This window comes from Myotis yumanensis, unplaced genomic scaffold (genome assembly GCF_028538775.1).
Source record: "Myotis yumanensis isolate MYYU_CA2020_CCGP unplaced genomic scaffold, mMyoYum1.0.hap1 SCAF_3, whole genome shotgun sequence".
NCBI classification, from domain to species: Eukaryota; Metazoa; Chordata; class Mammalia; order Chiroptera; family Vespertilionidae; genus Myotis; species Myotis yumanensis.
Window position 1 is genome coordinate 116,011,840 of NW_027223754.1, and position 72,089 is coordinate 116,083,928.

At 43.2% G+C, this 72,089-nt stretch overlaps 2 protein-coding genes across 3 annotated transcripts; one reads left to right on the top strand and one right to left on the bottom strand.

The window, feature by feature from the left end:
- Positions 1–9,629: 9,629 nt before the first annotated feature.
- On the top strand, positions 9,630–28,862 carry MTIF3 (mitochondrial translational initiation factor 3). 2 transcript variants are annotated; one of them, XM_070409425.1, is made up of 4 exons: positions 9,630–9,795; positions 23,687–24,150; positions 26,936–27,093; positions 28,124–28,862. In XM_070409425.1, exons 2-4 carry the CDS (start codon positions 23,688–23,690, stop codon positions 28,340–28,342), a joined length of 840 nt encoding a protein of 279 aa, XP_070265526.1. In that variant the 5' UTR covers positions 9,630–9,795; position 23,687; the 3' UTR covers positions 28,343–28,862. The 2 variants fall into 2 exon arrangements, with proteins under 2 accessions (XP_070265526.1, XP_070265527.1); XM_070409426.1 differs by lacking the exon at positions 9,630–9,795 and adding an exon at positions 10,085–10,194.
- Positions 28,372–42,495, bottom strand: GTF3A (general transcription factor IIIA). The gene is made up of 10 exons (XM_070408752.1): positions 42,491–42,495; positions 40,700–41,051; positions 38,761–38,861; positions 34,481–34,577; positions 34,037–34,125; positions 32,705–32,778; positions 31,341–31,421; positions 30,305–30,534; positions 28,974–29,033; positions 28,372–28,742 (listed from the first exon to the last, which is right to left on the bottom strand). Exons 1-10 carry the CDS (start codon positions 42,493–42,495, stop codon positions 28,578–28,580), a joined length of 1,254 nt encoding a protein of 417 aa, XP_070264853.1. The 3' UTR covers positions 28,372–28,577.
- Positions 42,496–72,089: the final 29,594 nt, after the last annotated feature.

Below are 72,089 nucleotides of genomic sequence, written 5' to 3' on the forward strand. Positions count from 1 at the left end.
AACCAGATTTGGGGTAAAATGCAGCTCCTGTTATACTAGTTATAACTCAGCAGCTTGCCCCCCATTCAAGAAAGCAAGTGAGGTAGAGACCGATTATATAAAAAATAATAACAAAAACTTCAAATCCATTCTAATTTGTAACAAAAAAATTAAATAAGTAAAATCAGTGGCAACTTTTATGACTTAAACTATTAATATAAAAACTTATCCATACTAGTGTATCACATGATGATTGAGTATGAAAGGGGGCACTATAAATTTCCAAAAACTACCAATTGTAGTCTATAAGTAATGCATCATAGCATAAGGCACACATACTTTTCCACCATTAGCCCACATTATTCTGTTACATGCTTTCATAGTAATAATTTAAAGTTGCAGTTATAATTACAGATATAACTTCAATTATATGCAGATATCCATTTTACATTTTATGATGACTGTTTTTATAGTAAGTATTATTAGCAAAATAGTTGACCAGATCAGTAATAAAAAACCATCAATTATGTACAGAAAATGAAAGAAGTGGTTAGACTGGGCTTCTATTGTGTTGTGTGAGAGCTTTCTATCTTAGAGGCAGCAAGGTCAACCCAATGTTACACATGTGCTCACTTACTAATCCTTTTGACAATGATGATGATTACAGGGAATGCAGTTTGCAATTAGAGAATCCATACATAGTAATTAATACAAGGAAATCCAAGACTTCATCATTACTCCTTTATGAAACACAGACTTTCCCTGTGATTTTTTCATAAATCATTTAGACTTTCTGTGCTTCTAATTCAGTAATTATAAATTACTATAGTAGTAAACATGCTTCTTAGCATAGAAGTTTGTTTCAGCAAAGGACGCCACCGTCAGCAGTGCTTCCCAGTGACTTAGAAAGGTTTCTCCCAAAACTGTAACGAAATACCTAGTGGTCTCTCAGCTCAAAGCTAGGAAAGGAAAGCCTCTAAAAGACATGAGGTCCTACACCAAAGCTCATACATTTTATTCAAAGAAAGGCTGTCTTCCCTTATTTCACTGACTATTTTTCAAAAGATTAGTTGTGCATTTTACAGCCCACAACTGTTCCAACAAATACTTAAAGCACACTAGAAATGCCGCTTTAGGTTGGCTGCTATAGCCAATGACACAAGACACAAAAACAGCAAAGGTACAGTCCTGCCTTTAAGGAGCTGAAAGTGGAGAGGGCAGGGTATGCCAAATATTTAAGTAACTTTATATTAGGAGACAGAGAAAAAGAAATGGCACAGAATAAGCGTATGTAAGATGACAGGGGTCCAAAGAAGAGAAAAATTCATCCAGTTAGACCAGTGGTTCTCAACCTGTGGGTCGCGACCCCTTTGGGGGTCGAACGACCCTTTCACAGGGTCACCTAAAACCATCGGAAAACACATATATAATTACATATTGTTTTTGTGATTAATCACTATGCTTTAATTATGTTCAATTTGTAACAATGAAATTGGGGGGTCACCACAACATGAGGAACTGTATTAAAGGGTCGCGGCATTAGGAAGGTTGAGAACCACTGAATTAGACAAAGGGAAGGCTTCATGGAAGAGGTGGTACTTGAGCTTGGGCTTCAAAGATGGGTCTGGATTCCAGGAAGAACTTAGGCACAAATAGGCACAAAATATGGTTAGGGATCAGCAAGTAGTCATTTGTCTGCTCAGCAGTGGTGGGTGGAAAGAGGGTTGAAGCTGTGAAAATTGGTGGTTGCAATGACAGAAAGTAACCATAAGAAAATCTGCCCAAGAGTGATCTGAAGACAGGAAATGAAGACCAGTGGACCTCTGGGGACTAGAACAGAAAATCAGAAATGAAGGCTCCTACCCCATTTCTCACAGGGCCTCGCAGTCTCTTGTCTCTGCATGGTTCTTTCTATATATCTATTTCATTTTCCTCTGCAGACCAATTCACCTGTGTGAAGTAAACTCCAGCGTGCACATAGCATTGGTTTACATAGTGAAATAAACAAATTTATAAGGCTTTTTACTGTGTTGGTTAGGAGTAGGTTCCGCTGCAAAATAAAAACTTTTTTCTCTCACAGTCAAGAAATCCAGGCATGCTGGGCCATGGTGCCAGGCAGGACCCAGGCTCCTTCTATCTCATTGCTCCACATGCATGGTTTCCATTCCATGATCTCCTCATGCACCAGGTAGCCATCCCAGCTCCAGCTATCATGTCTACCTTTTAGCCAGCTGAGTAGAGGAAGGGGAGAAGAGCATACTCTCCTTCTAAGAGAACTTTTTGCATATATCTGCTTATTTAGGGTGATTGTAATATGCCACCTAAACTGGAACCCCTGTGAGAGTGAAAGAGGATGCTATTGATAATTATACCAGAATAATAGGTATAAACTAGGATTGTCCCAGACTTACCTGGAATAAGTTATATATGTCTATAGGGTGTAGACATATATTCCATTGGCCAGAACTTGGTCATATGGCCACACTTTTCTGTAAGGGCAGCTGCACATACTGTCTGTATTCTGGGCAGCTATGTGCCCAGCTAAAACCTGGCAAAGAGAAGAATGGATAGCCAATTAGTATCTCTGCCACAGTACCCTTTGACACCCAGCCAATCTCCTAGTTTGAATTTGCAACTTGTTACAGCCTGGTTTCCGGTAGGTCAGGCTTCTACCCCGTTCCAATCAGCTGTGAACAGGAGGAGTGTATGGGGGAAGGGCTTTGGGATTGTAGAGCTCCCCTTTCAGGACCCATGGACAGGAGCAGAGACTGAGAAAGGGGCCTGGGTAGAGCAGGCAAATGGACTGACTTGTCAAATACAATAGGCTATAGACAGCTACAGAGGGCGATAATCACTAGAGTGGAAAATTACAACCAATGCAGTGGGCAGGCCATGGAAGTCGCCAGAAGTTTTTTAGCAAGGAAATGGTGTGAATGGACATCCAGTTAAATAAGGTTATCTTGCCTGTGCATGTAGGCTGATTTGGAATAAGGGGAGATGAAAAGCTAAAAGTCCCCTTCAAGGCCTGTATTAGGCCAGGCGAGATTGAACTAGACGTTGAGCAGAACTTTCAAAGTGGGGAAATTTCTTAAGCTAGGTAGGCAATTATAGCAGCAAGAAGAGGTAGCTGATAGTATAATAGCAAGAGAAGAGTAAGAAAACCTGTAAACAATAGAATTACAAACACAAAAACCACAACAGTTTGGGGCCACGCAGTATAGTGGCATTTACTACAGATGCAACTGTATTATATACCACTATATTATAACGTGTACTCATAATGATACTCCCTTCCTTTTAAAAAATATTCATTATACTGTATTTCAGAAAGCAATAAAGTTTTTCACACACTATAAAAAATAATTTTATTTAAAATGGTAAGACATTTTGTGTTCATTTGAAAGGTAAGCTTAGGTATCTGGAAGAGTCTCTTATACAAAAAAACATCTTGTTTTTTAAATAATGATGAGTCCTCACTGCCCCTGAAGTAAACCTGTTGTTAAAGGCACATTATAGTACAGCACTGAGATGTGTAGATTACATTCACCTCGCTGACCATCAGATAAAAACACAGCTCTGGAAACCCAAGTTCAGCATCCTAATACCTCAGCTAAATGAATGTATAAAACTCATAAAAAAAAAAGTCAAGCCTCTTATTTATCATAGAAATGCAACCAAACAATACTGAGGCCTTCATATGATGCAGAACACTTGACATCAGTCCCAGGTAATCATACCCACTGAAAGGTGTGCATTTCCAACTGAAAATAGAGTGTACATGACTCTTGAAAGAACAATTTCTGTAGTAGGTTAGTCCTTGAACACCATGATAAGAGCATGAAAGACATACAGAAACCGGTGGCCATTTCTTTTGCTTACATAGAAATGTAATAAACAACTGGTTCTGACCAGTATTATGCTCTAAATGTAAAGAAATGCTTGCAGGGAAACTAAGAGGAGGTCTCTTTGGTAATTTTGAATAATGAATGAGAAAACTTTGCTAGAATGGTTGAAAGTGAACTACACAAAGAAGCTTCTAGAAACTTGAGCCTCAGCATGGGGATTTTTTTTTTCGACATCCCTCACAGATTATTTTTGACTTAGCCAAGCATGGAGTCTCTTTTAAAGCTCCCAATTTAAAAATCTTGGAAGCTTTATAAAGTCCTCCACCTGCACGTCTTTTTAGGAGCACGATCTTTTATTCTCTAAAGGATGAAAACCACTAGCATTTAAAAAACTTTGTTAAGCTGTCACTATCAATAGGGTAAAAAAAATAATAATGGCTGACAAAGAAGAAACAAATTGAAGTTTTCGTGAAGCTCTTGTTAAAAGCTATAACCTCTGATGTTAACTAAATTTAACCCATTCTGACCCTCATCGTGGCCCTTAACCTTTTCTTTCTTCTGTTTCCTGTGGCTGCTGGAGACAACCCGCCCCATCCTTGGAAAAGCCTTCTCTGTGGCACACAAAGGCCCAGCCTTCCTTCTACCCCGTCAGGAGGCCCGGAATCGACCGAGGGGTCAGCACCTGTGCGGAGGAGCAGGTGACAGTGCACTGCCGGCCTCCTTCCAGAGCAAGTTGTGTCTACCCTTCAGCCATCACACTGCCGGTCAGGCATTCAAGCCACTGAAGTTCAGGTTTTCTTTGTGAATGCAGACTTTAAACAAATTGATCCATTGCTGTTCAACTGACTGTAAAATTAGTAGGTTTACTGTTGCAAAAAAAAGAAAGAAAGAAGGAAAACTGAGAGCTTTCACTTCCACTTTGGTAAGGTCACGGATGCATCCTAGGCTGCCAACAAAACAGCCTTTAAAATCTTTGCAGCAACTTTGGCGGTGGGGGTGGGGGAGAAGCAGTCCAACAATGACTGAAACGTACAGTGGAAAGTCTTCTCTATACAGTAAGCATGTAAAACTCCACATTTGAAGAACTTTTCAAAATGGAATAATTTGCCTTTAATTCCATTTCCCTCAAAGGTGAAAAACAGTGAACGTACAAATTTGCTTTACCACTAACATTAAATTTGCTGTCCTCCTGCCTTTTTTAAATATCCTTGTGACTAAAAGATCTCATATGGGTGTTTAAAACTTTCTCTAGTTATATTTTAAATGTAAAATGCTGACTAATAACTGGGTTTTGCTTTGACTTACACAGTAGTAAACCTTGTACGTTTTGTAAGGTTTCCTATAGTAGCTCTTTGTTTCTGCATGAGATCCTATGATGGTAAAGGAAATTATTTGCATTAAAAGTTTAAAAATGACCAAAGTTACCTGAATCCCCCCAAAACTCAATACTTTTGAAATGGAAACACATGGCTCTATTGTTTTTCCAAAGGAGACTTTTGAACCTATTTTCTGCTTCATTCAGTTGCACAAGAGACTCTTCACATAAGATAAATGGGTCTTCCATATATAAATATTCTTTTATTCAGAAGATATGAAAGCTTTAAAAAAAATTTTTTTTTAAAAGCCCTGGCTGGTGCAGCTCAGTTGGTTGGGTGTTGTCCCGTGTGTGCACCAGAAGGTCACTGGTTCGATTCCCGGCCAGGGCACATGCTTGAGGTTTGGGCTCTACCCCCAGTAATGGGCATGCGGGAGGTAGCAGATCAAGCTCTCTCTCTCTCTCTCTCTCTCTCTCTCCCCCCTCAACCCCTCCCTTCCTGCCTCTGAAAAAAAAAAAAGAACAAAAAAAGTATGTCATTCATTTTGGACAAATTTATTTTGCTCATTCACAGCCAGCATGAATCATGCTTTATTTATCTATTTATTTTATTAATCCTCACCTGAGGATATTTTTTTTCCTACTGAATTTCAGAGAGAGTGGAAGGTGGTGTGTGTGGGTGGGGCGGGGGGAGACACACAGAGAGAAACATTGATAGGAGAGAGGTGCATTGATTGGTTTCCTCGAGCATGTGTCCTTAAGGCCGGGGATGAAGCCCGCAACCAAGGTCTATGCCCTTGATCAGAATTGAACCCGAGACCTTTCAGTCCAAGAGCCAATGCTCTAACCACTGAGCCAAAACAGCTAGGGCCACTATCATACTTTAATGATTGGTGCCATCATTTTGTGTCGAGAGCCTAATCAGGAGTCTGTTATGGGAAATCTTACACATGATGAAGAAATTTATTCTGAATCTAAGGATAGTTTAGGAGTATATGAGGGGTTTTAACACAGATGTGGTCACCACATGTTCTCCAGTTCTTCTGGGGAAGCAGCATAAATAGCCGAAGGATGAATCTAGGTTACTTAAAGGAAAAGATCCCCTAAGTCCTTCCAAATAGTGAATGAGTTACTGATGGAAGTCAAATCACCTTGATGGAGTTTTCTGTTTTTCTTTTTAAGTGTAGGGATGTTTACATGTTTAGAGTGGATTCATCACAGTTCTGCCTGAGGGTAAATAGTGGAGATTCCGTAAGAAGGCTTCCAGCTTTCAGATATTGTGAGACAGACAGTATCTTCAGGAAGTTTGATGAGTTATCCCACAGCTGGCTTTCTATGTCCCTTTTGACACATTTGTAAACATATGCTCAGGAGAGCATGGGTCCTCTCAGTTATTAAACTGGCACTTATAAAATGAGGAAGTTGCCCTAGTGGGTTTTGCTCAGTGGATAGAGTGTTGGCCTGGCAGACTGAAGGGTTCCAAGTTTGGTTCCAGTCAAGGGCACATGCCTGGGTTTCGAACTTGATCCCCAGTGTGGGGTGTGCAAGAGGCAGCCCATCAATGATTCTCTCGCCCTCTCCCTTTCTCCCTGAAATCAATAATATATATATTTTTAAAAATAAAATGAGAAAGTTACTGCCATTTCAGAAAAATGCCCTCAGCTAGATCTGGTTGGCACTACAGATAAGGAAACTAGTTCAGCCTTAAATAGCTCCATGAGAGCAAGGACCAAGTCTAAGTGTCCTCGTCAAGTTCACTCTGTCTCCTCAGCAAGTCCCAGGGCTGGCACTTTAGGCGTGAATATCTGTTGAAATAGTGAAGTGGGAAGCCCAGAAACAACTCATGTGTCTGTGACCCAGAGTCCAAGGTTAATATTTGCATGTTGGCCATTTCCAAGTTAAACAAGAATTAGACATTCATTTTATTCTACCAAAATTATTCCCTAGTACCAAAATAGAAGTTTGTTTAGTGGTGATTAGATTTCATACAATAGACTTCAATTCCCCTGTTTTAACAAAACTGCCCTAACAAGAGCTTACAATGTAATGGAGGAGGTGCATACAAACTAACTATACTTCATTAATAACTGTCTAGGAATATACTGAATATTTGAACCTACACACACTTTGTCACATCTATTTAACTTCAAAATAAACACAGGATTTACTAGTGTAAGCTTAGCTCCTTCAAGTACTTGTTGCAGTTATTGTGGCATCAGGCTAACAGCCTGGTGTTTTAGTAACTTTTATGGGTACAAACAATAACATTTGGGAAAGCTCTATACACTTCTGAGAATCCCCTTCTATGCACATATGGAATCAGAGAGTTTACAGATTTGTGACATAGTAATATTACTTCCCAAACCCAGAAATGTGCCTTAGCAAGTCCTGGAATAGCCAGTTGCCTGCTTTATTATCTTTATTCAAGTAACTGCAAAGTGAGACTCTCAATGACTCTAAAAGCTGTCAGATCTTATTTCAGTTGGAGGTCAAAGCAGAGTTCAAGAGATTAAAAAAAGAAAAACAGCTTCTGAGGACACGTCTGCAAAACCCCTCTCCCCCTTTTCTGCTCACCTCCTTCTTGCGACATCTGACAATGGCAGTCCAGAAAACTTCCCATTTTATCTACTGTAGACAATACCCCTTCAAAGAGGGGCCACAAAAGGGATGCTGGCAGGTAGCTCAGGTACCAAGGATCATTCAAATGATAATCCTATCAAATGTCAAGTCCTCGGTTTGGGTACTAAACTCTTCTATCGATGTTATACTTTCCACTTACTATCTTCACAGATTTGTAAGCCCACTGCTTCACTCACCAGCACAAGGGACAGTCAGCATCAGGAGCACCAACTCTCGCACCAGGCTGCCTGCATTTTTTCTTCTCGGTTCCATTCGCTGTGTGACCTTGGGCAAATTACTTCTTTATTTCCAGTTCCCTCCTCTGTGCAAGGGGTGATGAGGATGGCATAAACACAGGTAAACGCTAAGTGTGGGCACATATTGCTGAGCACCCACCATTTCTCAAGGTATGTGCTAGTCACTCTGTCTCCGTATCGCCACTAACCAAACTTCTATCTTGGTATTAATTTTGTAGAATAAAACGAATCTCTACTTCTCTTGTTTAACTTGGAAATGGCCAACACGAAAATATTAACCTTGAACTTTGTGTCACTGAGGTAAGTTTCTGGGTTTCCCACTTTACTATTTCAACAAATATCAGTGCTTACAGTGCCAGACTTGGGACTTGATGAGGACCCTGAGACGTGGTCTCTGTGCTCACAGTTATGTAAGGTCGAACTAGTTTCTTCATCTGTAATAAGAGGTAATATCCAAATCAAGCAATTAATGAGATTACAGCAATGTGTTCTGCTGGACTACAAGTATTCATTAAATGTAATGTCCTCTCATATGATAAATGAAAGTATTCTCTACTTATGTGGCTCCACTAAATCACAACTGTATTCTCCTTCTGCCACCGGGGCATTTCCTACTGAAGAGATGGGAGGGGCAGGGGTGGGCCCAGGGCCCAGGGGCGGGTCTCGGGACAGGCAGGTGAGAAACCAGAGGCCGAGAGCCGCTCTGCCGAGTTCTCCCCTTTGTGGGCTGGTTGGCAGCTCTCCCGGTTACACTTCCCGGAACCACACGTCCCAGCCCGTCTCCAGCAGCCACACGCTCGGATCCGGCTGGCCTACTGTGTGTCACCAGCGAGCTCAGGGAAGCCTTTCACTTCCCAGCCTGTTGGCTCACCTGCCGGATGGCAGCAGTGCTCCCTGACTCAAAATAATTAGAAAGAGGTTTATGAAATACTTCATTAAATACAAAATGTTAGGGTCGCGGAAGGAGGAGCGCACGAGGCCAAGAGGGGTAAAGAACTATGAATTTATTAGGCCACCTGGAAACCCAAACGGGCTGAGCCCCCAAACGGCGCCAGCACCCAAGGACAGAGTGAGATTTTAAAGGACTCTGGGCGGCTTTTTCTAGATGCAGAATTCTCAGGGCAGGTGCTGAGGGGAAAGATGGGCTGAGCTCCCAAACGGCAACAGCACCCAAAGATGGGGCGTCAGAGGTTTTAAAGGGCTTTTTCTGGGCGGAGACTTCTCTGTGCAGGTCTGGATTCCAGGAAACTCCGGAGGAGAGAGACTCTTAGCAAGGGGAGTGTCCACGGTGAAGTGGCCTAAAGGTCAGTTCCCAGGGGAGGGGTATCGGTTCTCTGATCAGACCTAACACATAAGACGTTTATGAAAGTTCTCCGAGGCCGGCGCAACGTGATGCAACCAGAGGAGGACCGCTCTGATCGCCACACAAACGCGGCACACGAGTTTCCTCCCAAGCGAGGGACACACAGGGCAGGTGGGTAGCAATTGCCCGCAGAAACCTCGCCCTCTGCATTATTTTTGTCGGAGGGATTCATCTGGGGAGCCAGAAAAGCGCTCCTCCCCCGGTCACCTTTCCTTTAAAAGCCCCGCCCCGAAGCCCCGCCCACTACGGAAGGACGGTGCCTCCCCACGGGGCCCGCGTTCTTTGGCCGGACCTTGGTCCGCCGGCAGGGAAAGCCAGGGGCGTAGGCGCGGAGCGGCCCAGAGAACCTGAGGCGGAAGGACGGTCTCAGAGCCACCCCTACGGCGGCGGCGCTGCGCTCGGCCGTGTCCCCGGAAGGTCAGTGCACCCAGGCTGCCGGCGGACGCCGAGAGGCCTCGCAGGCTCCGCCGCGAGGGCGGGGTTGGGTAACGCGGTCTTGGGGCCTTGGCTGCTGCCCGTGCATCCCTGCGCGGGGCCTGCGGTCCCTCAGACATTCAGCCCCGCCATCTCGGCGCACGTACGTGCACGTCTGCGTGCGTCCCTACGCCCCTCGGGGTGGGCGTGGTCGTCTCTGACGCTCGTGACCCAGTGCGCGCCCCTGGGAAGCGCTACTCCCGCGTGAGTGCCTGCGCTCTGCGCTTGGCCGGAAGGGCTGGCCAAGCAGAAGCCGCTGGGGTGGGTCCAAGTGATAGTGGAATTTCCTTTTCCTCCCACTTATCATTTAGCAGGCGCCATGGCATAAGACTTGTGAAAGAAGTAAGTAAGTTTTCCTGCCGAAAAGCCGCGGTTCCCAGTGCATGTTAGGAAAGGCCTCAGCCTAAGAAAGGACTAAGAGTGGCGGGAAATCAACTACTATTTGTTGTGCCAGCACAATACAGCGAAGGATAAATCAGAGTCTTTCCCCGCTTCATAGAACTCACCTTCTAGTGAAGGAAACAGTAATACGATAATAACAAAATCATAATTGTGATAGATGCTGCTTGGGAAAGATAAACTATACTGGAAGCACTTCATGTTCGGCATTAATGTTGAGCTCAACAAACGAATGAGGTTGGGGGAGGCGGAGTAGGGGGGGTGTTTGGGTAAGTCTGGGGCGCAAGCAGAAGAATGCTGAGAAAGATGGCACTAAGCCACGATCTGAGGTTTCCTGAACCAGGGGATGGGAAGGACATTTAAAGCAAGCATGTCAAACTCGTCGCTCGCAATGAATAATTTTGGGGCCCAGCCAATATAACGGAATGAAAGAAATATTTTAATAAAAATTTCGTAACTTAATTTTTACAATATCCTTTTATACATAATACTAGAGGCCCGGTGCACAAAAATTTGTGCACTGGGGGGGGGGGGGGTCCCTCAGCCCGGCCTGTGCCCTCTCGCAGTCTGGGACCCCTCGGGAGATAACGACCTGCTGGCTTAGGCCTGCTCCCGGGTGGCAGAGGGCAGGCCCAATCCCTAGGTGCAGCCCCTGGTCAGGCTCAGAGCAGGGCTGATTGGGGAGTTGGGGCGCTGCCCCCTGTCATGCACAGAGCAGGGTGGATTGGGAGGTTGCGATGCCACCCCTAGTCACGCTCAGGGTGGGGCCGATTGGGGGGTTGGGGCACCGCCCCCTGTCACACTCAAGGCAGGGTCGATAGGGAGGTTGCGGCGCCACCTCCTGTCACGCACAGAGCAGGGCCGATCAGGGGGTTGGGGCGCTGCCCCCTGTCATGCACAGAGCAGGGTGGATTGGGAGGTTGCAATGCCATCCTCAGTCACGCTCAGGGTGGGGCCGATTGGGGGGTTGGGGCACCGCCCCGTCATGCACAGAGCAGGGTGGATTGGGAGGTTGCAATGCCATTCTCAGTCACACTCAGGGTGGGGCCGATTGGAGGGTTGGGGCACTGCCCCCTGTCACACTCAAGGCAGGGTCGATGGGGAGGTTGCGGCGCCACCCCCTGTCACGCACAGAGCAGGGCCAATCAGGGGGTTGGGGAGCTCCCCCCTGTCATGCACAGAGCAGGGCCAATCAGGGGGTTGAGGAGCTCCCCCCTGTCATGCACAGAGTAGGGCCAATAGGGGAGTTAGGGCACCACCCCCTGTCACACACAGAGCAGGGCGCGTGGTGGGGCGGGGGTTGGGGCGCTGTACCCTGTCACACACAGAGCAGGGCCAATCAGGGGGTTGGTGTGCTGCACCCTGTTACACACAGAGTCGCAGGGCGATCAGGGGGTTGGGGAGCTCCCCCCTATCAGGCACAGAGCAGGGCTGATCAGGGGGTTGGGGTGCCTTCCCCTGTCATGAACAGAGCAGGGCAGATAGGGAGGTTGTGGCCCCGCCCCCTGTCACACACAGAGCCGCAGGGCGATCAGGGGGTTTGGGCGCTGCACCCTGTCACGCTGATCTGGTGCCAGGAGGCCTCGCGGCTCCGCTGATCCCAGTGCTGGGAGGCATATTACCCTTTTACTACTTAGGATAGAGGCCTGGGGGCCGGCTGGTTTGCCCTGAAGAGTGTCCTGGATCAGGGTGGGGGTCCCCACTGGGGTGCCTGGCCAGCCTGGATGAGGGGATGATGGCTGTTTGCAGCTGGTCACACACACCCTTCAGGGTGGGGGTCCCCACTGGGGTGCCTGGCCAGTCTGGGTGAGGGGCTGAGGGCTGCTTTCTGGCTGGTGGTTGTTGACTGGAGCTCCCAACCGCTCCTTTTTTTTCTCTTTTTTTTATTTTATTCTGGGCCAGCTTTAGCTCTGGCTCTAGCTCTGAGGCTTCCGCTGCTGAGCATTCTATAATCGAAACAATGTATAACTCCAGCTCTGAGATCCCTGGGGTTTTGTTTAGCTTCTATATTTGTTAGAATGTTTCAAACTGCCAGCTCAGAGGCCGGCAAGTCAGGCGGGGAACGTTGGAGTCTGCAGTCACTGGAGCAAGCAAGCCTCATGTTCGCTTCCAGCTGCCTGGCTGCTGGCCGCCATCTTGGCTCACAGTTAATTTGCATAAGGATATGCTGATTAGCCAATGGGAAGGGTAGCGGTCGTACGCTAATTACCATGTTTCTCTTTTATTAGTGTAGATTATTAGTAACGAACTACAACGTTCGCTAATGACATTACTATAATCATGTTGCATTCATTTCCCTTACGTGCCTTACGCACAGGCGTACAATTTCTCTCCACTAATACCAACAGTGAATATTTTAGCAGCTGATTGCCAGGTCATTAGTCTTGGACTGACTTGTTTGGTGTGCGCAACAGGAAATATTTCGCTTTCGGAGAACAAGAAAAATAGGTTTATTTTGCGTTATGCTTATTTGTGCAGTCATTCAGTGTCTGGTAAGTTACTGTTCAAGAAAAAGTATTAATTTTTATTAAAATGTTCTATTTTATGTTAACGATTACTCATGTATTTCAGCCCTTTGTATTCAGCATGTCTCTATCAAAATAAACCTACATTTCTATGAAAATTGAAGCTTTTGTTTTTTGGGGGCCCACATAAACTTAAACCTTGTTTATTTGGCCCGGTTTAGCCTTTGAGTTTGACATGCTTGATTTAAAGAATCTGAAAGGCCAGTGTGGTTTAGACAAAAAGGATGTTTGGTATGAAATGAGATTGGGGAGATGGGAAGGGCCTTTTGGCCTCATGAGGGCCAGTTTTAAGGTGGGGAGGGCACTGGGTGTGGTGACAGCAATGCAGAGGGGAGCGCTAATTGCAGAATTCAAGTGTGGTGTAAGAGTCTAGAAGACTGATGGAAATCCAAACAAGAGATGGATGGTATCTTAAACTAGGGCGGTAGCCCTGGATATGGAGAGAAGTGGATGGGTTTGAGTGGTATTAGGATGTAAAACTGATGAGACTTTGTGTTGGGTTAGCTATGAAAGTGGGAGAGCAGAGTGGAAAAGATGACATGTGGCCCTGGAGGGACCATGATGCTTGTTTCTGGATATGGAGTCCTGGAAGATGAGATGATTATTTAGAAGATTTATGAGAGTAAATCCAACTGGTAAAATTGAGTCTTTAGTTCTGGATTTAAAAGCTTTTTAGAAAACATTTTTTGGTTGGTCATTAGTTTATTTCAATAAAATAACTAATGAAATATTTTTTATACCTAAAAAGTTAAGAAATTGATTCTGGCCAGTGTGGCAAAGTGGTTGGAACATTGACCAGTGGACCTAAGGGTCTCTGGTTCGATTCCTGGACAAGGGCAGGTACCTGGGTTGCTGGTTCATCCCCTGCCCCCGGTAGGGTGTGCATGGAGCGTGTGCGGAAGGCAACCAGTCAGTCAGTGTATCTCTCTCACACAGGTATTCTCACACCGGTATCTCTCTCTCTCCTCTTCCTCTTCCCTCCCTACCTTCTACTCTCTGGAAAGCAGTGGAGAAAATATTTTCAGGAGAGGATTAACAAAACAAAGAGTTGAGAAATTGGCCAAAGGTATACGATGGCTTTTTGCCAGTGTTGTAAATCATTGTTTTAGCTCTTAAACACTCAACCTAGATATGAAGAGTACTTTGTGCTCCTCATGGAAGAGCAAAACCAGAGCCAAGGGACAAATGACCTGAAGGATTGGTGACCATGGTGCAATCCTCTGGGATGGAGGCTGCACAACCCAGGCTGGAACAGGGCAGATGGGACAGTTTGCAGGTCTTCATGCAGGAATAAGAACTTTGTGAAACTCCTTTGGACGGTATGAAAAATAATTTTAAAGTCATAGAAATTGCAAAGTTAATTTCACAAATACTTAAACCACTATAATATATGTCCCTTTGATCCAGTCATTTTCCCTGGGAAGAACAGATGTTAATATGAGCTTGTGAATTTCAGCTATATAAGAAAGAAAAGCAGTGAGTGAACAAATAAAAGAAGTTATTTTCACTCCTTAGTCTACTTGGTTTCAAAATACACATAAGCAATTTAATTTCTTACAGGACAGGACTCCCTACAACCCCTCATGATTATATTTACTACACCATGTATTTAAATTGCATTCCAGGAAGTTTCCTTAAAAATACATTATCAGTACCTCCCAAAGAGGTACTGCAAAAGGTAATGCAAAAAAACAGATCACAAAGGGTACCTGCAAAGAAAAGAGGTAATGCAGAATCTTCTTATATATAAAGAGGTAATATGCAAATTAGCTCTCACACCCTCACAAGATGGCTGCCTACGACCAGGCAGGCAGGGGGGTTAGTGAGGGATGACCAATGACTGAACAAGCAGGCTGCGTGGGGCGACCAGGCTGGCGGGAGTGGGGGGGTAGTTAGGGGTGACCAGGCTGGCAGGGGGGCCACTGAGGGGCAATCAGGCTGGCAGGGGGAGGCAGTTAGGGTCAACCAGGCAGGCAGGCAGGTGAGCAATTAGGAGCCAGAGGTCCAGGATTGTGAGAGGGATGTTTAAACCGGCAGTCGGACATCCCCTGAGGGGTCCTGGATTGGAGAGGGTGCAGGCTGGGCTGAGGGGACCACCCCCTCCCATGCATGAATTTCGTGCACTGGGCCTCTAGTAATAAGGGAATGCAGCTGTCCTTTGGAGCAGTAATCATTTGGTCACTTTTTTGTTGGGGGTGGGGATACAAGAACGTTCATAGCAGCTTTATTTATAATAGCCAAAAACTGAGAGCAGCCTAAGTGTTCATCATCTGGAAACTGGACTTAAAAATTACATTATATGCATATACTGGGACACTTGTCAGAAATAAAAAGGAGCAAACTAATGATACATGCAGCAACATGGATGAATCTTAAAAATATTATCCTGAGATGCTGCCCAACAAAGATTACATATTGTTTTACATTTATATGAAATCTTAGAAGAAACTATGATGGGGGGAAATCAGAATACTCGTAGCATCTGGATGGGGATGGAAATTGACTTGGAAGAAACATAAAGGAAGTTTCTGGGGTGATGATAATAGTCTATATGTTGATAGAAGTTTTGGTTCCAAAGTGTTTGTACTTGTCGAAACTATTCAATCAAATGAAATGTTTAAGATTTGTACATTTCATTTTATGTAAATTTTGCCTCTGGGAAAACAAAAAGAATCATAAACAAATACTGAACTCTAGTTAATGATATGCATGCTGAAGTATTTGAGGGTTGGTGTGCCAATGTCTGCAGCTTACTTTTAAAATGTATCAAAACAAATAAAATAGAGCCCTAGCCGGTTTGGTTCAGTGGATAGCGGGTCAGCCTGTAGATTCGATCCATTCAAGGGCACATGCCCAGGTTGGGGGCTCAATCCCCAGTAGGGGGCGTGCAGGAGGCAGCTGATCAGTGATTCTCTGTCATTGATGTTTCTACCTCTCTCCCTCTCCCTGTCTCTCTGAAATCAATAAAAATATATTTTAAAAAATAAAATGGAAAAAGGAATAAATAGGTAGATAGATAAAGCAAGGAAAGCAACATGTAGAATCTAGATGAATAGATATTGGCATGCTCACTGTGTAGTCTTTCAACTTTTCTGTATGTTTAAATATTTTTTACAATAAAAGTTGGGGAAAATAGGCCTCCAAAGAATATTGTTCATTTTAAACAACTGACAACTAATGTGAAAATATGAAGAACACAGCCCTAAGCTCACTTGAAATACATAGTGTGTGGAAGTAGCCACACATTTATTTCAAACAATTTTTCCCACTTTATGCCTTAATATTGAAATCATTTCAATTACTTATAGAGTATGTGGATCACACATTAAAATTACTCTGTGTACTGTGCATTTTGAATAATGCAATTGACCCTTTTTTTTTTTACCTCATCCTAGGAAAGTTAGTGATGATGCCAAAGAGACTAATAAGAGGTATGGGGACTGAAAGGAGCAGGAATTGCTGAGAGGGAGTACAGCACAGAGGAATAAAGGGGCTTTGGGGCCATTTGTCCTCTTATCCTCCAATGGTTGGAGGATGTGGAATTTTTCATTGATCTGATCTCAAGTAAAAAATCAATAGAAGGAAACTTCATGTGTCTTTTTAGAATGTGGAGTCAGCTACTGAATTTAAAACTACTAGGAGATGCAAAATTTTGTAGCACAGTGTGATTTCAATAAGGTCTGAATAATCATAAAATCATAGATATCTCATACTATAAAAAGTATGCACTTTAAGTAACTGATTTTAAGATAATTAGCTTTTGGGGAGAACGAAGATGGTGGGATAGGTAAATGCCAGTACTCACTGCCTCTCACAACCACATCAAAATTACAACCAAAATACAGAACAACCATCATTCAGAGCCGGCTGAAAACTGGCTGAATGGAAGTCCCACAACTAGAGAAGTAAAGAAGAAAGTACACTGAGACTCGTAGGAAGGGCGGAGGCATGGAACAGGCTGGTCCAACACCAATGCATGGCACTTTTGTTTTGTTTTAATTGAGAGGGATATCTTGCGGGGTTCTTGTCCCACCATCAAGAAGGGTTCAGGCATCTGGAAAAAGCTGTGCGTAGATGACATAGGAATCCAGAGACTAATAAAGAGTCTGGAGATGAGATATAATTTTGAAAGGCATTGGGGGTCAGAGGACCTTCAGCTAAAGGAACTAAAGACTCCCTCCTCGTCTAGGACCCTTGCTTTTATTAACACAATTTGTCCTAAGGCAAGGTGGAGATAATACACTTCAAAGGGTAAGGTTTCAAAGGGCACAGAAGCATTGTCAGTTTGAGGGAATTAGCCTATGGCTGTTCAGGTGTTTGGCCAGTATGAGGCAATAACATGTAGATTAAGATGCCCTTTAACTGTCTGGCAGCCACAATCAGTTTCCTATTCAGGTTTGGGGAAATGCCTTTAGCCATTCCCAACAGATGACTACATGTGTGGCTCAACCCTGTTGAGTCCCCAGGTTTCATCAACCTTTTGATGAAACTCTTGAAATTATGACATGCTATAATTGGTTCCCGGCAATATCTCTGCTTCAGAGGCCTTCCATGAGAAGCAAGGGGTCCCAGTCCCACACCAGACCCCCAGTCCAGGATTCCTGAGCTGGGAAAAAAAGTCACCATAACTTTAGGCTGTAAAAACCAACGGGGATTGTGGTTGAGTGACATAAAGCCTATTGGAGTCCCATGCAGTCCCTCTTAAAGGGCCAGCTCATAAATTTACACAGTTGCACTTCCTCTGAGCTCCAGTGCCAGGCGTCGGCTTTGAGGGATCCAGGGACGTAAGAGGAGGAGCTGGATTGTCTGGCATCAGGGCTAGAACTAGGGAGGTTTTCTCCAAGACAGGGGTGCTTACAGGGGTCATTGTTCCTATGCTGGGACCTCCCACAGTGCAGAGCAGACCAGCAGCCATATCTGAGTTTCCATCAGCATGGACCACACTGTTCGCTCTGTCCTGATGATTCCCTGAGACCCCATCCCATCCAGTTTGCAGCCCCAACCAAGCTGTTTGAGGCAGCTTTTCCATATGAATGGCCTGGCCTGTCACAGGCTTCAGACTTTGCTAAAATAACTCAAACAAGCAGAAGCTGGTATCAGTGTGCCTCAAGCCTATCAATAAAAGGCCCAGCACCAGCACCAGCCTACCTTGCTTCACAGCTGGGCCTTGCCTGGGCACTGCCAAAGCCAATATAAGTAGCAGCCATCTGCAGATCTCTCTGTAACTCCTGCTGGGTGGCCCCAGGAAGTGGTTGACTTTGTTTCTCCCAGGAGGCCCTAGAGCCAGTATGCCCAGTGGACAGCTTCAGACCATACCACATTACAACTCTACACATGCACAAGCAACACACTCAAGGACAGATTCAGTGAGCACCAAAGCTCTACTGAAGCAAGTCCTTCTTCATAGGGGTGCCTCCTGCACAGCAGTTCTTCTACTGCAGTTGCAGCTGGTCCTCACAGCCAACTGGCCTAGAGGTCAATTCCTCCCAGTGATGCCAACAACAATCAATGCTCAACTACAACAAGACAGTGTACACAGCCCACACAGTGGTGCACCTAGAGTACCCAGCTCAGGTAACTGGGGATGCTAAGCTGCTTGGCCCTGTAACACAAGGCCACTCTACCAATTCCAGGAGACATAGTAGCTCTACCTAATATATAGAAACAAACAGGGAAGCACCCAAAATGCAGAGACAAAGAAACATGTCACAAATGAAAGAAATTGAAGCAAGCAAACTACTGGATACAGAATTCAAAACAATGGTTATAAGGTTGCTCAAGGATCTTAATGGGAGCTTCAAGGGACTTAGTGAGACTTTCAAGGATCTTAGTGAGAATGTCAAGGACATAAAAAAGGACTATTCAGAAATTAATCTTACACTAACTGAAATAAAGAATAATTTACAGGGATTCAACAATAGAGCAGAGGATTCCGAGAATCAAATCAACAATTTGGAATATGTGGAAGCAAAAAAACATCAAGCAGAAGAGCAAAAAGAAAAAAGGATCCAAAAATATGAAGATAATGTAAGGAGCATCTGGGACAACTTCAAGTTGTGGGGGTATCTGAACATTCCCATTATGGGGATGCCTAAAGGAGAAAAGAAAGAGCAAGATATTGAAAGCTTATTTGAGGAAATAATGACAGAAAACTTCCCCTATCTGATGAAAGAAATAGACTTACAAGTCCAGGAAGCACAGAGAGTCCCAAGCAGGAGGAACCTAAAGGTGAAAGACAAAGAATCTTAGAAGCAGTAAGAGAGCATTTACAAAGGAGTGCCTATACAACTGTCAGCTGATTTCACAACAGAAATTTTGCAGGGCAGAAGGAAGTGTCAAGAAATATTCGGAGATGAATAGCAAGGACCTACAACCAAAATTACTATACCCAGCAAAGCTATCATTTAGAATTGAAGGTCAAATAAAGAACTTCACTGACAAGAAAAGCTAAAGGAGTTCATCACCACCAAACCAGTATTACATGAAATGTTGAAGGGTGTTCTTTAAGAAAGGAAGAAGAAGGAAGAAAAAAAGATTTAAAAATATGAACAATAAAATGGCAATAAAAACATCTATCAACAATTGAATCTAAAAATCAAAGTAAACGATCAAGAAGTCTAATGAACAAGATAAACTGATGAATGAAGTAGAATAGAGGCATTGAAACATGGAACAGACTGATGAATCTCAGAGAGAACGGGGGAGGAAGGTGTGGGAAGAGATTAACCAGAGATCTTATATGCATACTAGAGGCCTGGTGCACGGATTCATGCACAGTGGCAGTGGAGTGATCCTCAGCCTGACCTTCACCCTCTCGTAATCCGGGACCCCTGGCAGGATGTCTCACTGCCAGTTTAGGCCTGATCCCCACCTGGCCTGGCCTGGCCTGGCCTGCAGGGATCAGGCCTAAACCAGCAGTCGGACATCCCCCTGGGGATGTAGCAGTGTGCCAAGTGGCAGGCAGCCAGGGAGGAGCCCCAGCCGGGCTGGGCACTGTGCTCCTTGTGCTCATCCTGGCCACTGCGCCTGGTGCCGCTGTTTGGTAGCGCTGCCATGGAGTTGGGAGAGGCTCCCGGTGCCTCAGCTGCGCTTGCCAGCCATGAGCCTGGCTTCTGGCTGAGTGATGCTCCCCTGTGTGAGCATAGTGACCACCAGGGGGCAGCTCGTGTGTTGAGCATCTGCCCCCTGGTGGTCCATGTGCGTCATAGTGACTGGTTGACCGGTTGTTCCGGTTGTTCCGGTTGTTCAGTCGTAACGGTTGCTTAGTCTTTTATATATATACTAGTGGCCGGTGCATGAAATTCGTGCACTCAGGGCAGGGGCAGGGGTCCCCCAGCCTGGCCTGTGCCCTGTCACAGTGCGGGAGCTCCACAATTCATCGCCCCAAAGAGGTAGGCCCTGCCCACCCATCCGGGGCTCCTCAATGGATTGCCCCAAAAAGGTAGGCCGGGCCACGGCAGAGGCTTGCAGACCCCCAGCTCAGGCGCACAGAGACCCCACCGTGGCCCCGCTCCCGGGCCGGGCCACAGTGGAAGGGCCTTTCCATGCACCTGCAGACCCCCAGGCTGGCGCAGGGGGGCAGGGATGCAAGCTTCAAGTTCCCAGGGCCGGCGCAGGGGCCGGGGACGCGAGCCTCATGTCTCTGGGCCGGTACAGGGGCAGGGATGCGAGCCTCACGTCACAGGGCCCGTTGCCAGGGTCAGGGATGCGAACCTCATGTCTCTGGGCCGGCGCGGGGGGCGGGGACACAGCCTGCTGATCAGTCGTTATGTGACCGTGTCTCTACCAATTTGCATATTATCCTATTATTAGATAGATAGATATGTATTACCTATGGACACAGACAATAGGGTGATAAAGGTCTGGAGTGGGGCAGGAACCGGTTGGAGAGTGGTAATGGGGAGAAAAATGGGAGACGACTGTAATACTCTCAACAATAAAGATTTTTTAAAAAGTTAAAACAGTAAAAACAAAAGGATAATTAGCTGTTAAAATATTTTGGGATGTCTCAAAGGATATTTCTGGAAGAGTCACTGAGCTCACCAATATTATAAAAATATAATAATTTTTATTTTGACTTCAACGACTGGTTTATTCAGCTTATTATTGGACAGAGGTATCAAAGACATTTCATCAGAGAACCCGGTGTCTAATTTTTATCAACCTTGAAAAGTTAAGGGTAATCCCAGACATTCTAGCTTAAAGTACTTGAACTCGCTTACATTACAATATTTATTACTTACATTTTTTTTTCTTTTGTCATCTTTTTTTAGAGGGCAGCCTAACCCAGTAGTTCTTAACAGTAGAGGAGGGAGGAAACATCTTGTGTTGTGAAAAAGCATCCCCAGATGATGCTGGTAGACTTCCTATTTCTGCTCTAAAATAGACATGTTAACTTTTAACTGTTGGCACAACTAGTGAATTTTTTCCACTCCATAGGCTGTTGATTCTTTTTTTTTAAGAAACTTTTTAATTATGAAAAACATACAGAAAGTGAAAAGACTAATAACTAAACACCCATAAACTAGATTCAGCAACTGTTGCCATAATTGCTATATTTCCTGCTGAACCATTTCAAAGTAAATGGCAGAAGTCATGAGACTCCACCCTAAATACTCCAGCATTCATTTCCTAAGAATGACATTTTCACACCTAAGTATTAACAGTACTTTCCTGAGAATATAATCCATCATGAATCTAGGCTATATTCGGATTTTCTCTTTATTCCAATGTCTTTTTAGTTGCTTTTGTTCAAACACACTGCATTTTACAATTATGTCTCCTTAGTCCTTTCATTCAAGAATAGCCTCCCCCAACCCTTTCTTTCCCAAAGACACTAACTTTTTTTAAGACACCCTGCCAGCTGTCTTGTCTCACACTCTAGATTTGTCTGATTGCTTCCTGTGGTTTAATTTGTTCTGCTCTGAGTCTGGCCCTGGTATTACTTGGAAACTGAAAACTAAGTCTGGAAGTTGTGCTGGGTTCAGGTTAACCTTTGGCAGGATTGCTTCACAGACGGTCCCTACAGGAGCCATTCACACCTGGAGCTGTGTGCTAGTATATCAGGTTGTCCCACTGTCAGGATGCTGAGTTTGACCTTTGGTTATCAGGTGACAACCAGAGTATGTTTTTCCCATTTCAATTTAGAAGTCATCTTGGGGTCACCCTTTGGTACCACTTGTATACCTTATTTCCTCACCAGCCTTTTACCTGATAATTTTTGTATCCATCCTTCTCTGAATCAGAGATTTGATTGGCAGTGGCAAAATGGTGGTTTTCAAATTATTTTTACTTCTCCATTTATTTAGCTGGCATTCTCTTCTGAAGAAGAGCTTTTCTTCATCAGCTGGAGATATTTCTAGTTTTTCCTAAAAAGGTAGGATACATGCTTAGTTCTTTACCATTTTCAAAGTAAGAAGTCAGGGTAATAGTCACATATAGTAATGGCAAATTATCTTTTTTTTTTAAAGTAGATTTTTGCATATTTAATTTGTTGAAATGAATTTTAGTCATTGTTAAATTATAACACCTGTGGCCAGGCTCTCATGTTACCAAACTGTAAATGAAATGTATATAAGCAGAATTATAATACTATCAGGGAAATCTGAAAACTGGATGTCTAATGATATAAAGCGATGTTTATTAGTTGGGATAATGTTATTGTGGTTATTTTTAAAAGTACAAAAGACCTTACTTCTTAGAGATGACAAACTGAAGTATGTACTGATGAGATAAGATTTACTTTGAAATAGTTCATGGATGGATGGGTGGGGACAAGAATACTTGAGGGTAGAGATGAAACAAGCTTGGCCACATAGTGGTAATGATGGGTGCTTAGGTCTTATTATGCTATTCTTTCTGTGAATGTTTCAAAAATTTCCTAATAAAAGCTTTTGTAATTATTTGAGTTTCTGTGGATATTTGCAGTTCAAATTTAATAACACACTTTACTTTGTATTTATAATTTTATCTATTAAAAGCTTATTTTGAAGGAGTGTGTACATCTTCAACTTTGCTGATCTAAAGCCAGAAATTAACTAGTATTGAAACTTATACAGCAATTAATTTATTAAATGGAAATAAATATTTGTTATGGGGTGGGGCCACAACATTAGTAACAAAGAAACAGAATTTCTGGAGGATGAGGCCCAGAAATCAGGATTTTAAAAAGATTCCCAGGTGATTCTAATGTGCAGCCAAGGTTGAGAACCACTGTCTTAGTGGGTCAGCTTTCCTCATGAAGAGTCCACTTTCCCATAATAGTGCTCTTATATTTTGTGTACCATCAAATATATTGACAAATTGTTAAATGTATTAAACGTTTATGAATTGGCCTGGCTGTTGTGACTCAGTGGTTGAGCATCGACCTATGAACCAGGAGGTCACGGTTTGATTCCTGGTCAGGGCACATGCCCAGGTTATAGGCTCCATCTCCAGTACTGCGCATGTGGGAGGCAGCTGGCTAATGATTCTCTCTCATCATTGATGTTTCTATCTCCCTCTCTTCCTCTCTGAAATCAATAAAAATATATTTAAAAAGAAAAATGTTTATGACTTGGTGTTTATGAATCACCAAATATTTTATATACTGCTTCCTCCCAAATAAATCCTTCAGATTTCGCTTTTGAAGTTGACACTACAAGATCCATGGGAAATAGAATAAAATAAAATACTATTTAGTGAAGAAAAGTGCACTGTGCAAATATGATTTATTCTAACAATACCATATTGGGGACAGTACTACCATGAGTGTGAACATGGTCACCTGATGGTCCATATTATTTGTGTAAATTTTCTATACACAGATCCAAAACATTCACAGCCTCACACACATACCCTCCTTGTGCCACACTATCAAACCACAAGAACAAATGATTTAATTTTAATCAACTGTTCTCCCTACTTTTTAGGATGGCTGCTGTTTTTCTAAGGTCAATAATATTACAAACCATAAAGTCTGAAAATAACTATCTTAGAAGATGTTTGGGTAAATACATCGTGCAAAAGATGGCACTAGCACAATTGCCCCTTACTGCTTCTGTCCCAAGACTGTCCTACCTAATTCATGCAAAAGCTTTTAGTACTGTTGAAGACTCCCAGCATGAAAGAAAAAAGAGAAAAAATAATGAAACTGATTTTAGTAACATTGGAAGAAAAATTAGTGAGCGAATCATTCATGTATTTGATGAGAAGGGCAATGATTTGGGGAACATGCACCGAGCAGACGTGATTCGACTTATGGATGAGCGAGACCTGCGACTTGTGAAAAGGAAGCCCAGCACAGACCCTCCTGAGTACCAGCTCATGACAGGCACACAGATTCACCAAGAGCGGCTGAGACTGAGAGAGAGGGAAAAGGCCAGACCTAAGACTGGTAGGTAGTTTGCTCTTTGCCCCTTGAATTCCTTAAGACTATAATCAGCAGTTTAAATTGGGCATTTGCTACAATGCCTGTGACAATGGGTTGAAAAACGAAAATTCAGTTTCACCACTGTTTCCAATGCTTTTTTCATCCCTCATTTCTGTTCCTTTTTAAATTTTCCTTGTATCCTGTGTCGATCACCTTTTTATAAACCTATGTAAAATGAGGAAAAACAAGGTAAACACCACCAAAATAATAGGAAATCTTTTCCCTTTGCTCTTAGCTTTGTCTCCTAATGCCCAGGCAGGCAGAGTAACTGATGGGTGTAATGTAATGAGACTCAGAAGAGATGGATTCAAGTTCCTATTCCTCTCCTGAGCCACTCATTTACCCTCCTTTTTTTAAAAAAAAAAAAAAATCTCATCTCAAAGTGGAGGTGTTTGGCTAATTCCACAGAGGCACTTTTTAAACTCGGGAGTGATTCATAGAGCATCTATGCCTGAGTATTTTGTTACAATACTGGTAGTGACACTCGTTTACATATTTTGCCAATTACCTTACAAGGCATTAATGTTGGTTTTTCATGACTTTTAATTATTACTGATCATTATGAAAGGTTGTTCAATGGAAAAGGCACTGGAGTAGGGGTCAGAAGACTAGTCCCAGTGAGGTTGTGTCTTGAGAAAGTCACACGTAGTCTGTGGCTCAGTTTGTCACACCACACTTAACATATTGCGGACCAGTAGTTACCCAGAGGCCAGATAAGTTTCTATTGAACGAGTACAAAAAATGTTTTACATAAATGTTAAAGGCACGCTTTAAAATTAAATACCCATTGCATTTTGAAGTTGTTTATTACATGTTCTTACAAGCTAATATCTTTTTAAAGAATTCTCGTGATTGGCCATAAGCCTTAGAACAGAAAACACGAGAATTCTCGTGATCTGTCCGCACTGTTTAACAAGGATGCTGACTGGAAAACAAATTTTCAAAAGAGGCCAACAAGGGGCATAAGGTCATCAAACTATGTCTATGAAAAAAAATTGACAGGCTGGAGAAGACACCTCGCTGTGTTCAGAGATTGTCAAAGCCATGACTTTGTCCTGATAGAAAACTAGGACCAACTGATTGTAGCTTTAAGGAAGCAAAAAGGTGTTAATAAAAGAACTCTTTTTTAGAATTACCTTTATTTTGGAAATTAGAAGCAGAAAAATAAACTCTTATCATACAAAATAAACAAGCATTAACATTGTCATACTTCAGATTTCTTAAACAAAACATTACAGAAAAGTTGAAGTCCTGGGCTCCCTTCTCCTGTTCCAACCTTCTTCTCCAAAGGCCCCCACTCACTCTCATGGACTGAGGGTGTAGATCCAGTCCATGTTGTTAAACTCATTACAGACAGATACAGTCACAAACAGTATATAGAATAATTTTGTATGCATAAAATTATAAAGGGCACACTATTGTTTTCAAGATGTTTATATAATAGCTATAGCTAAATATAGTTACCAAGTGACATTTCATCATAAGCATGTACTATAGTTTTGTTAGTCCATTTCCCTGGCCATTGGGCTTGCTTCTAGTTTTCATTATTTACAAACAATGAGTCTATGCATGTATCAGCATCTCCTTGTGCATGCTCAGTTCCTATGGGGCAAATCAGCGTGCAGTATATGAACATTTCTCTCCATTCTCACCATACTCGGTACTGTCAGACTCTAATTTTTGTCATGCTTATGGGTGAGAAGCCATATCCTGTTTTAATTTGTAGTTCCTTTCACCATTTGAGTTTCCTCTTCTACAAATTGCCTATTCATATTCCTTTTTTCTTTCTTTGATGGTTTATTTTTCTTCCTGATTTATAGGATTCTCTGTTCTGTATGAAGCAAAAACCTTATCCTAGATTTTTCACTTTTGTTTTTCCCTTGTCGAGGTCATAAACATATCCATTCTTTTCTCCTATTTGTATTAAAGTGTTTTTTTCCTACATTAAGATAGTACATATGGAGAGATTTTTATATGGGTTAAAACCTAACTTTTCCTCCCATATGAAAACTCTCAGTTGTCGGAATGCCTTTAATGAGTAATCTGTTCCTTCCCTGTAAAATGATCTATATATATGTATATAAAAGCCTTATATGCAAATTGTCCCCTTGGGAGTTCGACTGGGAGACCGGGAGTTTGATCGCTCGCTATGACGGGTGCTGACCACTAGGGGGCGGCGCAGAATGAAGGGAGGCCCCAGCCGGCACCCGGAAGGCCCTGATCGGCCCTAATTGCCAGCCAGGCCTGGGGACCCTACCCATGCACGAATTTCATGCACTGGGCCTCTAGTTTTCTAATAATTGCGATTTCCAAAGTAGATTGAATGAATGAATGCAGGATACAGTCTGGATGATTCCACTGTAGCTAGGAGGGTATCACAGAAGAATATAAGATGAGAATAGTATTTCCCAGACAGATCCACACCCAAAAGAAAAACAATAATTAAGTTTACTATAAAGTTAAGCATGTTCCCTTTAAAGGACCATTCTTTTCATGTTCTTTCATCAAATGATGGCAACAATAAATGGAGACATTTTATATTTAAATGCCCTTGACAGGCAAAAAAATGGTACCTGTATGTCTGTCTCCTATTTTTAAAAAGTGTTTAATGGTCTGTGAAACTAGTAAGGTGAGAGGACTGTTAGGGCCGCAGTGGCAACCTAAGATTTTCTGAAGTATATGTGGTGAGGTTAGTCTAATAACAGGGTAATGAATGGTCCTAGCACCAAGTCTCACTGTTTCAAACTAGGACCTACTCTGACAAAGGAACTAATTTTTTCTTCAAATATCGGACAACATGATTTGGACACAAAGAGTAAACAGATTCAGCAGTGGATTGAGAAAAAGTATAAAGTTCAAGTTACTATAAAGAAAGCAAAGAATGCAGAAGAGCCAGAAAATAAAATGGTAAGTAAAAACAGTAACTGTTTTTTGTTTGCTGATCTAAATGTAAAAACAACGTAACAGTAATTCTATTAGTGATAATAGCTTTCCAATTTGTTTTTCAAAATGCAAGCATACTGTATATACATTACGTTTTCCATTGTAGCATATTTTGCCATGTGAAAACATTCTACATCATAATTTAAAGGCTATACTACCCTATTTTACGAATTGTAGAATATCTAACATTTAAATAGGAAAACTAGAAACTTTATATTCATTTTTTTAAAGTTTGTTTCCTCTTTATAAATGCCTATAAGAAGCATCATATTTAAAGGCAAATTGTCTTCAAGAAAGTGTGTATCTGTTTACAATCCCAGGGTAAGTTTATGGCATATCTATTCTGCTTTCTTTTTTAGTTAATCCTCACCCAAGGATATTTTTCCATTGATTTTTAGGGAGAGTGGAAGAGAAACATCAACGTGAGAGAGACACATTGATTGGTTGCCTCCTGCACGAACCTGGAATCAAACCCGGGACCCTTTGGTCTGCAGGCTGATGCTCTAGCCACTGAGCAAAATCGGCTAGGGCTGTATTTCACTGTTAGAGTTAGTTAACTTATCAGCTAAAAGGCAGCATCAGCCCAGTGGTGGTCAGCCCTCATTCCACGTTAGAATCACTTAAGCTAGATCCCCCACCAACTGACCCAGGATCTCTAGAACCAGTGTATTTTTCTAATGCCCCAAGTGACTGTGAGTAAGTGCTGGAAACTGCACTGGGCTAACAACCCAAATGCACCGCTTTATACTTGGTTTTGCAAGAAGAGATAGCTTGGGGCCAAACGTAGCCCCTCAGAGCATTAACAGAGTAGGGATTTCTTTAGTGCCTTAGTTTAGTTACATGGAGTTTGTATAACTTCCTGGTTACTATACAGGTTTCAATCAGCTTAATTGGACATGATTTAGCTAATCACTTGAATAGCAATTCAAGAATTGGGTATTAGAGAATCAAAACACTGGTTTTAAGTTAAACTTTGGCTGTTTTCCCTTCTTAGGAGGAGCTATTTAATCAAATCCTCCAGACTATGCCTGGAATAGCTACCTTCTCATCCAGGCCACAACCTGTTAAAGGAGGAAAAGCTGTAATATGTGTTCTTCGTCATTTGAGCGAAAAGGAAGAAATTGCATATAGACAAACTCAAGAGACCCAGGAAGGAAACCCTTTAAACAAAGAAAATGGAAACGACAAAAAATCAGATATTCTGCAACAGTGATTAAAGAAAAATGTGCTTCTGAGAGAAAATACAGGAATACCTCGTTTTATTGTGCTTCACTTTACGGTGTTTTACAGATGTTGCATTTTTCCCCCCAAATCAAAGGCAAGACCCTCCTCCACAAGCAAAGGCATTTCAACTTGCTTTATTGCACATGTTTTATTGCAGTGGTCTGGAACCACCAATAAGGTCTGCCTGTAACTGAGCTGGCTGGTCTGTGGAGAACATTGGATGCTTAGCTGAGGGTAAGTACCGCAACTGTCGAGAGCACTTTGTCCTCAGTGCAATTCAGCAACTCTCCAGTTTTAGGCAAAGATAAGCCGCGTTCTTGTTTCCCTTTAGGAGGAATGTATCCACTGAGACGGGAGGACAAACTCCGTTTTCCACGAGCTTGTTTTACCTTTGGAAACAAGGAAAAAGAATTCAAAATAAAAATTACCTGAATTTTACAATAGTTGTACACCCTGATAGGTACACAACACTCCTTTATAAGAAAATAAATCCATCCAATTGCTTTCAATAGTGGTGCAGACTCACACAGTATGAGAGTCAAAAACATTCTAAATAGATTGCATCTGGCTTCAATCAGCAATTCATGTTTTAGAAACAGCTTGCCTAAGTCTCAACTTACTTTGAGCTTCATTTTCTTTTTGTCAGGGTCATGCACAACAGCATGCCTAGTGAGACTCTGCTGCAAGGAAAGAAAGAAAACGTTCTATTTTTAAAACATTGCCATTTGGTACTTATTAACATGAAAACTCCTGAATTATTTAAACAGTCAGCTTCTTTCTGTTCTGTTCTGTTGAGGGGTGTGGCCTCTACCTACAAGGAGGCCACAAGAGGATTCTTCCTCAAGTCCTAGACTGAGATCACCGCCTCTTCTAACAACCCAGGTTAGGAATTTATAATCTCGATCTCCTGTGCTTCTTAGCTCTTCATAAGTAAGAGGTTGGGGAAAACTAGTTCCAAACTAAAGGAAGTTGGTTTAACTGAAGCTATGTCCACAGCATCCCCAAACCAATGGAATATCTGGCCAAAGTCTTGCTGTTCCTGATAATGCCGACCACCAGCAGCTCCAAGTTGTGTTCTAATGGTTCAGACCTATGCTGAACCAGCCTCATTTCTCACTTCAGTCTTCATTGTAATCCATGGTTTAAGTGCTTGTAAGTGCACCAACCGGAGTGAGAGTCTGCAAAACCGCACAGGCCCCTCCATTTAGTGTCATGTTCCCAACCTACTAGAATCATAAAAAGATGTACACTAGATAGATTCCCAAGTTCTATAGTCCCTCACTTCCCTTCTCAATCCCTACATGATTGTGGTCTAAAAGGGTGGCTCCTAGGTGTTAGCAGCCTAAAAGGATACCTAAAATATCAGCATACTCCTTTGAATAAGCATTTGGTACCATAAGCCACTGGTTCACAAATATAGCCCACGTGAGAATCCCCTAGATCAGCGGTCGCCAACCTTTCAGACCTCACAGACCACCAGTGGTCCGCAGATCACCGGATGGCAACCACTGCTCCAAAGGTTTCCTTAAACCAGCAGTCGCCAACCTTTCGGACCTAACAGACCACCAGTGGTTTGTGGACCATCGGTTGGCGACTGCTGACCTAGAGGGTTTGTTAAAAAGCATTCCTGGGCCCCTGACCCCCAAGTTTCTGATTCAGCAGGTCTAGAGTAGGGCATGTGGATAGGCATTTTTTGCAAGTTTCCAGGTGACGTTAGTACTCCCAGGCCAGGGCCACACTATGAGAACCACTTGGCATAAGGCAGATCTGGCTGTACAGCAGACTTTAGCTCAGAGCCACTCCGGTTAAGCAAGAATGGAAGGTCTTGGAGGCCTCTTCACCTGCCTTCCCACTGCAGGCCCTGGGGCACCATCCTGGAACCCAGGGCTCCTAGGAACCCGACGAGAAGCCTCGCCCTGGAAGGACTGCACCTGTGAGAGTCAGTACTTACTTTCATGGCAAAAGTTTTGCCACAGCCAGCGTGTTCACACACAAACGGACGCCTTTCCTCATGAAAAGAGAGAATATGGCTCTGGAGATTGAACACAGTTGTATAGGTTCTACCACAGCCTTCTCTTGGACATCGACACACATCCCTGTCTGGGTTATGTGTTTTCATATGTTGCTTCAGATAATCTTTGCGTTTAAATGTTTTCTGGCATACTTCACATATTATTTTCTCTGGCAAAGTAGACAAAAAATTTTAATTTTCCCAGATATTATCACATAGAAAACATTAATATCCAATTATATAACATATTCAATACCTAAAACCTTATGATTTTACATAAAAGTCAGAAATTTCAGAGGAAACTAACTCCAGTTTTTATTGCTTAAATATTTGTCTCAAGTCTCCCAAGTTCTTATATTACATAGTCACTCTTGCCAAGAAGCAGGGGTCTCAGCAAGGTAGCTGTGGGCAAAGGGAGAAAATTAAATAGACCAGTTTCCTTCCTTGTCCTCAGTATACCAGGCAGTCTTCCTCAAACTGTCCCACAGAACACCAGTACGTCCCCAGATTTACTTGCCATAGCCTTTAAAATGCTACATATGCAGAGTAGCTCAGAGAGACCCAGAATAGCTCTTCCTAAACCTGGGATTATAGGTCTCTATTCTCATTTGTCAAACAGCTGAAGTGCATAGCTCCTCACAAAACATCTATTATAAGTGCATATTTAATATTTCTCTCTTTAAAAGCACTAAATCAGTTCTAAAGGGGTAAATGGTTATACCAAGCCATTCATGTGTACCTTACCCCCCCTTTTATTCCTTATTGATTTTTAGAGAGAGAGGAAGGAAGAGGGATAGAGATAGAAACATCAACAAGAGAGAAACATCATCAATCGGCTGCCTCCTGCATGCCCCCTACTGGGGATTGAGCTTGCTTCGAAACCCGGGCATGTGCCCTGACCGGGAATGGAACCAGTGACCTCCTGGTGCATAGGCTGATGCTCAACTGCTGAGCTACACCAGACAGGCTGCCTTACCTTTATGGGTTTCTCTCACATGTTTCAGGAGCTCTGTCCATGTTTTTGCCACAAAGGAACATTCTTTTTGACATTTATAGCCTATTAAAAAAAGATAGGTGTGTTGCCTTTTATGAATATTCAGTGTAAACATCAATCATAATTAAAAAGGAAACCTACATGCATATGTAATGTTTCTTCTACCTCCCCATAGTATTCTATTCTGTTAGTCTCACGAGGTGACAGTAAAAACTGAGGTTGTATTTTACAGTGAAACCAAACAGTTGCATATCAGGGTACTTCATGTAGGATATGAGCTTAGCAGACTTATCATAAGGAAGAATGGACATATGAGCTTAGCAGAACATTGACTTCATTAGAGTACTTCATGTAGGATATGAGCTTAGCAGACTTCTTTCCCTTTCCTGATGTTCTCAGTAAGCAGACTCTACTGCACATGGATGCCCAGCTGCTTTAGTTCCCCCCACCTCCGTGGCTCATGGCCCCTCCACCCTCCCTGCCTTATGCTAGCCTCTCTTTTTCCTCAGCAAAAAAGGTGGTCCTTTGTCCTTGGCAAAACACCAACACTAGATCTCAGCAGTTATATGCCCACCCCAGCTTCCTCTAGTCTTACCATCTTGTAAGTTTCATATGGCAAAAAAGCAGGGTACAGCTAAGGAAGAAAATAAACTAGAATAACCAGAGAAAAATACTATGAACAAAAACTGACATTTCGGAAAGCAATAGAATTGGATTAATCAGTCAGTGTAACAGCTCCCCTGAGTTTTACCCAACTAAATAACAGATAGAAACAAAAGAATGAGGCTGCCTATCACTCTCTTGTTTAAAAAAAAAAAAAAAAAAATCCCATAAAGTCTAGGGCCTGGGAAGTTGGAATATAGATATCAAAAATCCTATATGGAAACATAATAGAGTCAAGTAGTCAGTTTAATCAAGTCTTTTTTTAAAAAGTTCCAATCTGATTGCTCAGAAAACTCCAAACTATTTTCTAAACCCTTTGAGAGCTCCTAGGAGAAGAGTGACACAGGAAGTAAGCAGAAGGGGTTAAAAACCACTATGAAGAAGCAACGCCTTGGCTGGAGCACCTGCCTATCACAAGACAGCACAACCAGGCACTTGTTCTGAACAATACAATATGGACTTTGAACAGTGACAGCGGAGTGGAAGAATGGACACAGCACACAGCACCTCTTTGGTCAAGAGTATAAAACCTGAACAAGCAGAATGGTGCCCCGCCTAGTTCTAAGTTGCTCAGTAGGATCATGGAATAGAGTAGAAAGCAGCAAGTACTCAAAGACTTACGCACATACACGCTATGGTTGGTGTGTTAGTAAAGTGAATACTACAAAGGACCACATACGCACCCTCATGTACCTTCCCGTGTCTCTTCAGCCTGCTGGGTGAAGCAAAGTGTTTCCCGCAGCCTTCATGGGTGCACCTGGGTTAACGAGACAGCAAGCATCAGCAAGTCCGTTTTCACAGAGAACTCCACTTAGGGTAAATAGTATTTTGTCCTATTTCTCCAACCAAAGTCTCTTCCCACAACCAAACCAGTCATATAAATATGAGACCCTCTCATAGTTAAAATTCAAATTACCTGACCAGACTTGGAGCAAAACAAACAGAAAAATGTCACATTACATTTTTTAGCTTATGTGATCAAATTAAACACTTTAAAAAATTTTTATTTATTTCAGTGAGGAAGGGAAAGGAAGAGAGAGCTAGAAACATCAATGATGAGAATCATTGATTGGCTGCCTCCTGCACACCCCTTACTGGCGATCAAGCCTGCAACCCGGGCATGTGCCCTTGACTGGAATCAAACCCAGGACCCTTCAGTCAGCAGGCTGATGCTTTATCCACTAAGCCAAATCAGTTGGGGCTCAAATTAAACACTTTTATCTTTATACTTCTGAAAATATACTTCGTGTTTTCATGGTTACAAAAAAGATGGCTTAGGTCAACATTTAAACCATTCCAAATCGTTTCTATCTAGTTTTCCCAACAGTGCTGCATGGGAATGGTGTGAAAAGAAAACGGCCGTAGCTTCACAGCCGCTGGTGAGCAATGTAAAGGACATGCCATTTCGGCGTTACTGCCACCAGCAGCACCAGAAGCAGCAGACCTGCAAGCACTGTGCCGGCAGCAGCTCCCAGGCAAAGGGCAGCCTGTGTGAGCAGAGGAAGCCTCCGCCAGCACAGCAGTGCCCAGAGTCCATGCTCTTCAAGAGTGACCATCTGTGCAGGCAGGCAGGATTCCTCAATGCCCCTGGCACATCTATTCTAATGTTTCCTGTCACTCTTTCCTCTTCCCCATGAAACCCTCTCTAATGCAGGCTAAGCCACACTGCTTTTGTTTTTTAGGAAAAGAATAGCTAGGGTCTTCATAATGACATGTCATATTATTGAACAGGCTCTATTTGAATAGATAAGTCATTTATTAATCTTCTCTTCAAGCTTCACCACAATTGTACTAATCTCACAAAGTATTCTGAAACATATTAAATATTTCTTTTAGTGAAACAAGCAAAATTGAGCTTTTGGCATAGCCCAAAATATAAAGGGGCGTACACTCTACATGGTAACAGAAAAATATTGACTAATAAACTGTTTCAGAACATTTGTACCCAACCTTTACATTTCAGTTTATTCCCCCCTGAAATGTGCCATGTGGATTTCACCCAGTAGAGTACCTACTTGAACAGTGGCTCATTGGTATGCTGGCATTGATGGGTTTTCAGCTGCTGATGTTTCCTAAAGGTCTTCTTACAACCTTCAAAAGTGCACTGTTCAGTAAAGGTTTGTTAGTCTTGAAAAAAATCAAAGAACAGTTCATAACAATACTCAAGATAAAAATATTGTGTAGATTATAAACTTGCTACTTCCACCCATTTAATTACGGTAAAATTCTTTGTCAAGAAACTTTAGACAGACATTTTCTCATTTGGGGTAATCTACCAATAATATACTTTAATTAGCACAATAATGTTTGCTTTCAAAATAAAACAATTATTATGATAGCATGTGCGGGCTAAATCCAGATATTTAACAGACAAAATTTGGTTGATGAAACTTTCAGAAACAGACAATAAGCATAAAAATATTTAGAGAATTTAAGCATAGAATATCATTCTTACTTACCACATATTGTTTTTGTTGATTTTTGTGTTTGTGTTCAAAATGTTTCTTCAAGTTTGATTTTGTGTTGAATTTTTGATCACAGCCACTAGCTGCACAACTGTGAGAAATTGCAAACCCAAATATTAACCAAGGGAAGAAAATTTTAAGATTTCATAAAAGCTAATTATTCCAAAGTATCATATAAAATAGTCTTTAACAAATTCCAAAGTGTAAACCACACCATGTAGACCTCTCCGGTTTGATGTGATTATCATGTAACAAGATGAACTTCATGCGAGGCTTCTGAAATTAAGCACATGGCATCAGACTCCTTTTAGACTGGGCAGAGGGAGGTGAAAAACACTAATTCCAAAGGCCCAGACCCTGTTTAGGCTTAAATGATGTTTAAGTCAAATTTTTCTCAGACTAGAATGTGATAACCTAAATTTTGCTTGAACTGTCACTGTAAACTGCCTTTCCAAAAAGACTTCCCCCCCAAAAAACAACAAAAAACTGATTTCAGCTTATAGTTCAGAGATAACACAGAACTATACACCGTTATGCCCTGTGGCATATCACCAGGCTGCTCAAGTTCTCTTAACGAGCATTTCTGCATCTTGGCCTTGAATTACTTAAATTCTTTGTGAAGTTGTATTTTTAAAATATGTGATCTGTTTGTGATGAGTTTTCATCAGCCTGATGGATGAGGCAGGACTTCCTTTATAAGCCCTAATCATAGCTATCATTCACTGATAAACAATGAATAACACTCATATGAAGCACTGTGCTATCCACAGGGCCAGGTGGAGAAGGACAGAGACTAACTGTGCAGTGACCACGGGAGATCCGCCCAGAAGCCCACCGGAAACACACATTGTGGCAGAAACCACTCAAAGTTCCAACAAGTGTTCTTGACCTCAGGAACAGAATGCTGAGTTTCAGCTGGGTACATGGCCAACATAAAGAGAGCTTTTTCCAGCATCCCTTGCAATTAGGGGTGGCACCAGGCTAAGTTCTGGTCCATGTTGCTTAAACCTCACAAAGTGTCTAAAAAGGGGGTACACCTCTTCTGCACCTCCCTCCATCCTGGTGGCTGCAATGCTTATGTGACAGCTGGAGCTCCAACAGGTATCTTGGACCATGACACTGAAGCCCCAAGATGAGGATGGTGGAGAGTTAGAAGGGGCTCAGATCCTGATGATTACAGATCATCCAGGGACTGTTCACTGTGCGTTTCAGTTATGCAAGAGAAAAAGAAACTATTTTGTTTAAGCCTCTATAGTGCTGGGTTTTCTGTCATTCTTGACTTTAAGCCTGACCCAGGCATCTAACCTAACACAGGTGTGGGGCAGGATAGGGCAGGAAAAATTCTGACAAGAGCCAAATAGCAGGCACAGGGCCACTGAAGACACTGACAAAGTTAGCAGGGTAAACAGGAGGAGGCTGCTGGTCAGTTAAGCATAGCTGGATCATAATTTCATGTCTGAAACTCAAGCAAATGAGTCAAGATAAGCCCAAAATGGCCAAATCACAAAGACCATTTATATGACATACAGTGGGGCCTTGACTTACGAGTGTCCCGACTAATGAGTTTTTTGAGATACGAGCCGTCTCTCGGCTGATTTTTTGCTTTGAGTTGCAAGCTAAAATTCGGGTTAGAGCCAGCTTCAGATACCCCACCGCTAGTTGGTGCAGCGAACGTCACAGTGAACGCCACAACATCAGCCCAGCATCACGTGTCTCACTCGTTCACTGTTGATTTGACATACAAGTAATTTAAATTACGAGCTCCGTCATGGAACGAATTAAACTCGTAAGTCAAGGCCCCACTGTACTAAGAACCTGGACTTCATTATGTAAGCAGTGCTTAAAAACCACTGCACTATTTTAAGAAGGAAAGCAACCTGGAGGCTGATGTGAGAGAGGGCCAGTGATGCCAGTGAGGAGTAGGGCCTGAAATAAGATAGTGGCAGCTGGAGCAGGAGAGAGGGACTTGAGGGATCGGGAACAGGGCCTGATGACCTATGTGCTGGAGAGGAGAGCAGAACGAGGCGTCCAGAGGAGTTGCCTTATCTTTGCTGTGAATCACTGGATAGACAGTGATGCCACCTAACAAGAACAAGGGAGGAGAAGGCCAAAGAGAAAGCCAAGCACAGAATGGACTTAGTGAATTTAAGAAACCACAAAGACAGGTAAATAACACTGTCCAGCCAGCAGCTGGCTATGGGGACCTGGAACTAACGAGAGAGTGGTCTGGGCTAGAGGGAAAGCTGGAAGATATCACATTGTTCCAGGAGGAATAATCCTCACTTTTCTCATTCTTCCTGTGCATCTGTACCCAGACCCATTTTTTCCTTTCATTGTATGTAACAGTGGGACCGGATACATAATGTTTCCTTCTACCCCTGCCCCTACTCACCCAGTATTCTCCACGGACTCCCAAGGCAAGTGACATTTTTAGTTTTATGTAACTTTCAGCGTTTCTTATACAAGCAAATATAACTATAGGTTCTTCCTGTCTACTCCCCTCCCTTTTTATACACAAAAAAGTAACCCTTTATTTGCTTGGCTTTTCACTTAATATACCTTAGAGATTTCCCTAGTTTCATAGAGAACATCTGCATTAATTTTTCTAGCTGTATAGTATTCCACTATGGTGACACACTTTAACCCTCCTGATGGGCACATGGGTTGATTCCAATGCTTTGCTACTATTAATAATGCTGCACATGACCGTGTACATGCCTTCAACATAGGAACAAGTGTATTTGTAGACTAAATTCACCAAAGTGAAACTTCTAGGACAAAGACTATATTCCAGCCCTATTTTCCAAATCACCTTAGTTACTCTTTGCTGGTGTAGTTAAACTACATTTTTAAATAATAAGCTTCAACTAGTGTCATTGATTTTGAGGACACTGTATGCTTGAACAGGGACTGAAACAGCATTTGCTGTCCTCAGCACTTTGCCTCTTTCCCTCTGGCTGGTGCGCTGTCAGAGGGAGAGGAGATGGCCTTCCACAAGGAACACAACAGTGAAGGCTGTCTTGTGTCACAGCTCACTTTCTTCAGACTGTGTGGACCTTAGTGAGACATGGGACCCTTCGCATTCATCAGCTTAGAACTAATAGAAATCAACTCAGGTCATCAGAAAACTCTACTGCTCCGGGAACTGTCTCATAGAACAAAATTATGATCTTAAATCCTAACATCTGCAAAACTTGCCATATAGCTATTTCCTGATTTATAGTCTCCAACACATAGTTCTGAACAGCAATCAGATTTATTTTTTTATTTTGTTTCCAAGAAAAATTTAATGTTTTCCTGGAACATTCTGTTTAATGGTTCTAAGTGTGGTTGCCTGACCAGCAGTATCAATATCACCCAGGAACTTGCAAGAAATGCAAATTCTCAGGCCCCACCCTAGACCTACTGAATAAGATGCTCTGGGGTGGGGTTTGAGCTGTTTTAAGAGCCTCCAAGTGATTCTGATGCACCCTAAATTTGAGGACCATTGCTTACAGAAGTATGGATTTAAAAGAAAAACTGCCGCCAAAACCGGTTTGGCTCAGTGGATGGAACGTCGGCCTGCGGACTGAAGGGTCCCGGGTTCGATTCCGGTCAAGGGCATGTACCTGGGTTGCGGGCACATCCCCAGTGGAAGATGTGCAGGAGGCGGCTGATCGATGTTTCTCTCTCATCGTGTTTCTAGCTCTCTGTCTCTCCCCCTTCCTCTCTGTAAAAAATCAATAAAATATATTTTTAAAAAATAATAATAAAAAATAATAAAAGAAAAACTGTATCTTCACCCTTTCAGATAAATAAACAGCAACTCCAAGAGGAATAAAATTTAAAACTGGTATGCAGAGGCTTAACCCAAAGAAATACAAGATAAACTCTTAAAAGCTCGACTTCTTCATGCTTTTACCTCTTATCCCAGCAGCGTATCAATTCAGAAAGACCCTGACAATGGAGAGTCAGTAACCTGCCAAGCAATCATTTTCCATCTGGTCTAAACTGGGTGTGTTTCATGTTTGATTTCCCATTTAGTGGACACTTTAAAGGAGATGAGAGGATGCAAATGCAAGAGAACTTCAGATTAACTTGTTCCTGAAGTTATTAACACAAATTACCCACAAAACCCCTATTCCATTCCACACATTTAAAACTTGGTCTCCTCTTATGTCAGGAGATGCAAATGAAGCTTCACATTCTCTTGATCTTGAGGTAACAATCAGTTTTCTTACCAGGTCAATGTACCACACAACCATTTCAGAGCTTCAACCCAGTTCTCTACTTACACAAAGGGCTTTTCTCCAGTGTGAAGCAGGGCATGGCGGGTCAGGTGGTAGTCCCTGACGAAGGCTTTGCCACACCCTTCATGGTCACAAACAAATGGTCTCTAGCAGGAAGGAAAGAAAAAAAAATGTGTCAATTCTGCCCACATTAGTAACTCCAGTATTATTTAAAGGCCTCAAATGTCTAGTAGGCAAGGCCATGGGCTCTGTCTCCACAGATGGTTTTCACTAAGTATTGAGCAGCTGCTACAACAAGTCAGACAAGGTTGTCCTGCATGAAGTTACACATCAATGTTACAACTTCTCAACAAAGTCACTGCAGAAGACCTTGCTCTACAAATAGCATATGCAATAAGCGGGCAGCCCTCACAGTTGGTTAATCTGCTCCTAACCTGACACCTGGCTTTAAGTGCAACCCCCTCTTAAGATTACTTGCCTATTAGCATGGCCTATGTACACAGATCTCCACCACAGCATGTGTATGCCCATCCAAAGGCTAGGGAAGAAGAATGTGCAGGTTCTGGCTAATTCTGGACAAGCCCAGTGTCTGTGCTAAGGAACAGATCCACAGAACTTTGCAAAACTGTCATGGATTAGGCTCAATCAGTATTTGTCAAATTAACGTGTGAGATGTGGGACAACAAAGATAACTTCAAGTTTTCCTGTATGAAGGAAGCTGGTGGTCCCAATAGCCAAAATATGACACACGTCTTAAATTAAAGGTAAAGTCTAATTTGGACATACTGGTTGTACCGCTCAGATATGGAGGGATAGGATGGGTAAGAGGAAGATCAGGGGACAAAGGATCATGAATGTTACGAGTGAACCCAGTCACTGGTAGGCCTGCCAAGCCAGTGAAAAGGGTCCGAGGAAGAGGACTGGAGGAGAAGGTCCCAAGAAGGAAATGGTCAGCCTTTAAATGCTGGAGATGGTAAGGAGAATGGATGTCATTAGAGGAGTGGCCCCCAAGTTCGGCAGTTGCTAGAAGCAAAGGCAGTGACTGCAGGCCTCTAACTTAAGAAATTAAGGGCCTTTAGTGGAGGCAGTGCGAAGCCAGGCTCTGCCAAAAACTAGGAAATTGGGCAGATTCCTTGGCCTCCATGAGCCCCACTTCCTTCAACTGTCTTCCTCCAAAATACATAGTCCCATTGCCCTCCAAGTAAAACCCACACTCCAAACCCATCTGTACCCTGGCCTACAAATGATCCTGGTTCTCAGGGCTTCTCTTGTAGGGTCCCACCCAATAACACTGGCCTGCCTCCCCCCAGCACCACAGGCTCTCCCTGCAGTTTTCTTGGCCGAGACTGTTATCCCCTGAACTGGCTGCATGGCTGGATCCTTTCCTTCCCAGTCAAGACAAGAGGCCTTTCCTAAGCACCCTCCAGCAGCCCTCGACTCACTGCATCTCACGCCTACCTATTCCTTTATCTGTCCGTCCTGCTTAAAGCATACGGCCGGTGACCACGGAAGCCTTGCCTGTTTTGTTCACTGCTCTCTCTCTCCAAGGCCAGGCTGGTACTGTGTTTTGAAAGAATGACTGCACGCTGCTTGCTAAACCTCCAGTGCTTGCAGATTATCGTCCACAAGTTCTGGGAGAGAGGTGCTTACGGCAGGTGCCTGCGGAATGAGCCGTGCAGTCTTTACAGATGACCGGGAGGTGGTGATTGGCCAAGGCTCAGGGTGAAAGAAGGGGAAAGTTTGCTCTGCAAACCCCGGAGCCCACGGCAAGGATACCTGGGTGCTGGAACGTCTTGTCTACCTCCTCAGCTCCTTCCCTAACCCAAGGCGGGGTTGACTCGCTTCTGCGGACCACGTGCCAGCGCTGAACGCGTCTGGCAAAGCCAGGCCAGCGCCCCCGCGAGCGGGTCCACCCGGCGGGCCATGTCACCAGTCCCCGGGCCTGCACGCCCGGTCCCGCGGGCCCCGCCTTCGGACCCTTTACCTCCCCCGTGTGCTTGCACAGGTGCGCGTCTAACTTCCAGGCCTTGTTGTAACTGGCGCTGCAATCCGGGAAGGAGCAGATGAACCTCCTCGGAAGCGCGGGGAGCGGCGGGGCGGGGCTCTCGCCGGCCCTGACGAACGCGTTGGCGATGGTCAGGGATGAAACCGCCGCGGCGACCGATGCCGGCGGCTCCAGGGCGCTCAGGGCCGGGCGCTCAGCCACGTGCCGAGCCACGTGCGGGAACGGAGGGCGCGGCGCACGCCCGGCCAAGCGCCCGCGGCTCCCGGCGAACCTCCGCCGGCCTGGGCGCACTTCCGGGAGGGCGGCACCTTCCCAGCCCCGAGGGGCGGGACTGGGGCGCAGGCGCGGAGGCAGCAGGCTCCGCCCCCGCGGGCGCCCGGTTCGCGCGTGCCCGGAAAGCCCCTCGCGGGCTGCGTCCCTCCTGCTCCTCCATCTGGTTCTCAACAGACTGTGCGGCACGGATCAAATGCGACGTGTTTCCCATCCGCCACCACCCTATTCAAAGCACTAACCTTGAAAAATGTAAACTATTCTGTCCTCACCACGTGACCAGTTTGTCCTCTTTATGGATTCATTGCCTTGCCTGCAATCACCATGCTGCCTCGGTAAGCCCCGGCACAGTGCTTCCTAAACTTGGCTGCAGGCTAGAAGCACATGGAGATCTTTTAAAACTCCTAACCCCGGACCAATTCAATTACAATTTCTGGTGGTGGGAGACCAGCACCAGCACTTCAGAAACTCCCTGGGTGACTCCACTGCAGAAAGGTTTGGGAACCCCTTCCTTCGGGCCTTGCTGCTCAACGTGGGATCTGTGGACCCCCAGCATCATTAGAAACACCTCCCATCTACTTGAATCAGAGAGATCGCCCGGTGGTTTGACGACATTAAAATTTGAAAAGCACTAGACTGCAGTGGTTCTCAACCTTCCTAATGCCGCGACCCTTTAATACAGTTCCTCGTGTGGTGGTGACTGAAAGGGCGAGGGCTAGGCCCTCCACCTTGCCCCAGGGTAAAGGCTACGCCCTCCACCTTCCCCCAGGGTAAGGGCTACGTCCTCCATCTTACCTTGGCCACGTGTTGGGCAAGGAGCTTCTTCACGGAAGTCTAAGACTCTGCTAGCCACACCCAGGAACGGGACATCGACTTGTGCCTGGCCAATCGGCAAAGCACAGTCCTTTCTCCTCCCTTACTCCAACCCCCCCTAAATAACCGGTCTCTGGGCGGGGTTGGCCTCGCTCAGCCATTTGGTTTGCCTTGATGTCGGTGAGCCTGGTGGATGGGGAGCCCAAGCTAGCTTGAATACAGATTCTTATGCTTTTGCATCGAATTGGCTCCCTGATGTGGTTTCTTGGGAATCTTGAAATCTGGGCACAACAGTGACCCCCAATTTCATTGTTACAAATTGAACATAATTAAAGCATAGTGATTAATCACAAAACAATATGTAATAATACATGTGTTTTCCAATGGTCTTAGGCAATCCCTGTGAAAGGGTCGTTCGACCCCCAAAGGGTCGCGACCCACAGGTTGAGAACCGCTGCACTAGAGGCTTGAATGATGTTGTGTATCTTGATTTATGGAGACCACGTGTTTAAAGGTTGTCCTTGAGTGAGAATAACATGATGGATGGCCTGATGTTCCGCCAGGTCTGTATTTTTCACCGCCTGCATCATTCCAAATCATTATGCAAGCCCTCGTCTGAGTCTGATGAACAGGTTCCAACAGAGACCAAGTCAGTGTCCAGCAGTCAGCCCTGACCTGGACGCTTACATCATGCTCAGTCCTGAGCCTCAGTGTTCACATCTTTAAAATGGAGATGATGCTAATAACACCTGTCCCATGAGGACTGAGAGGGTGTCTGGGACATGCGTCCATTGTTGCTCTCCTCACTGGCCACTCCAGCCCTCTCCAGGGTGCAAGTCCACACACATCCCTCCTACAGCTCCGGAAGTCTTACATAGTTTCCCTCGTGTTGAATATTTTCTCACCTTTATACTGGACTGTTAATACCCACCTGTTACAGTCATCTTTTGAATGAATGAGATTATATTTAATCTCTGCCTTCTGGGCTGGCACTTTTAACACTAACTTTTAGTTTTCCCAACAACTCTGCTTATAAAGCTGCTTATAGGATCCAGGCCAGGCCTTTTATTCCTCTTTTTCTTTCCTGTGAACTGATCCATTGCTCTACGTCTTTCCTCTTTTACTCCTCAATGTGTTTTCCCAGTGTCCCACATTTCTAAATGATGAGTAGATTTTTATTTTTATTTGAACATCATGCAGTGACCTCAAACACCACAAAATTTGTAAGTCAAACAATCTCACCATCTCCATCTGGCTACACCTCCTCTCTCTCCTCTCCTCTCCTCTCCTCTCCTCTCCTCTCCTTTTCTCTCTTCTCCTTTCTCCGTCTCTCTACAGCTCACCCTTCCCCTCTCCCTTCAGGCTTCAGGCCCTCACAGTCCGATCATCCCAGCCTTTCTCTCCAGATCAGCTTCTTCTGTAAGACACAGAGTTTCTGCCCTTGTGACTGTGGTTTGCCAAGGGTTTGGGTCAACCAAAGCAGCCTGGACCTTCCATAATCTGGCTCCTTCACACGCCCTGGCTAATGACTCCTGAAAGAGTCTTTGGCCCACCTGGGGCTCAGGATCTTCCCCAAACAACCCAAACAGCTTCAGCCTAGAAGTGATAAGACTGTGGTGATAAGACTGTGTCCACTTGCCTCAGCTTTGCACCTGCCCTTTTCCATGTAACTTTGTTCCTCCCATAAAGGAGACTGGAGATATTTTCTCCCTCCTTAACTCTAAGTTCAACTGTGTGACTTACTTTGGCCAGGCAAACAGTTTATTCTTGTATTATTTGTCATTGTATTATTTTCCATATGAACAACTGTAAACCTACTTTTGCCCCACCCTATATATATTATAGTATCTTCATTTTCTTTTTTTTAAAATATATTTTATTGATTTTTCACAGAGAGGAAGGGAGAGGGATAGAGAGTTAGAAACGTCGATGAGAGAGAAACATCAATCAGCTGCCTCCTGCACACTCCCCACTGGGGATGTGCCCGAAACCAAGGTACATACCCTTGACGGGAATCGAACCTGGGACCCTTGAATCCGCAGGCCGATGCTCTATCCACTGAGCCAAACCGGTCAGGGCAGTATCTTCATTTTCTATTCTCACACCCAGTAAAATAAACAGTCGTTCCTTAAAACCATCTAATACCTAGAGACCCTCAAACTCAGCATATTTGAAACTGCTCTCCTCTTCCCCTCCTCCTCCACCAAGGTCTTCTTTTTCCAGTGAGTGTGTTCACTGTCCACCCAGCTGACTGACCCCATGGCTTTTTCCTTCTCTCACCCCCTGCATTAATAAAATGTCCCATCACTGTTGGTTTTACCTCCCCATCTTCAGTTACATCCAACCAAGGCCCTGAACCTTCAAGTTTCCATGTTGGCTGTGATCCCCTCAGAAAAGGGGTGTCTGGGGATCAAATCAGTCTACTCCCCAACCATGTAGAGAATTTTGCTCAGAGGCCACCCTTCCCCAAACTGTCCCAGAGCTCCCCAGTTCTCCCTCAGACCTTCTAACAATAACCAATATAGTATTAAAGAAAAAAAGTGTATATAGTAGCATTAGAAGGGAGAGCCCTGGAGTCAGGAAGGCACACCAAGAGACCATTATTGTCAGTAGAGTGGGAGGTCTGGGTTCGAGAGGATGACCATGAGACCAGAAAAGAGGAGGCAGGTAGTAGACATTCACCTGCACAGGTAAAAAGGTAATTCAGTGATGGAATAGTTAGAAGCATGGGCTCTGTAGTTTGGCAGATCTACTTTGAATCTTGGCTCTACCATTTCCTTTTGACAAGGAAATAATTATTTAGTCCCTCTAAACTTAGTGTTCTCTGTGTAATGGGGATGACACCTATGCCACAGGGTTGTTGTGAGAATTATATGAGGAAATTAATTCATGTGAGATGCATAGCACATAATAAATAATTAAAAATGGTGGCCTTTATCCCCACCCCCTTCCCACTTGCTTCTGGCTTTCATTTCTAAACTAGAGTTGTGACTGACAGACTTCAAGGATAGCCCCCAATAATCACTGTTTCCTGATATTCATGTCCTTGTGTAATTACCCCTTTCCTTTGGGTATGGACTGGACCTTGTGAACTGCTTCTAACTAATAGAATGTGGCAAAGGTGATGGGATGTGCTAGAATATGGAATATTGGGACTTCCATCTTCCTAGTAGACTCTCCTCTGTTATCTTCTTGGCTTGTATACTTTGATGAAATGAGCTACCATGTTAGTGAAGCCCACCAGACAAAGAATTGAGGGTGGCCTCAGTCCAATAGCCACCTAGGAACTGAGGTCCTCCGTCCAGCAGGACTGAATAGGAACTGAATCCTGCCAACTACCATGTGGCTTAGAAGCATATTTTTCTTCAGTGGAGCCTTCAGATCAGATCCCAGCCCTGGCCAGCCATCTCCTTCATTACAGCCTGGGAGAGACCCTGAAGCAGGGAACCCAGTTAAGCTATGCCCATATCCCTGACCCACAGAAATTATTATTAAGACTAGTGGCCCGGAGGAGACCAAGATGGCGGCATAGGTAAACACCAGAGATTGCTGCCGCAAACAACCACTTCAAAAATACAACTAAAAGACGGAACGGACATCACCCAGAACCACAGGAAGGCTGGCTGAGGAGAGACTCTTCAACTAGAAGGAAAGACAACAGCACACCGAGGCTCAGAGGAGGCGCAGTGTGGAAAATATAAAGGTGCGGTGGTGCGCGCGCAAAGCGGGCTGGTGGCTGAGGGCACGGTTGTCGTTTTCAATCAGGAGGGAGTCTCAGACTCTGAGCTCCAGATCCGGGTGAGTCTCTAGGGACTCAGATTCAAACGGGAGAAGCGAGATTGTCTGGCATCAGTTGGAACGTGAGGGCAGCTTTCTCTCCGAGGTTTGCAGCCGTTGCTGGGGTTCTGAGAAGCAGAGCCTCTGGGAACGGGACTGAGAGCAGCCATAACTGCTCCCTCCGCCCGCCCTGTTGATCTCGCCCTGCCCCGCCCAAGCCCTGCACAGAGCCATTTGCCGGATAGCCTCAGGCAAAGGCTAGATTAGCACCTCTCCAGAGGACAGAAGTTTTCCCACTGCAGATACAGCTGATTCTCACAGCCAGTCGGCCTGGTGGTCAAATCCCTCTAGTATTAACTACAACAATCAAGGCTCAACTAGAACAAGACTGTGCACAAAGACCACAAGGGGGTGCACCAAGAAAGCATAAAAACTGCGGACACAAAAAAACATGACAGAAATGGAGGATATAGAGCTAAAAAACGCAATTTTGAGGGCTTGCAATAATGTGCTAGAAGCTGCCAATAAACTTGATGAGAACCTCACGAAAACTAATGAGACCCTCGATGCTATGATAAAGAACCAACTAGAAATTAAGCATACACGGACTGAAATAAAGAATATTATAGACACCCAATAGCAGACCAGAGGAGCGCAAGAATCAAGTCAAAGATTTGAAATGCGAAGAAGCAAAAAACACCCAACCAGAAAAGCAAAATGAAAAAAGAATCCAAAAATTCGAAGATAGTGTAAGGAGCCTCTGGGACAGCTTCAAGTGTACAAATATCAGAATTATAGGGGTGCCAGAAGATGAGAGACAGCAAGATATTGAAAACCTATTTGAAGAAATAATGGCAGAAAACTCCCCCCACCTGGTGAAAGAAATGGACTTACAGGTCCAAGAAGCGCAGAGAACCCCAAACAAAAGGAATCCAAAGAGGACCACACCAAGACACATCATAATTAAAATGCCAAGAGCAAAAGACAAAGAGAGAATCTTAAAAGCAGCAAGAGAAAGAGACTCAATTACCTACAAGGGAATACCCATACGACTGTCAGCTGATTTCTCAACAGAAACTTTGCTGGCCAGAAGGGAATTGCAAGAAATATTCCAAGTGATGAATACCAAGAACCTACAACCAAGATTACTTTATCCAGCAAAGCTATCATTCAGAATTGAAGGTCAGATAAAGAGCTTCACAGATAAGGAAAAGCTAAAGGAGTTTATTACCACTAAACCAGTATTATACGAAATGCTGAACGGTATCCTTTAAGAAGAGGAAGAAGAAAAAGGTAAAGATACAAATTGTGAACAATAATCATGCATCTATCAACAAGTGAATCTAAGAATCAAGTGAATAAATAATCTGATGTACAGAATGAACTGGTGATTATAATGAATCAGGGACATAGAAAGGGAATGGACTGACTATTCTTGGGGGGGAAAGGGGAATGGGAAATTCGGGAAGAGACTGGACAAAAATCGTGCACCTATGGATGAGGACAGTGGGTGGGGAGTGAGAGCGGAGGGTGGGGCGGGAACTGGGAGGAGGGGAGTTATGGGGCGGGGGGGAAAGAGGAACAAATGTAATCTGAACAATAAAGATTTAAAAAAAAAAAAAAAGACTAGAGGCCCGGTGCACAAAAATTTGTGCACTGGCGGGAGCGGGGGGTGGGAGGTGTCCCTCAGCCCCACTTGTGCCCTCTCACAGTCTGGGACCCCTCGGAAGATAACCACCTGCTGGCTTAGGCCCACTCCCCGAGTAGCAGATGGCAGGCCCGATCCCTCGGTGCCTGCCCCGCCTCCCCGAGTCGCGCACACAGCAGGGCCAATCCGGGGGTTGGAGTGCCGACCCAGGTCGGGTCGCACACGGAACGCCCTGGGCGAGTAGCACACGGGATGGTTGGGCAGGCCAGCCGATCACTGCTGCCCCACCCGGCCGCCCCAGGTCAGGTCGCACACAGGATGCCTGGGTGGGCTGGCCGATCACTGCTGCCCCGCCCAGCCGCCCCGGGTCGGGTCACACATGAGATGCCCAGATGGAGGCCGGGCGGGCTGGCTGATTGCTGCTGCACTGCCCGGCCGCCCCGGGTTGGGTCACACATGGACGCCCACTGCCCCGGGTCACAAATAGCAGGCCCGGATGGCGGCAGGGCAGGCGGGATGGCGCTGTCCCACCCCACCGCCCCAGGCCGAAAATAGCAGGCCCAGATGGTGGTGGGGCAGGCAGGATGGCACTGTCCTGCCCTGCCTGCAGCATGCAAATTATCCGCCATCTTTGTTGGCAGTTAATTTGCATATCATGCTGATTAGCCAATGGGAGGCGTAGCGAAGGTACAGTCAATTACCATGTTTATCTATTTTAGATAGAATATTAAATGCATGTTGGTTTAAGCCACTAAGTTTGGTAATTTGTCATGTAGTATAACCAATACAAAAAGTCCGTCTTTTATTACATAAAATAACGCCTGACCTGGTGGTCCTAAACTCACACTAAAGAGAGAGCATCTGAACAAAGAGGGTTCTGACAGGAGTGGGCCTCTGACTCAGCATCCAGCCATTATACAAGCTTCTTTCTAATAAAAAACCAGGTTCATAGTGAGACCAGAATGAGCATAGCTATGATGATAATGGGACACATACTAGCAATAGCTCGAATGTGGACTGCCCTGGCAGATCTCAATGTATAGTTCCTTTAATTCCAATTTTACTCTAATCTTCTAATGTTTACTTCTCCCAGATGGGTCCAGCACAGCCAAGGTGGTTATATAAGGCCATTGTCCTTGTGCTTGGCAAGGACCTGGGCATCATCCATGAAACACACCCATTACTTAAGCAGAACAACATGCTCTTCTTTTATAGGTGTGCAGTAGGAGGACCTTTCGATTGGGTCCCAATTGCCACTAACTACCTCAGTATGACTTTGGGCAACTCTTCCCAACCTGCTTTGCCTCGTCTGTAAAACAGAGGAGACCCTTCCTACCTCCCTCACAGAGTTGCTACTTAAGAACTCAGCAGTTAACTTCTCTGTGCCTCAGTTTCTTCATCAGTCAACTGAAGACAATAGTACCTACCTCACAGGTTGTGAGCATTAAACAAGAAAATACATGTAGCTCTGCCTGGTGTGGCTCAGTTGGTTGGGCCTCATCCCCATGCACTGAAATGTTGCAGGTTCGATTCCCACCTAATCAAGGTACATGCCTGCACTGTGGGCTCGATCCCCAGTAGGGGGTGTGCAGGAGGCAGCCAATTGATGTTTGGTTCTCACATCAATGTTTCTCATTCTAGTTTTCCCTTTCTCTCTGTCTAAAAATCAATTTTTAAAATAATCTTAAAAAAAAGAAAACATGTAAAGCACATAGCAAAATGGGTGACTCAGAGGAATTGCTCAGTGGATGTCAGCTCTTGTCACCATTGTTACTATGATCTGTGTGGACACCTTTGTCAGTCATGAAGTGCTGTACATCTGTTTGTAAATTGTTACTGACACTAAGTTCTCAAATATTGGCTCAAACAAAGAGTGACTGAATGAGCTCTATTACATTGGTCAAGGTCAGCCCCAAATGAGCTAGAAGACAACAATTAAGAAAAGTTCCCTCCACTTTGCCTCAGGATTGAGCAAGAGATCCCACCCCTCTGGCCACATCTATATATATAAAAGCCTAAGCGACCTGCTGACCAGCCAACCGGCCGGTAGCTATGATGTGTGATGACCAACAGGGGGCAGACGCTCTGTCTGGTAGCTATGACATGCACTGACCACCAGGGGGCAGACGCTCAACACAGGAGCTGTAGAGCTGTGGTGACTTGGCAGCTGCGTTCTCTGGTGATGTGCACCTAGAACCAGAGAGGAGGGAGCCCGATTCCGGTGTGCATCACCTGAGAACTGCCCTCTTGCAATCTGGGACCCTTTGGAGATGTCAGAGACCCCTCAGGGCATGTCAGAGAGACAGTTTCAGCCTAATCCCTGCAGGTCAGGCCGAGGGACCCCACCTGCTGGAGGAACCCCGCTCACTCCACAGACGACCTTCGAGCCACAGTGCCACCCCAGGTGCAGCCAGCTGGGGAGGGACTGTGGAAGGTTGGTTTCAGGGTGTGTCCAGCCCATCTCGCCCCGTCCCACCCCACCAGCCACCTTCTAATTAATTTCCTTTCAATGTGCATGAATCTGTGCACCGGGACACCAGTTCTCAATAAAATCCCCACCAACATCCCTCAGGGAGTCCCCAGGAGTTACTGATTGTCTAATTGCCCAATTAGGAGAGGTCCCTCAGGCTGTCACCTGTATCTCTGTCCTTGCTTCCAGGTGTATTGTCAGCAGATTTCTCACCTTCTCAGCATCTGTTCTTTGAATGTCCCCACATGGGCCTTCGGAATCATCCAGTGCTTAGACCCACAACCAATTTTGTTCATGGTTGTCCACTCATCATGGCTTCTTGATTTTCTTTAGGGGTAGAATTCATCCATGCCTCTTCAGCTCCACTGCCACCATCTCAGTCCAGTGTGCCATCATCTCACCTGATCTCTAGGTGCATCCCACAGCCAGACTCACCTTCCCAAATATTTTCTCTGCCCTATGGTTTAAGGGATCCTTCCCAAAATCAGGGATTTCAGGGGTGTCCCATAGCCTTTGGGATAAAGCTCCACCTACAGGTGCCTTGCAAGGCCTCAGAGAAGCCAGCATTTCCTCCCAGCCTCCTTTCTCACTTCCATCCGTCCAAGCCCTCTGAGCTTCCTTCACTGCTCTCACCTGCCATCTCTCACTTCCCTCAGACTTCCCACATCTTCCTCACCTGGTTTGTATCACTCTTTCCTTCTTGCGCCCTGCTGTCCCTCACAAGCAGCAAATGTCAAGTGTCAGGTGGCAGCGTAGGGGTCAGTCCCTCCAAAGAGCTTGACATTGACAGGCATGCTCCCGCTGGCCAAGTGGCCTACTCCATACCCCACCAGACTCTGCACCTCCCTCCTCACAGCACTCTGCACACTTTACCACAGTGTCCAACTGACCTTCCCCAGCAGCTCTCTGCAAGCTCTGGAGGGTGGGCTCCACGTCTCCTAGTCACCACTGGCTCCCCGGCACCTAGGACAGAGCCGGGCACATGGCAGGTGCCAATAAATATTTCTTGACTGAATCAATACCTTTCCTACCACTGCTATGAAGCAGCAGAAATAGCAGTGGAAGTTTGTAAGGAATTTCCCTTAGTCAAACATTTGCTGGTCCACATGAAACATTAATTTTTGGCTTAAACAAAAAACTTCATTATCGCTTTCTAGCATTCCAATGATGTTTTAAATTTTCTCTCATGCTCCACAAGTTTCCTGTATTCTGTAAATTGACTTTGAAAACCCCCCTCTCACCGCCCCCCTCCCCCCCCCCGCCCCGCACACACACACACCCTTTTCTTCTCAATTATTTTAGGTTAATTTTTGGCCAATTTCTATACAAAGAACTTGTTTAATCCTCCCACTGAATTTGTAAGGAAGACATTATCATTCCTACACACAGGTAAGGAAGCCTCGTGTCCTTGACATGCTCTGTGTCAGCTAAGTCATATATTAGAAATTATATAAAGATTTGCCACCGTTGCATGTGGGGGAGAATTTAAGGCAGGGCAGGCACCCTCATTTGGAGGCTGACACAGCATGCAACCGACACTGATTCGGCCTGTGGTTTTCCACGACACCCACAGTGAATGGAGCACACCCAGAATTTTCCAAGGTGGTGCTGGCACTGCTCTCAGCACTGGGAAGCCGGCCGATGAACAAAACAGTCCCAGGCCCTGCCAGGGTGCAGGCACCAGATGCTGCTGTTACCTGGCATGGAGGGCAGCCAAGGGCACTGGGTGCCTGTGAGGCACAGAGGAGAGGATTTCACTCCCCAGAAAGGGAGGCTGAAGTCACAGCTCCGGCGCCTGCTCAGGGCTCTGGTCCTTCACAAACAGGCATTTACCCCGGAGCCCATGTTGCTTCTGACAAGAAACCATGCAGAGCCATCTTGTGGTGGAAAAAACGCACGGTTTCAGCCTGAAAACTCTACGGGCTTTTATATGACACCGTAGGTGTAACTACCTCTGCATACTACTGTACCTTGATTCCTCCCATACCCCAGGCAGCACTTTAAAGTGGTCAGCAAATGTTGACAGCCATCTCCACTTGTCCCACGAACACATTTACCACAGGTAATTAACTTAACTACCTGATAAAAATGTAATTGGCGTGTTGTAATGCCAGCCATTGTCTGAAAAGAGTTTGACAGACGTGAGTTATGTTGCCTCCTTGGTTATCTTTATAGGCACATAATCAAATCCAAATTTGGTCATTCATTTGTGATTTGATTAAAGTAAACAGCTAAATTGGGGAATCATGATCTTGAAAGATTTAGTATTTGCCTCAATTATGTGGTTTGGATTTTTGTTTGTTAGAAAACAAGAGATTGGTCAGATGGCTCTTCGTTGCTGCCAGATGCTGTGCAGCTGCATTCTCCCTGAGGCACAGACCCCATTCGTCAGAGAGGACACAGGCCTGGAGTACCCATTTGTATGCTTGAAGGATACCTGTGCCTTGTGGAAGCTTCAGTCATGTGAGCCTTTTCTTGTACTGCAAACAGGAGCCACACACACTGCAGTCTATGGGAGCACATTGGACAGGCCCCTACCCCCACCTGGGGCACAGGCGACAGACCTAACTGGGGACTGCCAAGCAGCCTCTGCGGGACAGTGCTGAAGCAGCCTGGACAGTGACGAAGGGCTTCATCATGTGGCTGATGATGCACCTGTGCATTTCTGCCTACTAACTTCAGCTCTCAAGTAAGCGAGTCACCTCTCACCTGAGCTCAGGGGCCACTCCTGTCCTGGACACCTATCACAAGGGACTTAATGTGATGGCTGATGAGGGCTTTTCTCACTACCCGAGAGGGGTCGCGAGGCTCCAGAGGCTTCCTCTGATTCGGGCCACTTCTAAGTCACCGGCCCCACGCTGGGAGGAGGAGGCCTCTGGGCTGTGTTTAGACTGTGAACAATGAGACCTGGTTCAACATTTCCAGACACCGAGGAACGCCTCTAAGCCAGACCTAGGGAGAATCTGCTACAAGTGGCTTTGGTCATGATTTTGATGGCAGCTAAGACAGAATTCAGTTAGATTTTTGAAACAAGTCATTTTCCCCATGTCCTTAGGACAACCCAGAATGTTCCCTGCTCCTCCACACCGGTCCAGCCCTCACCCCGTGCCAACCTGACCTTTGCCCAGCAGACTCAGAGGCGCCTGCCCAACCTCAGCCCTTGGCCCGTGGTTCAGCTCCTGGCTCTGCCGGTCTTACCCTGTCATCTCATTGTTCCACCTGTGCCATGTAACACCCACCCACATCTCCCCAGGGAGATAGTAAGTGCCACGAAGGCAATGGGCAACAAGTGAAAACAGGATTCATTTGTTTGTTTAACAAATACTGAGGGCCTGCTCTGGGCCAGTCACTGCTCTAAGCCCTGGGAAGACAGCAATAACCAAACAGGCCAAGACCCTGTTCTCGTGGAGTTTCTATTCCAATGGAAGGCAGACAATGAACAAAGAACTACATCACATTCTAGATGTAGAATCTGAAGCCTGGTCCAAGCTCACCCAGGAGTCTGGGGGCCAAAGATGGGAGTAAAATCAGAGTCTTCAGTGATGAGCCTCAGCCAGACCTCCCAGTGCACACCAGGGCACACTGACGCACCTGCGTTAGGTAGCATGTCTGCAGACGAGGTTCAGGCTCAGCATCTGTGCAGCTCCCAACATCCAGCGATTCTCACAAAATGTGCAGCATTTGTCCCACTGAGGGACCTGCTGGAAAATGGGTCGTGGTCATGACAAGGCTATTCCGGCTGCCTGTTTACCCCTTGTAACGCTCACCTCCACACGGCGGCCCACACGCAGGAGGTTGTCTACACTGCTGAGCTCAGATTACCCTCAGCAAACACTGTTCACTCCAGAGAGCAAACAGGATTACCCAGTTACCTTATGGGCGAGAGGGAAGGAACTTTACCCATCATTAATGTTTTACTGCCTTTCAAAAAGTATAACCTTTAACCCCCAAGTCAGCTCTAAACTGAAGCTGAGGAGGTCTGGCTGCAGGGGCCGTTCGGGTGCTAGTCTGTCACGGGGCCAATGCTGTTTCGATCAGGAGAAACAAATAAACAGAAAGATAAGCTTTTTAAAAAGCACACGAAGCAGATCGAGAACTTCCCAAGCAGAGATAACTGGTTGCTAGGCCTCTGTAGAGAACAACATAAGGGAAACTCTTCCAAGGCCTGGAGAAAGTGTGACCTAGTGCTAACTGCAGAAATTCTGTGACTGTCTCGGCCCTGGCACCAACGGACTGATGGACGACCTGAAGAATCTGTGCCTCCACAAAGATGCCATATCTGTCCTACCTACCAGAGAGGGCTTTATTTAGCACAATGACCCCAAAGTCTGAGCCAAGCTGGGTGGAAAGAGCATTTACATGTGAGATGTTAGGGAGGCCACAGAATTCCCTGGAATCCGGTGGTGCCTGGGCTTACCTGGATGCGCAGGCCACTTGTGCTGAGCCCTTTCTTCCTTTTGACTTGGAAAAATGACAGGTATTCCAGACACTTTTGTTTTTATAGATGACTAATGCCTAATTATTTGTGACTAATAAGTGAGTCCTTAGGAGTTGGTACAATTTATTATTTATGAACTAAAGTTAGCATTGGACTAAAACATACTGAGGGTTCCACTTCAGTTCCCAGAAGTCTGGCTGCGGAGCAAGGCTTGGCTCTGCGGCACAGCCAGCATAGCTGGGGTTCCTGCAGTTGCGGGGAACACTGTGTTATTAGTGTGTCTTGAGTTGGTCATGCCTTTTACAACTGCTGCATTTCTCGCTTTTAAATGATAACTTACTGTTGGTTTAGCTCCTTTACTGTCAATTTAGTTTGTTGTGTGTTGTTAGATCGGTGTAGCATCTGTCTGCACTTTCCCAGTAACTACATGTTAACGCATAAATGCATTGAGGTTCAAAGTTGAACCACCACACCCCTATAGCTAAATTAGAAATGTGCATAATCCTGCTGAATGTATTTGAGGAGCTCTTTTTCTATGCCATATGAAAACTGATTGAGGTAGGTAGGCCAGGAGGTTTTTAGCTTGTCAAAGTGTGTTGCTCTCAAAAAAGCTTTGCAGGCCACTGTCCTAGAAGTCTGGAATTACACTGCACCAGTGTGTGCAGAAGTAAGCTAGTAGATATTAGCAACCAGCTCCCGGGGGTAAAAGTGTGTGTGTGTGTGTGTGTGTGTGTGTGTGTGTAATGTGCTTAATATATGTTTATTATAAATTTTCCTGATGTGTGGCACATAGTTTATAAATAAAAAAATTCAATACTCATGATTATAAATTCCATATAGCCAATTGAGTCTCACAGAATGCTTCTAGTCAATTTTTGTTGAATTAGTGTACTATGGTTGCAACTGATAAACAAGGGTAGTTCCTACATAAATGTTAGTTGGTATCTTTGTTTAAGAGCAAGACAAAAGTAAAACAACAAAGACTATGTCTAAACGCCAGTTATTTGTTAATGATATATGTGAATTCTTTGCTAAATCAAATAACAGTTTTAGTTTCTTGGCTATTCACCATTTAATAGCTATCCACATACACTTAAGTTTAATATGGATTATTAACATTTTCCCCACCACTTTTGTAGGTCTAGACTCTAGACAATCAGAGAACAATAAACCAAGTCCTCATTTGTAGCATTTTGTCAATTTCTATGCTGCAAAAAACACTTGCACTGCACCGGGGTTGATTTCAATCTACTGTCATGACATCACTGAGTGTGGGGCTGAGAAGAGATGCCCAGTGATGACCCTTATGTAATGTTCCCACCGCACTGCTGCCATATCCAGTAACCTCAAGAACATACATAATAGTAAAACGCAGCAAGAAACAAATAGGCAGTGATCAGCATTGAGTAGTACCGGCTTTGTTTCTTACATGATTTCATTACTAATAATGTCTATGTTTAAGAACTGACTTGGAACATTCCTGAAGATCCCTGTGAGACTGCACCAGCCGGCCGGGCACACCATTGAGTGTATGACAATGAAGGCAGCTGTGATTTAACAAAAGCCAATTATGCTTTCAGATGCAGTGGTTGTGTTTCCCATTCCAACTTCCCTCAGTTTATAATTTGGCTGACATCTTATCCTGGCCTCATCCCTGTCGGTGTAGGCCCAGTCCTTTGCCACAGTCTTGGGCCCTGTGTCCACCCCCTGGGACTGAGCGGTGGCCTCACAGCCTGTCTGCAGGGAGGTGGGCCGGGCAGGTCCCCGCTTGTGGCCCCGCAGGAAGCACAGCCCCCGCCATAAAGAGGAAGTGCTAGGAGCAGTTTGAGAATTAGGAAGACAGTGCCAGCCGGTGACTAAAGGCCTAGTGCGTCATAAAAATCTGCCCGGGGTTACATCTTGAGAAACAAGGTGTTGGCTTTTAAAGTGCTCAATTTTCTCTCCTTTAAAAACTAAACCCAAAACTTTAATTACGGGCAGATCATAAAACTCAAATTCCAGTATCAATGGCATGTCCACAGAGAGGTGTGTATGATTTAAACATCTTGTAATGCTTTATCAAATCGCTAAAAATGGTATTTTTTACTCTGCATGACTGTGTTAGTCCTTTGATTGGTCGTTGGAATTTTTAAGTTTTCTTTTTCATAGTATCTAACTCTTAATGACAACAGATCTTAACGTCTTTCTAAAAGGGTCTATTTATTTAAAAATATATCAAGACAGAGCCCTAGCCGGTTTTGCCCAGTGGATACTGCGTCGGCCTGCAGAAGTCAAGAGCACATACCTTGGTTGCAGGCTCCTCCCTGGCTTAGGCCCTAGTCAGGGCACATGCAGGAGGCAGCCAATCCATGTGTTTCTCTCACATCGATGTTTCTCTGTCTTTCTCTCTCTCTCTAAAAATCAATGGAAATATATCCTTGGGGGAGGACTAAAAAAATAAAATAAGTAATGAGACAGAAACATTTTCTCCATCCCCCACTCCCATGTTGTTGTGGGAATGCCTGGGATCCTGCAGGTGAGCGACTGCTGTCACCTTGCTCTCCATCCGGACTGTGCTGGACCTGCCCGGCTCCCGCCCTGCCACGTGCCATTCCAGCAAGGAAGCAACATCCAGTTTGCAACTCTTCTCAGAAGAACCCTCACCTGTGATCTTCTTGGGATAAACAGTTTTTAAAACAAGCAAACAAATTACAATTTGCAAGCCATTCTGGAGTTTTAAACACTAACTCTTTGAAAGATACTACGGAAAAATGTATTTAAATCAACACCTTCTATTCATGGTAGATATGTAGTAATAGGTTGAGTAAGAGAAAAAAGTCAATTCTTCTTGATCTAAAAAGCTTGGAAAAAGTAGGCAGTCTCATCACTTCCTTTCTTTAGTCAGGGAGATGGCAATCTTGAGCTACACCGATCCCACCTGGTTCCCAAGAAGGCTCTGGAGAAAAAACAACGCAGGTGCCACTGGCTGAATCAGAACTCTCACCTCCAGCTTGAACAACGTCAATGCTAACAGCACTTACGTGCATTCACATTGACTCTTTTTCTTGTGCCAGATGGTGTGTTGACATAACTGCTTTCATGAAAAGGTCTTTTGATCACAAACGTGTTTCAGGTTTTGAAGAAGGAAGCACTTCTTGTTGTGTTTAACTGATGAGGTTTAAATGTCCCTTTTTTCTAGTAAATCTAGCTCTCACCCATCTCATAGTGTTAATGCCCAGGATGCAGGGAGCGGTGGGCTGAGGGTGCCTGGTGTAGCAGTTTGCCCACATCTCCTAGGCGCTTACTGAATCACCCTGTATGTCCAGGGTCTGCTCCCTCTGTACCTCTGTCCATGCCTGTTGTATTGGTACCCTAACAAGCAGCCACTTCTCTCCTGTTCCTGAGGAGGTTGTGAGTGCAGAAGACAAGGTAGTGACCCTGCTTTATCTTGAACATGTTACAGCTTCAGTCCTGCCTCTGATTTTCCCAGCCCAGCCCCAGCTCAGGTGGGGGTGAGGTTCTCCAATTAGCCAAGAATATAAAACTGGGTATTTGGCCTGGCTGGCGTGTCTCCGTGATTGAGCATTGACCTATGAACCAGAAAGTCGTGGTTTGATTCCCAGTCAGGGCTCATGCCTGGTTGGAGGCTCGATTCCCAGTAGGGGGTGTGCAGGAGGCAGCCGATCAATGATTTTCTCTCATCATTGATGTTTCTATCTCTATTTCCCTCTCCCTTCCTCTCTCTGAAATGAATAAAAATATATTAAAAAATTGTTTTTAAAGAAATGCTCTGTAAAGCAGGGAAGAGCAAGAGGAGACCAGATTAAAAAATAAACATTGTTTATTGGTCTCCAGACATTTAGTGAGTATCAATCTGATAATAACTTTTTCAACAAATATATTTATTCTCTCTAATATGTTATTTAATATTTTATTTTTTAAAATTGTGGTAAAATACAAATATTATGAAATGTATCATCCTAATCATTTTTAGGTATACAATTCGGTGGCAATAAGTAAATTCACATTGTGTGCAACCATCATCACCATCCATCTCCAGAACTCTTTTCATCTTGAAAAAGTGAAACTGTACCCGTTAAACAACAACTCCCCATTGCCATCTCCCACCAGCCCTGGAAACCACCATTTTACTGTTTGTCTTTATGGATTTGACCACTGTAGGTACTTTAAGTCAATGGAAACATGCAATATTTGCACTCATTTGGCTGGCTTATTTTACTTAGCATAATGTCCTCAATTTTCATCCATGTTGTACCATTTGCCAAAATTCTTTTAAGGCTAAATAATAAAAATATTGTTGTATATATACCACATTTTGCTTATCCATTCATCTGTCAATGGACATGGCTTGCTTCTACCTTTTGGCTCTTATGAATAATGCTGCTATGAACAAGGGTGCATAAATATGCATACAAGTCCTTGTTTTCAACTCTTGTGGGTATACTAGTATATACCCAAACGTAGAATTTCTGGACCATATAGCTATTCTATTTTTTTTTAACTTGTGGTTTAAAACAAGCTCACATAACATAAAATTGATCATCTTAATTTCTCAGTGTACAGGTCAGTAGTATTCATTACTCTTAATTCTTTGAGGAACCACCGTACCATTTTCCATATCTGTAATACATTCTTATATTCATCAGCAAATGGGATAATATAAGTGAAGGTCTTATAAGAGTACATTTAAATTCAATAAATATTAACTAAATAATAACAGCAACGATAAAAATGCAATTCGGTGACAATTCATGGCGGACTTTTTATGTGGGACACTGTGCCAGGCACTATAGATGGCATAAACCAATAGAACACTCTCTTTGCCTTCACCCCCCTTATAGTCTCCCTGGTGGGTCTCCCACTGATTTAAGCAGGAAGAAGTGGGAGTGCATGCTGGAGCTAGGACATGGGTGGGCAGGAGCCCAGCAGGGCATGTCTTCCCAACTCTGGGTCAGTGACATCACTGGTGGCATGAAGTCAGCCAGGGAGGAGTGTAAGCCACAGAAATCACAAACATGACAAATCAAGGCTCATTTCCCGCCCAAGAGCTGGTTGTTAAGCATTTACCAGCACACCACTGAGCACGCCTCACTATGGTGAGAACCCAGAAAAGAGTGTGTTTGGATGGGACGGGGCAGGGCATCAAGCACTTTCACAGACAGGAGATAATTGACCTGGAAGGAAAGTAAGTGGAAGAATATCTGTGTTTAGGAAGCATCTGCTCATGGACCCTGCTTTCTCTTGCCACTTTTCTATCCATGGTGTATTTACTCCAGGCCCTGAAGGGGAAATGAGAGTGGGGGCAGGTCTGGGAGCACCCAGGACTCTTCTACGCATCCCTCTGACACCAAGTCTGAAGTCCCTGTGTGCTGGGATCAAATCAAGTGGGGAAAATTCACAGACTGCCTTTAAAGTGAGAGTTGCAAAATGCTGCCAAAAATGCAGTGCTTCAGACAGGAAATCTCCCCATCTTGACATGTTCCTGTTTAGCTCAACCTAAATCATCAAGATCACTAAAATCAAACTTGTCCTTCAAAAATGACCAGATTTATTGATTTGCATTAAAATAAAAGAAGCAGGGAGCCACATTCTCCATGAATTTCAATTTCTTCTTGCTGTAATTACATAAATTGCCTTTAAAACAATTATTGAACCATTAAATGTTTATGAAAGGCATTTGTTGTTCAAATAAGACATTCTTGCTTATTGTCTGCACTTGCAGTCTTAAATATAAACACAAAGAAATCAGTTATATTCATAAAATGGGAAGGGGGTGTAGGCTTATCATACATCCTCTGATAGAGGATTTCTAGCCAGCTGGAGTGTCCTGTGAGATTACTGAAGTGTTTTCAGTAACTACCTATATTTGACTTTGGCACCTTTTTAAAAGTCAAAAGAGACATTTGCAAGGAGCCATAAAAAGTCATTACATATGCAGAACGACTGAGGCCCCTCGGCATCTGGGGAAGGAAACACATCTGTCTTGTCTATTTCTTCCCTAAGTGTCTCCCTGAATCAACTTTTATGGAGGTGGGGGAGGTAGGAGGGTGTCATAAATATCCCATTCTATTGGGATCCAAGAGTTAACAATACCCTTGTGACTATAAACACATTCAGGAAAGAGGTGCACTCAAGTAAGCAGAGATCTTTGTGACAGTGGCCTCGGTGTGGGCCACAGGCCAGCTAATCACATTACCATGAGAGCCAAGAGGTGGCCTGCAGACAGTGAAAGAAAGAGAAGGGGGAAAGCAAGACTAATCTCATTAAAAGGAAAGCTAAGATAGACGCTGCTTTTACTTAGCTGCTTAAAACGCCCAGCTTTCCCAGGACTGGGTCACCTGTGCATCCTTAGGGCTCAGGCTGGTTCAGGAGTATTGTTCTATCCTGCCAAATGCAGGGGCCTGGTGAGCTGCTCAGCCCTTGTCCTCAGAGTATTCTTTTAAAGAAAAAACAGACATCACCTCCCCACCCCCCAAAAAAGCCTTCTGGAGATAGTGTTCCTCATTATCTTATTTTCTGTTTACGATTCCCTAAATTGTCTAACAGCACTAAGTCCTTCAAAGTCTTAAACAAAAATTCAAGCTTTGCATGACTTCTGTAACTTTGAGGAAAGAAGAACTTAAACGAGATCTTAGGAAACACACTAGGTCAGTGGTTCTCAAAGTGTGGTCCATGGATCCCTGAGGGACCTGAGATACTTTCAGGGGCTCCTCCAGGTTCTCCCTTTTCCAACTGCCTATCTGTGTGAGATGAGCTTTCTTAAAAGCTTCAATTCAACCAACAGATCACAACAGACTGAAGCAGACATAAGAGTTCAGCTGTTAAAGAGATTTGCAAACTACAAAGCAAGACAGTAAAGAGATTTACATATATGCATTCAACGCAGGAGCATCCAAATATATAAAAACTTCTGGAGGATTTTAAGGGAGAGATGGACAGCAATACAATCATAGTAGAGGACTTGACACACCACTGATATCACTGGATAGATCTAGACAAAAAAATCGACAAGGAAACAGTGATCTTAAATGACACGCTAGATCAGATGGAATTAATTGATATTTACAGAACATTTCACCCCAAAGCTACAAAATATACATTTTTCTCTACATGTGGGACATTTTCAAAGATAGACCACATGTTAGGACACAAACTAAGTCTCTGCAAATTCAAGAAGATTGAAATCATATCAGGCATCTTCTCAGATCACAATGGCATAAAATTAGAAATCAACTACAATAAGAACAATCAGAAACATTCAAACACATGGAGGCTAAATAGCATGTTATTTAACAATGAATGGATTACCAAAGAGATCAAGAAAGAAATAAAAAACTTCCTGGAAACAAATGAAAATGAAGACATAACAACCTAAAATCTATGAGACATAGTAAAAGCCATCCTAAGTTCATAGCACTTCGAGCCTACCTCAAAAAACAAGAAAAACTTCTAAACTATCTAACCCTATAACTTAAAGAATTAGAAAGAAAACAACAATAAAGCCCAGAGTAAGTAGAAGGAATAATAAAGATCAGCGTCAAATAAATGCCATAGAGACTGAAAAAAAAAATACAAAAGTTCAATAAAACCAAGAGCTGGTTCTTTGAAAAGATAAACAAGATTGATGAACCTTTAGCCAGACTCATCAAGAAACAAAGAGAGAGGACCTAAATAAATAAAATCACAAATGAAAGAGGCAAAGTAACAACTGCCCCCACTGAAATACAGAGGTTCATAAAAATATACTATGAGCAACTATATTCCAACAAGCTAGACAACCTGAAATGAACAAAATAGACATATTCCTAGAAAAATGCAATCTTCCAAAACTCAATCAGGAAGAGTCAGAAAACCTGAATAGACTGATAACTTCTGATAAAAATTGAAGCAGTAATAAAAGAAAAAAAACTCCCAGCAAACAAAAGCCCTGGTCTGGATGGCTTCACAGGGGAGTTTTACCAAGCATTCAAACAAGAACTAACACCTATCCTCCTTAAACTATTCAAAAAAGTCCAAGAGGAAGAAGTGCTTCCAACCTCTTTTTATGAGGCCAGCATTAGCCTAATTCCAAAACCAGATAAAGACACTACAAAGAAAGAGAATAACAGGCCAATATCCCTGATGAACATGGATGCTAAAATCCTCAACAAAATATTAGCAAATCAAATCCAGCAGTATATTAAAAAGATCATACACCTGGACCAAGTGGGATTTATTCCAGGGATGCAAGGCTAATACAATATTCACAAATCAATAAATGTGATACATCACATAAACAAATTGGAAGACAAAAATCACATGATCATATCAATTGATGTAGAAAAAGCATTCGACAAAATCCAATGCCCTTTTCTTTTTTTAATAAAAACTCACAGCAAAGTGGGAATAGAGGGACCATACCTCAACATGATAAAGGCCATGTATGACAAACCTAGAGCCAACATCATACTCAATGGGCAAAAGCTAAAACCATTTCCCCTAAGAACAGGAATAAAACAGGAATGTCCCCTTTATTCAACATAGTACTGGAAGTCCTAGCCACAGCAATAAGATAAGAAGAAAGCATAAAAGGCATCCAAATTGGAAAAGAAGAAGTAAAACTCTCATTATTTGCAGGTGACATGATATTACATGAAGAAAACTTTAAAGACTCCACCAAAAAACTACTAGATTTAATAAATGAATTTGGCAATGTAGCAGGATACAAAATCAACTCCCAGAAATCTATGGCATTTTTATACACCAATAATGAACTCTTAGAAAGAGAAAGTGAAAAAGCAATCCCATTTACCATTGCAACAAAAAATTAAGATACTTAGGAATAAACTTAACCAAGGAGGTAAAAGATTTGTATTCAGAAAACTACAGGATATTGAAAAAAAAGATAGAGGAAGATATAAACAAGTGGAAGAATATACTGTGTTCATGGATTGGTAGAATCAACATCATTAAAATGTCCATAATTACCCAAAGCAATCTATAGATTCAATGCAATCCCCATTAAAATACCAACGGCATATTTCATAGATCTAAAACAAACACTCCAAAAATTTATATGGAACCACAAAAGACCCCAAATAGCTGCAGCAATCTCAAGAAAGAACAAAGTTGTAGAGATCACAATACCAGATATCAAATTATACTACAAAGCCATGTAATCAAAGCAACCTTGGACTAGCACAAAAACAGTTACATAGATCAATGGAACAAAACAGTGACCCCAGAAATAGACCTAAGCACTATGCTCAATTAATATTTGACAAAGGAGGCAAGAGCATACAATGGAGTCAAGAGAGTCCCTTCAATAAGTGGTGTTGGGAAAATTGGACAGGGACATGCAAAAAAGTGAAAATAGACCACCAACTTAGGTAAGAATAAACTCAAAATGGATAAAAGACCTAATGATGTAAGTTGTGAAACCATAAAAAGCTTAGAAGAAACCATAGGCAGCAAAATCTCAGGCATCTCTCATAGCAATATGTTTATCAATACATCACCTAGGGCAAAGGAAACTAATGAGAAAATAAACAAATGCAACTACATCAAAATAAAAAGCTTCTGTACAGCAAAAGAAACCATCAACAAAGTGAAGAGAGCCCACTGCATGGGAGAACATATTTGGCAATGATACATCTGATAAGGGGTTAATTTCCAAGATATTTAGGGAACTCATACAACTTAACAAAAGGAAGACAAACAATCTAATTTAAAAAAATGAGCAAAGGACCTAAATAGATACTTCTCCAAAGTGGACATACAGAAGGCCAAGAGACATATGAAAAAATGCTCAAAGTCACTGATCATCAGAGAGATGCAAATTAAAATGATAATAAGGTATCACCTCACACTTGTCAAAATGGTTACCATCAGCAAATAAACAAACTATAATTGTTGGCGAGGATTTGGAGAAAATCTAGCAGCAGTACACTGCTGGTAGGAATGCAGACTGGTTTAGCCACTGTGGAAAACAGTATTGAGTTCGTCAAAAAATTAAAAATGGAATTCCCATTTGACCCAGTGATCCCACATCTAGTAATATATTCTAAGAAACCCAAAACACCAATCATAAAGAATATATGCACTCTTATGTTCATAGCAATGGCACAATTTACAATATCTAAGATTTGGAAACAGCCCAATGTCCATCAGCAGATGAATGCATAAAAAAGCTGTAGTGCATTTACAAAATGAAATACTATGTGGCAGAAAAAGAAAAGAAGGAACTCTTACTATTTGCAACCACATCGATAGACCTGGAGAGTATTATGCTAAGCAAATTAAGCCAGTCAGAGAAAGATAAGTATCACATAATCTCACTCATATGTGGAATTTAATGAACAAAATAAACTGATGAAAAAAATAGATCCAGAAAACTAGAAGCATGAAACAGACTGATGAATTTCAGAGGGAAGGGGGGGTGGGGAAGTGGGTGGGAAGAGATTAACTGGGCAACTTATATGCATATATGGATAGCCCATGGACACAGACAATAATGTAGTAAAGGCCTGGGAGGGGTGGGTGCTGGATGGATTGGATCAATGGGGAAAAAAAACAAAGGGACATCTGTAATACTATCAGCAATAAAGATAAAATTTAAAAAATAAGAGATTTGCAAAGATGGGAAGCAATGCTACTCTTTTCACTAAATGTTTTGCTGTTTCTAAATATTTTTTAATCAAAAAATGCTACTTATGTTAATATATAAAGGATTTATTAGTTATTTTTCATTGAATTAACATTTTAAAAAAATTTCTCTGTTTTTGTTTCTAATATGGCAGATATGTATAGATGTAACCCACACATAAAAGCTCTTTGGGGTCCTCAATAACTTTTAGGAATGTAAAGAGATCCTGAAATCAAAAAGTTTCAGAACTGCTGCACTAAAAAGACATAAAAACATTCAGTTGTAACACGCTCATTGCTCTAAACCTTAATTTTGAAGCCTGTGGACTGACAAACCTTTGGACCACAATTGGGATTTTCTTCAAACTGCTCACTAGGTTCTCTAAGGCCAAAGCCTTACACTAGTCTTTGAGCAGAGACATGTGATATACAAAGAACTATAGAAATTTAGCAAAATCAGGAAAAGGACAAAGGGGTCGTAGAAGTCATTTACCAAAAGTGATGACTCTCTGAAAGCTATCCAAGTTGTGCATATCAGCAGTTAGTGCCTTTTTATTGCTGAGCAGTATTCCACGGTCTGAATGCACCACAGTTAAACTGTTCACTTACTGAAGGGCATCCGAGTTGGTTGCACTTTTGGCTATTACAAACAAACACCTGTGTACCGGTTTTTGCATCAGTGTAAGTCTTCATTGCAATTGGATAAATGTCCAGGAGTGCAATTCCTGGGTCATATGATAGTTTCATGTTTAATTTTATGAAACTTCCAAACTTTTTCCAGGTGGTGGTACCATTTTACATTTCCACCAACAAGGCCTGAGTGATTGTTTCTCTGCAACCTCATCAGCATTTGGTGGTGTCACTGTTTGCTTATTTTTTAATTTTATTTTAGCTGTTCTAATAAGTGTGTAGTAGGATCTCATTGAATTTGATGTTGAACATTTCATGTACTTATTTTCCATCTATATATCCACTTCAGGGAAACGTTCTTTGCCCATATTTTAATTAGATTGTGTGCTTTTTTAACCATTGAATTTTAGGGTTATTTTTTAAATGTATTCTAGAGCCCTAGCCAGTTTGGCTCAGTGGATAGAGCGTTGGCCACAGACTAAAGGGTTCCAGGTTCAAGGGCATGTACCTCAGTGCAGGCTCCATCACTGCGTGGGAGGCAACCAATCAATGTGTCTCTCTCACATTGCTGTTTCTCTCTCTCTGTCTCTCCCCTCCACTCTCTCTAAAAATCAATGGAAAATATCTTCAGGTGAAGATTAACAAAAATAAATAAATAAAAATAAATAAATAAATAAATAAATAAAATGTATTCTAAATAGTAGTCTTTTGTTGGATATGGGGTTTGTAAATATTTTCTCCTGGTCTGTAGCTTGTCTTTTTATCGTTCTTAACAGGGTCTTACACTGAGCAAAGGTTTTAAATTTTCAAGTGAAATTTATCAGTTTTCCCTTTTATGGCTCATGGTCTTGGTGTCAAGTCTAAGAACTTTTTGCCTGGTCCTAGGTCTTAAAGATTTTCTCCCATGTTTTCTCTTAAAGTTTTATTGTTTTACATTTTACATTTAAGTCCATTATCCATTTGAAATTAATTTTCGTATAAAGTATGAGGATCAGGTCAAGGGTTTTTGTTTGTTTGTTTGTTTTGTTTTGTCCTATGGATGTCTAGATGTTCTAGCACCATTGTTGAAAAGGCTATTCTCCCTCTACTGAATTGTTTTAACACGTTTATAAAAAATCAGTTGTGTATATTTGTGTAGTCTATTTCTGGGTTCTCTATGATCTAGCTGTCTACCCCTCCACCAATAACACATACTCTTAACTACTGTAGTTATATATAAGTCTTGAAAACAGAAAGACTGCAATGGATTATCTAATATGTAAAGTGTCCCCTCAGGAGTTCGACCGGGAGACCAGGAGACCAGGAGACCAGGAGACCAGGAGTTCGATCACTCAGTATCATGTGCACTAACCACCAAGGGGTGGCACAGAATGAAGGAAGGCCCTGGCCAGCAGCCAGAAGGCCCTAATCAGCCCTGATCACTCGCCAGGCCTAGGGACCCTACCCGTGCACAAATTTCATGCACCAGGCCTCTAGTATTTTGAATATTTATTTGAACTAAGTGCTTAGTCTTCATTTATAACAAATATATTAGTCAAAGCATCTACATTTTCTTGACATCTTGTCTATTATCACAATTTACGTTTTCTATTGAAATTCACACTTTCCTCCAGGTTCTGCCATTTACTTTGTGTGGGTTAGTTTGCTGTGCTGAATCTCAGTTTCCTCGCTTGGGAAACGCGGGAGAGCAATCCATCCTTTGGAGTTTGCACATACTTTACAGGAGGTACTGCCAGTGAGATTGTACGAGATCACATGTAAAAGCGACTAGCACAGTACCAGGCCTGCAATAAGGTTTCAACTCTCCCATCCCGGCTTCTCTTTGCTCAGAGTGATTCTGTTACTCATGCTGATAATATGCTGATAATAACTGTATTTCTGTGACTTGTTCTCAGACCAGGTGAAGTAATACATAGCTCTTTGGTAACAATCCATAATGCAGTGACTATGGAGGTACTATATTAATCAAAGTTAAAATCTAAAAAATGCATCCTACACTGAGTTTCTGACTGGCTGATAGTTGTGATTATCTGATTCCTGAAAGGGCTCCACTGGCTGCCTACGGCATGACAAATCTGTGAGAGCCTCCTGAGGCTGCACTTGAAACAACAGTGAAGTCATTTCCCATTTACTCAAAAAGGTCCACTCTTCCTGCCTACATACTCACACTGAAGTGTCAAAGAAGAGTTTCATTCTAAGTGCAAAAAAAAGCAATATATTTCAAGTTTGTTTTGGGCTTCTTTTAATTGATTTTTAGAGAGAGGAAGAGAAGGGAGAGAAAGATAGAAACATCAATGATGAGAGAGAATCATTGATCAGCTGCTTCCTGAACACTCCCTACAAGCAACCCGGGCATGTGCCCTGACCGGGGTCAAACCGTGACCTCCTGGTTCATGGGTCAATGCTCAACCACTGAACCATATCAGCCAAGCAAGTTTGTTTCATTTCAAACCATCTCAGTTGCCCCCTGTGCGCTACCCTGTCTCCATCTTATGTTTTCCCTTTACTACTCACTATTTAACCTGGACTCACTGTTATTTCCAAACTGTTAATTCAGAAGAAAGCCTGCTCTTGACACATTTGGATGTTTTATTTCATTATATCTCTCTAGTTTCTCCAATGTCCTTTAAATGAGTTACACGATTCAGCAATTTAATGACTTTACAGACAATTATGTCCACAATGACTGTTTTACAAGTCATATAGTTTTATTTATAGACAATACAAAGGAAATTAGGTTTCCCACAAAATTTTTTGAAGTCCTTTAATTAACTTTTTATTTTATTTTAACCTTTTTAATCAAGAAATGTAAATCATATCCAGGAAAGTGCATATAAATAAATGTTCAGTTTAATAAATAATTTTACAGTTTACCTGTGTACTCACCAACCAGTCTGATAAATGGAACATTTCCAGAACCCCAGATGTTTCTATGTGACCCTTCCTTCCTCATTTATTTCCCACTCCCACCAAGCTAGCCACTGTCTTGCCTTCTATGATGATCCAACTCTTTATAGCTAATTGTAGAGTTTAACACATTGATAGTTTTTACTATTTCTATTATTGGAATGTTTTAGTTTAACATTTATGTATGCATCCTTTAGCAAAATATTTGATAAATAATATGTATATATTCTTATTTGTCTTGCTTTCTTCACCATTAGGTGTGATGGATATAGTACTTTTGCAATATTCAACCATGTTACTTAATGTAGACATGTTCATTCATCTTCATTGTGGTATGGTTATTCCATCCATACTGATCCTTTGAGCTTCTGGTGAACATTTGTTTTGTTTCCAGTAGCATTTGGCTATTGTAAACAATCTTCTTAGCAAGTGGACATGTGCATGCATTTCTCTGATGGATATTTTAGGAGCTGGGTTTCCGGGTTCTAGCATTTATATATCTTCAGTCATGTAGAGCTGGCTTTCAAAGTAGTTATATCTATTAATGTTTAACAGGTAATATACATAGCCAGGGTTGCATTTTAAAGGAACCAAGGATATATATTTGTTTCCCTTCTTCCTCACCCCAATCCCTTGCATTTTGGAGTACTACTTCCTGGTGATCAAAGAACTCAGTCTCCCACTCTTTAGACTAAGCAGGTGACAGAGGGCATCAAATTGCAGGATTGAGTGCTGGTTTTAAACATGTACAAAATTCACCTTACTACGTACTAAAGTGTGGCAAGGGCATATTAGGGGGGCTATGGTCTGCAATCTATAATGGTTCTTCTTTTTTTATTTCCAGTCTATTTTATTTAATTTTTTCTAGGCTATTTTATTTATTTTTGAATTACAGTTGATATTCCATATCATTTTATATTTGTTTCAGGTGTTATAATGGTTATTTGTTTCTAAAAAACCCACATTGCTTAAAAAGAAAAGGATTGCCAAAAAAGTGACATTTATGCCATCATATTTTGTCCTTTTGAAAGATTTAAGAATTTCAAGGACCTCCTAAAATAAACTCTTAGCAGCATGCTAGGCTAACAGTTACAAAATATAAAATTTAAACCCAACTTTTGGGGAACTTCTCTGGTGTGTGAATTAGGCACACCTCTATTGGACCTTTAAGTCCCAGAAAAGAATATACTTCAGTGACAGGTAAAAGTTTAATGGAGAAAATGCTTAGCAAATGCACCTGGCCCTGAACCAAGTCAGTGCTCTGTAGCCACTGCTTTCCCCTCTCTGATTCCTGCAATACCCACTTCTGACTGCAAATTTTCTTGTGCAAAGCTCCCAGTTTTTGCTAAATCTGATTTTTTAAAGTCCTGTATTGCTCCATATTTCAAAAACCTTTGGAACTTGAAACCCCTTTCTTTTTATAAAACCTCTTAATATGAGAATTTTAAACATATAAAACAGTAAATAGGCCAGTAAACTGAGTCCCAAGGACCCATCATCCAGCTTCAATAATTATCAATTTATGGCCATTTTGTTTCATCTATATCTTCACCCACCACCAGGGTTATTCAGAAGCAAATATAAATTATGGTTTAATCTGTGATCACTTCTCTAAATATCTCTAAAGGATGAGGGCTCAAAAAAGAACCCTGAATACCATTATCAAACACACGCAAATTGACAATAATTCCTTAATTTCATCAAAGACATCTTATAGAAATTTTATTGGTTTTGATACAAATATTTTAATTGAATTTATTGGAGTGAATTGGTTAATAAAATTATATAGGTTTCAGGTGTACAATTCTATAATACATCATGTGTATATTATATTGTGTGTTCACCACCCCCAAACAACCATCTATACTAATAATAGGGTAATATGCAAATTGGTTGGGACACAGTCACAATAACGACTGATTAGCAGGCTGCATGCGCAGCAGGCATGGGTGGGTGGGGACTTGCAGCATCGGGGACAGGGGCAGGGCCACAGCAGAGAAGCCTCTCTGCCCAGGAGTCTGCAGGCACGCAGAGAGGCCTCCACTATGGGCCTGGCCTGGGGGTGGGGCCGCAGGAGTGTGGAGAGGCCCTCCACCGCGGCCCGGTCTGGGGGTCTGCAGGCCTCCCCCGGCTCTGGCCTACCTCTTTGGGGCAATCCTTCGAGGAGCCCTGGATGGGTGGGCGGGGCCTACCTCTTTGGGGTGATGGATCACAGGGTTCCCGCACTGTGACAGGGCACAGGCCAGGCTCAGGGACCACCCCCTCCCCCGCCCTGAGTCCACGAATTTCGTGCACCAGGCCACGTGTGTGTGTGTGTGTGTGTGTGTGTGTGTGTGTGTGTGTGTGTGTATTATTTGAATGAGGAGCTAAACAAATAATTATGCATGGAATTCTGTAAATCCACCTTAAAATGTAAAAAATATGGTTTGTACACAGTCAAGAGCAACTAGGAAAATCCTGGGAATGAGCAACAATGGGGAGAAGAAAGGTTGGCCTCACCACAAATTAGAGTGCATTAGAAAGCATTTGTAATGAAAACAGTGAGACTTTGGCCCAAGAGTAGACAGGCAGAAAAGAAAATCCAGAAATTGACCCCATTGTACAGGAGAAGTCAGTCTATTGCAAAGGAGACAGCTCAAATCCATAAACCAGAAACAAGGAAAGTTCTTCATGTCTCAAGACCAGAAGTAAGAAGGGATTGATAAATGTGCTTATATGAAACAACACCACCATAATACGTTCACAAGGCATAGACCAGGGGTCCTCAAACTTTTTAAACAGGGGGCCAGTTCACTGTCCCTCAGACCGTTGGAGGGCCGGACTATAGTTTAAAAAAAAAACTATGAACAAATTCCTATGCACACTGCACATATCTTATTTTGAAGTAAAAAAACAAAACGGGAACAAATACAATATTTGTATTTGCATGTGGCCCGCGGGCCGTAGTTTGAGGACCCCTGGCATAGACTCTATTACAAAGACAAAAGACCAATTACAAAAAACATTTGACCTCATATGACAGAGGATTTCAAAGGCCAACAAACCTCTGGGGGAAAATGGATGAGAAATTAGAACATGGCTCATAAGAACAGAATTGCAGGTGGTTCTCAATCATGTGAAAAGACCCTCAACCTCACTCATATGGAGAGAAATCCAAAGTAAAATGATGCTGAGACAGTTTCTCTGCTGGCAGATTAACAGGCAGGCAGTGGTTTGACGATATACAATGTTAGCAAAGCTGTGAGGGAACAAGCCTTAAGCATATTTCTGGTGGTAGGGGAATTGGGTAATGTCTAGGAAAATTATATGTGCCTTTACCCTTTGACCCAGCAATTTCCCCGCTACACAGGGATAGCCCAAAAAAGTATACTGGCCAAAATATGGAAAAATATATGCACTATTTTTAATAGCAAAAATCTGAAAATGACCAAATATCCACAATAAGAAACTGGTTGAATAAATTATGGTACTTCAAGCAATGCAGCCGTACAAGTGAATGAGGATGATCTCTGTATACTGCCATGGAGGGATCTGTAGGGAATACTGTTAATACTGTCAAAAAGCAAGGTAGAGAAAAGTTTTTATTATATGCCACAATCTATCTAAGAAAAGTGGACATTCATTTATAAAGGATGAATTTCAGCATATTTAAATTATATCTCAATACAGCTGTTATAAACTTATAAAAGCATTTAAAAATGCATGAACAAGCCATCATTTTTTAAATGCTCACTAACAGAGGGAGGGAATGGGGAGGCTATAGAACTTACTTTGGAGCCAGTAAATATTTTAT

What these genes read in the sequence shown, in the direction of transcription:
- MTIF3 (XM_070409425.1), top strand. Translation starts at nt 23,688, where the DNA reads ATGGCTGCTGTTTTTCTAAGGTCAATAATATTACAAACCATAAAGTCT. An exon ending in AAAGGCCAGACCTAAGACTG is followed by an intron (nt 24,151 to 26,935) that starts GTAGGTAGTTTG and finishes GTTTCAAACTAG; the next exon opens with GACCTACTCTGACAAAGGAA. An exon ending in AAGAGCCAGAAAATAAAATG is followed by an intron (nt 27,094 to 28,123) that starts GTAAGTAAAAAC and finishes TTCCCTTCTTAG; the next exon opens with GAGGAGCTATTTAATCAAAT.
- GTF3A (XM_070408752.1), bottom strand. An exon ending in TGTGCAAGCACACGGGGGAG is followed by an intron (nt 38,862 to 40,699) that starts GTAAAGGGTCCG and finishes CCTTCCTGCTAG; the next exon opens with AGACCATTTGTTTGTGACCA. An exon ending in ACCAATGAGCCACTGTTCAA is followed by an intron (nt 32,779 to 34,036) that starts GTAGGTACTCTA and finishes TCGTTAACCCAG; the next exon opens with GTGCACCCATGAAGGCTGCG.